The sequence below is a fragment of the Platichthys flesus genome, chromosome 24 (genome assembly GCF_949316205.1).
Source record: "Platichthys flesus chromosome 24, fPlaFle2.1, whole genome shotgun sequence".
Taxonomy (NCBI): domain Eukaryota; kingdom Metazoa; phylum Chordata; class Actinopteri; order Pleuronectiformes; family Pleuronectidae; genus Platichthys; species Platichthys flesus.
The window spans coordinates 12,241,370-12,303,276 of record NC_084968.1 but is presented as its reverse complement, the minus strand read 5'-3'; the positions used below and the strand labels follow the sequence as shown (position 1 = coordinate 12,303,276).

At 44.7% G+C, this 61,907-nt stretch overlaps 4 protein-coding genes and 1 non-coding gene across 6 annotated transcripts in view; 2 read left to right on the top strand and 3 right to left on the bottom strand.

Annotated features, from left to right (window-relative positions):
* LOC133950298 (trichohyalin-like) overlaps positions 1-2,609 on the top strand; it is a 6,810-nt gene extending 4,201 nt beyond the window's left edge. Inside the window, 2 exon segments of the mRNA XM_062384549.1 lie at positions 9-1,577; positions 1,579-2,609. Coding sequence (XP_062240533.1) covers positions 9-1,577; positions 1,579-2,526 — 2,517 coding nt within the window. The 3' untranslated portion in view covers positions 2,527-2,609.
* Positions 2,610-24,883: 22,274 nt separating this feature from the next.
* Positions 24,884-27,600, top strand: ankrd53 (ankyrin repeat domain 53). 2 transcript variants are annotated; one of them, XM_062384302.1, is made up of 6 exons: positions 24,884-24,945; positions 25,198-25,300; positions 25,838-26,037; positions 26,146-26,310; positions 26,396-26,516; positions 26,603-27,600. In XM_062384302.1, exons 1-6 carry the CDS (start codon positions 24,905-24,907, stop codon positions 27,044-27,046), a joined length of 1,074 nt encoding a protein of 357 aa, XP_062240286.1. In that variant the 5' UTR covers positions 24,884-24,904; the 3' UTR covers positions 27,047-27,600. The 2 variants fall into 2 exon arrangements, with proteins under 2 accessions (XP_062240286.1, XP_062240287.1); XM_062384303.1 differs by having other exon boundaries at positions 24,887-24,945; positions 25,201-25,300.
* Positions 27,601-27,719: 119 nt separating this feature from the next.
* Positions 27,720-32,042, bottom strand: tex261 (testis expressed 261). The gene is made up of 6 exons (XM_062384305.1): positions 31,851-32,042; positions 30,278-30,357; positions 30,043-30,196; positions 29,857-29,924; positions 29,559-29,661; positions 27,720-28,967 (listed from the first exon to the last, which is right to left on the bottom strand). The coding sequence occupies exons 1-6, from the start codon at positions 31,918-31,920 to the stop codon at positions 28,852-28,854; spliced, it is 591 nt and encodes a 196-aa protein (XP_062240289.1). The 5' UTR covers positions 31,921-32,042; the 3' UTR covers positions 27,720-28,851.
* Positions 29,247-29,319, bottom strand: trnak-cuu (transfer RNA lysine (anticodon CUU)). Its single transcript has one exon. It is a non-coding gene; the product is annotated as a tRNA-Lys (tRNA).
* A 1,746-nt stretch (positions 32,043-33,788) lies between the features above and the next one.
* shtn2 (shootin 2) lies at positions 33,789-41,834 on the bottom strand. The gene is made up of 17 exons (XM_062384487.1): positions 41,736-41,834; positions 40,476-40,525; positions 40,134-40,194; positions 39,792-39,886; positions 39,439-39,625; positions 39,063-39,160; positions 38,889-38,970; positions 38,562-38,656; positions 36,545-36,673; positions 36,312-36,465; positions 35,829-35,970; positions 35,532-35,590; positions 35,171-35,262; positions 34,924-34,944; positions 34,770-34,823; positions 34,515-34,665; positions 33,789-34,109 (listed from the first exon to the last, which is right to left on the bottom strand). Exons 1-17 carry the CDS (start codon positions 41,767-41,769, stop codon positions 33,952-33,954), a joined length of 1,662 nt encoding a protein of 553 aa, XP_062240471.1. The 5' UTR covers positions 41,770-41,834; the 3' UTR covers positions 33,789-33,951.
* Between the last annotated feature and the right edge of the window lie 20,073 nt (positions 41,835-61,907).

Sequence of the window (61,907 nt, the reverse complement as noted above, 5' to 3'; positions counted from 1 at the left end):
GAGGACAGAGGGAGGTGGAGGAGGTGATGGAGAAGCTGCAGGAGAAGGAGGAGGCGCTCGAGAAGAAGACAGAGGAGCTAACAGAAACACAGAGTCTTCTTGCACAGAGACAGAGGGAGGTGGAGGAGGTGATGGAGAAGCTGCAGGAGAAGGAGGAGGCGCTCGAGAAGAAGACAGAGGAACTAACAGAAACACAGAGTCTTCTTGCACAGAGACACAGGGAGGTGGAGGAGGTGATGGAGAAGCTGCAGGAGAAAGAGGAGGCGCTCGAGAAGAAGACAGAGGAGCTAACAGAAACACAGAGTCTTCTTGCACAGAGACAGAGGGAGGTGGAGGAGGTGATGGAGAGGCTGCAGGAGAAAGAGGAGGCGCTCGAGAAGAAGACAGAGGAGCTAACAGAAACACAGAGTCTTCTTGCACAGAGACAGAGGGAGGTGGAGGAGGTGATGGAGAAGCTGCAGGAGAAAGAGGAGGCGCTCGAGAAGAAGACAGAGGAGCTAACAGAAACACAGAGTCTTCTTGCACAGAGACAGAGGGAGGTGGAGGAGGTGATGGAGAAGCTGCAGGAGAAAGAGGAGGCGCTCGAGCGTTTGAGGCGAAAGGATGAAGGCAACGAGAAGGAGCTCGTCCAGCTGAAGCTCACGATCGAGCAAACGAAGTCAGAGCTGAAGAATCTCACAGGCAAGATGGAGGAGGAGATGATGAGCATGATTCAGGAATATGAAAAGGAGATCGCAAGAAAAGACGAGCGTGTAGAATCGATATCCAAGGACAAGGACGCGGCTGTGGCTCGTCTGGAGGAGCAAAGCGAGAAGATGAGAAAGGAGGCGGACAATTTCAAATTTAAGTACGAGGAGCTGAGGAGGGAGAAGGAAGAAGAGGTGAGGAAACATCAGAGGGGATACGAGGACATCCAAAACATTCTTAAAGAGAGAGATCTGGAGGTCAGGGCGTTAACAGATGCAAGTGAGAAGCTGCAGACAGAGATGGAGGTGAAAGAGCATTTTGAGAAACAGATGATAGAGAGAGAAAGTGAGTGGAGAATGAAGGAAGAGGAGATGCAAAAGAAATTATTGAAAAGGGAAAGGGAGGTCGAGGAAAGGGAAGAGGACACGAGGAGAAATGAGGAAGAGTTGAGCAAGAGCCAACTTAAATTGGCTGCGAAAGAGGAAGAGCTTCGAAAACTGGAAGTGAATCTTGAGACGCACCGAAAAGAGCAGGATCAATACGAGCAGGGAGTGAAACTGAGAACTCAGACCATCGAGAGAAAGGAGCGGGAGATAGAAAGTTTGCTCCGAGCTCTGGAAGTCAAACAGCAAGAGCTGAGCAGCCACGGCCAAGATCTCCAGAAGAACGTACAGCGTCTTAGAGACCAGGGGAAGGAGCTGAAGGACAGAGAGCTCCACCTAAACAAGGAGGAGCGGGAGCTGATCAGCTGGAAGTCCGAGCTGCAGACGCAGAATGAGCACGTGGACTCTGCTGCTCAGCAGCTGTCCGAGATGGGCAGAGGTTTGGCTCTGCTGAAAGACGAGCTGCACAGAAAAGAGACGAATCTAAAGACGGCGCTTAAAAAGTGGGAGCAAGTGGGAAGTGGAGCTTGAGGCGCGAGAGGCGGAGTTGCATGAGAGGAACTTCGAGGGCGGTCGAGATCCGGAGGCTGCAGTGGAGAGCTCGGAAAACAACGTCTTTGTGGTGTGCCGAGAGGTCGGCGAGCGAAGGGCAAAGGTCAGAGCGGCCGTTCAAGGTGAGAGCACAAAAGAAAGGGAGGATCAGACCACGAAATCAGCACAGTCAGCTGCAGAGAGCGATAACTGTCACCATGAAACACTAGAAGAGACAAAGACGAGTGAGGAAAAGGAAGGGATGAGAGGAAGAGCAGGAGAGATGGGAGAGGAAAGAGGCCTGGAAAGGAAACAGGTCATCCAGGGTCAGAGGTCATTGAGTCACATCAGCACAGCCTCTCCTGGGTTGCATCTGAGGGTGCTGGTGCTGGGGGAGTCCTGGTCGTCTCGCTGCCCAGCCGGAGTCACCATCCTGGGTGGAGAAGAGCCCAAAGCAGACAGCTCCACCTTCAGGTCCTGGAGTGGTCAGACAGCCGGGAGACGCCTGGCGGTGGCCGAGCCGCTGGGGTTGAGGTGGCGGGACGGACCGGACCCAACAAACCTAAAGAAGAGCCTCCTGGACGGCGTCTCCTGGTGTCACCCGGGACCTCAGGTGGTCCTCCTGCTCATGCCCGTCTTCCTGGCCTGCACAAGGAAGTACAGGAGAGCTGTGGAGGAGGACATGGGTTCACTCGGGGAAGGGATCTGGCAGCGCACCCTGGTGGTGTTCACGTGGGGGGAAACTTTAGGGGTGAGCGCAGAGCAGCACATCCTGAGGAGCGGGGAGCTGACGGGGCTCGTGGAGAAATGTGGCGGCAGGTTTCACGTGCTGACCAGCAAGAGAACAAACCCTGAGACTGAGGGGCTGTTTGAGAAGATGGAGGGCATAGTGGCTTCCAACAGCAGGGGGCAGTGTTTGGTGTAGAACTGCAACACAACCTAATTAATTTATCATGTTAACACATTCAAGTTGCTATGTCTTCTAATAAATAAAAAAGATCAAAATACTTTTACTGTTTTTTTTTTAATTTGGGGAAGTCACAAAATAAAAGGTTTGGGTGGGAATCGAACCTGCGGCTGTTACAGAAGGACTCAGAAGGTGTAAACCCCACAGTGTAAGAACTTCACATTACAAATACGTACTGCATGTAAAGGTACACAAATAGTTTAGTGAGTCACTTCTACCTGTTTTTCCATTAAACATAAATAAATAAAACTGGCCCCACATTTAAATTTACTAGATCCAGATTTTTATTTGTAACTGCACCAAATTCCACAAACTCATAAAAATCCGTTCCCTAAATAAACGAGATTATTTTTAATCAAGAACCAGTAATTATTATAAAAGAAACAAATTAAAATGTTGGAAAATATCACAATATTAAAGAAAGAAAGGAAATCTGTTCCCTGATCTGGAGCCACAGCAAAACACGACCGACTTTCCCACTTCCTCCACAAGATGGAGACCTTGTGTCAGACTAGAGACCAGAGTGCACCGCGGTGTTGAAAGTTCCTGAATGACAGGGAGTTGATGGTGAAAGTATAGTGAAGCAACTCAAATTCATATTCCAATTTTCCGTGTAAATGGCTTCTTTGAAAAGGAAGAGCACACAAAGCCAGACGAGCGGGGCCCGTCTTGACTGGAGGCATTTCAGGGAGAAGCCAACCATCTCGCAATTAGAACCGCAGGGGGCCTCCCGCCCGCTGAGAGGACTCCTGCTTTGACAAGTAAATTATGACTCTTGATGAGAGGAGTACAGCTTTCTCAGAATGCCATTTTTGACAGCCGGGGGGGAAAATGCGGCTGGAAACATACAACAACTTCCATCATCAGCGGGGCCAGATGCAACATCCAAAAACACTCGTGTGCAATCATCAGGCTAATAATTATGGAGTGTGAGTGCTGGTCTGTACCTAACATGGCAGCAATGTTTTTTAATCTGTCCATTCAGTGTGAGCCGCCTTCAGAGGCGAGATGAGAGGCTGTTGTGTGGAGATGGCTCCCTGCTCCTCTGATCATCTCTGCAGGGTGGGACTGCTTTCAAAGAGTCTGGCCACACAAAGTGCAGCTGAGGCAGACGTTATTTCTTTCATACGTTTCAGCGTAATGTTTTAAACATATCAGGTATCCAACACAAACTCAGACCTGTCAAACCCATCGGTCTTTGTAGTTTTTAAAATCCATAGATTTAAACATCAAAAAGCTCATTTATTGCATCACAACGCACTATTTATTTACTATAAACTTGGATTGCTTCATATATTGATCCCAAATACTTTGATATTGATGGTTTAGCTTTAATAATTATTTTCAAATAATCAATATCCAATATTCAGGATATGAACGTCGCCATCTTGTGCAATCGGAGCCCAGAGTCTGCACTTTAGCAACTGTGGTAGCGATCTTTGTATACAGCTATTCACTGTATAGCTGACCTAAGCTAGTCATATATCCATCTATCTATCTATCTATCTATCTATCTATCCATCTATCTATCCATCTATCTATCTATCTTCGTAGTGGCTGAGGCACAAAACTTTGTAATTCCACCTTTTGTTAGTTTTATGCTTTGACACATAATAAATAATGTTGGAACATTTGCTCGGAGAAAGATGAGCTGATTCACGCGTCTCATCGGAATCAAAGTTCACGTCAACATCTTCGCAAATTCTCCAACTCCTGCTTTCAAATGAATAATGCATTAAAAACATGGTCCTTTCATTTGAGGTGGCGGTCGATCAGTTTTATGGCTTGAATTAAGTATTTGGAACAAGAAAGTACAGAATAGATGTTTTCTTTTTAAAAATCATAATGAGAATTTTTTATTAAGTTTGGTTTCCGACGTCTCTTACAAAAGGAAAAACACATTTCTTAACCCCGGGCGAGGTGAACCGATGATCCGAATGTTTTTAGAACCAAGGTCGGACAGGTTGTGGGATGTGGAATTAAAAAGTAGAAGAATGTAAAAATGTATTTTAACTGACCCGTGAGCCCAAAAAGCGATAGCATGCTTTTTTCTTTTTCATTCAAGGACATTCAGAAAAACAAAAAAAACAGAAAACCACCACTATCGCTGGGGTAAAGGTGAATCCTTGCTCCACATCAGCCCCGTGACACTGAACGCTGCCAACAGGGAGCGATGAAACCACTCTGGGCCACTCATTCGGGTTTTTGCCGGCATTAGTTCAGATTAAGGCAACATGCTAACCCTAATTTATCTTTATTTGGAGCCTTTTAAGGTCCTGAATCAGGCTTTTTGGGAAATATGGATGGGGCCTCATTTACATGAACCACAATAGACAGGAACAGCTCAGTCAATCATGTCCACAAATGTTCGAAAGCAAATTACTGGGCTGTGTTAAAACAGAAGTTAATGGTAGGGCTGATTTTTATTAAGGCCTGTGCACTCTCATTTGAATAATGGTCTTTCCAACAATGTTTTTTCTTTTCAGTACTTGACCCAGGAAGGAAATAAATGTGATTCTGCTTTAACACCTCCATTAATATTCAAGTGGCTTTAATACTCCAGGTTTATTTCTGACACATCCTAATTAGCATGGCAGTCCGGCGCTAGTTTACGATAAATCATCTTCTGATTGTGCGTTTGCGTGCACGGTGGAAAAAGAGTGAGTTTAATTACCGATAATTTGAGACCATTGTGAGGAAACGCTGGCTGGTGGTCGCCATCCTGAAATACAAAGAGACAACATGATTATGTTTGATGTTTGACACTGATTCACTGTAACATGAAATCAGCTTCTCTTACATGTAAGTTGACAGTGAATCGAGCTTTAATTGAACCAGTTAAATCTTTTAAATCACTGATTAAAATGTATTATTCGTCTTCTTGTGGGGCTTTTGACAAAAGATAACATAGACTTATAAGATGCTTTCTATCAGGGGCCATAAAGGGGCCACACTTTACAAAGAGGAGCCAAATTATGACCAACATTCTTATAGAATTCCTGATTAAAAAATTGCTTCCTTCAGGAGCCAATCGGATTTCAGCTGCCACCTCTGAATCCACCCCGGTTCTAAAAGTCGATGATATTAAGTTGTTGTAAATGGATTTTAGTTCAGATGACATGTCCACGCTGAACCCTGCAAAAGGATAAGCAGCATAGATAAAAGGATGGATGTCCTGCAGCTCCCCCCCCCCCCCCCCAGGAAGCCAGACACCTCTTTGCTCTTATTAACTGATCCCAAAATAAAAGATCCATTACCTTTTCAAAACCCCAGGGATGTAAAACCCTTTTATCATTTCTCGCTGTGCATTATTCCGACTTCCAAAGACATTTTGGCGAATCAAGTTTAGCCAATCGTTGAGGAGACGGACCCGGAGACGTCATCGCTCAGGGAGACGCTCTCGCCGAGGTGGCGTCCGGTGACCAGGACATGTAGACGTCTGCATGATCCCGGCTGCAAAGGTCAGCACCGGTCCCTCCAGGGCGAGGCTTTATATTGAACCTGATGGACCATGAGAATTTCACGAACTGCCCCCCCACCACCTTTTCCAACTCGGCCACCTCCCAGGGGGGACATTTAGATAACATTAGACCTTTTGGAATTAGATCGCCCACCGTTACGTAAACCACCCACTGCCCGGCAAAAAGCCATCTGGAGCCGATTCTGAGGACGGACGTATATCCAGGGTTTATTCTGAAAGTATAGAAACGTAGATTATCTGGTCTGTGCCCAAAATAGCTGTGGTGCAAGGGAGGGCCACGAAGGAGGCTCCTGACTGGGTGAAGAGGCGACTGGGAACTAGATCGGAGCGAACTTGATTCTGGAACAAGCATTGACTTGTCACTAAGGAAATTATGATTATGGATATTTTCTTTAATATAATATATGCTTCTGGTAATACTTTAAAAGATGTATTACCCTTATACCGGCAGTTGTATGCTTCCATGTGCTTTACTCCCTCGCCTCCTCTGCTCCTGAAGAGGTGGAGGAGAGAGAGAGAGAGGGAGAGCGAGCGGAGGATGAGGAAGAGGAGACGATGCTGCAGATGATGAATCCCCCTCTGGACTGCATCCTTTCTGGCTGAGTGCGTCCGGTGGGCCAGAGCCAGGTCCTGGAATCTAGCTAATGAGACACACCCCCCCGAGGGGCCCGAGCCATCCCATTGGCCGAGAGGCTGGTGGCGGCCGAGCCGATTGGCTGATCTAGTCCTGTGCGAGCAGCTGTCAGAGCGTGTTGCAAATCAAAGTCACAGCATTGGTATCCAGCGTGGCACACAGTAAGGAAGCTAAATGAGTGGAGGGGAAAGAACAGCGGCTGCACTCAAACTTTAAGCTGACAAGTTCTTCTTCTTTTTACTTCTTTGGACATGATTCATTCGAACACATTTAAAATCAGGTTTTATTCACAATCATCAGTTTTAACTCTGCAGCAGTCGTTCTGTGTTTGATCTTTCACGTGTTTATCTTTCCTCTTATGGCTGAATGAGATATGACGCCTCCACAGAGAATCATCACAACGCTGGTATTCTTCTTAACAGAGACATCACAAGACATCCTCCACATGGGACTGCTAACTAAAAGAATATATATACACATAAAGATTTTATTTATTCAGTGCGATATCTGAGGAGGGCTCTTTGACATGCGGGTCTTTGAAAGCAACATGCTTTGTAACTCGCAGCATGAATAAAACATTGTATTTTTAACAATGTGCAAAAGACCGGAGCCTCTCATCTGGAACGTCCGACAAACATATTTCATTCCTCAACATGATGTGGACACAAGCAACATCCTGAGCCTTGACCCACGTTGAAAATCTTATGAATTATGAGGAAAGAATCACAAACAATCCGACATGTTTTCACTGTTTCGGGAGATTTGAAAAGTCAAGACATGAAGAAGTGAAATCTGTCGCTTCTTCACCCGACATCTTGCGTCCCGGTCTCTGTGGCCCGGGAGCTGTGAGGCGAGTTCAGCTGAAGGTCGGGACTCAAGAAGAGGGGATGACGAACGGTTGTGGTCTCAGATCAGCTCATGGTGGCAGACTCCTGACGGCTGAGAACCGGCAGGAAGGAAAAGGGAGCGAGGGCAGGACGAGGAGTGGAAACAGAGGGGAGATCGAAGCCTAGTGGCATCTTTTTATCCACCTTTTGTCTGTTTATTATAATGTTGTGTCTCCTTGTGAACTTTGTGCTTCTATAATCATTTTGCATCTTTGTTTGCATCTCTGTAAGATGGTTTGTTTGTCTCTTTTTAGCCTTTTGATCAACATTCCTTCAAGAAATGCTTTCAGTCACCCATAGAATGTGTTGGGGCCATGGGGCTTCCTGACCCTCTGGAACCTCTGGACCCTTCAGACCTGTTTACCCACCGATGATAAACAGATATAAAAAAAGAGGGTTGATGCAGCAGAAGATACATATTCACAGATCTGGAGTCAGCGCTGAGGGACAGGAAGCTGCTGTGCGTTTAAATCCACAGAGTCAGAGCAACATGTCGAGCTGCATCGAGCGAACACGTTCACATCTATTACAGCTCCTGTCAGCTCCTCTCCTCCGTCTCCTCCCACGCTCCCACCTCTCTCCTTCTCCTCTGTTTCATACTTTGTCAATTTGGATCACGTCTCGCTCTCTCCGTTTGCCCCCCCCCTCCTCCTCGAGTCCAACAGACCCTCTGTCCTCGTGCGGACGCTCATGGAGTCAGTTTGTGGAGTCGCATTCGGCTAATTAATCAAAGCCGGAACACGTAATAACAGAGGTGATGTCGTCTGATTGGCCGGCAGCGGGGGGGGTCAAAAGTTCACAGGAGAGGAGCGCTCTCTAGTGGCGGACTCGCTGTCTGTACAGTCTGTACTGTCTGTACTCTGTGTTTTGCTCTTTTATAGAACCAAGCACGCATGAACACACACCCCTTGGCCATTCATAATATATTGGCATTATGCTGTTCATTATGCTGTTTTGTTTTTTTTAAAAGATTTTTTTTTTATCCTTCTCCGCTCTATACGCCGTCTCTTCTTGTGTGTTCTCTCTCACACAGACAGACACACACAGACACACACACGGAGCCTAATCCACAAAATCCTTAAATGCCCCCCCCCCCCTATTGGCTTTATGTGAGCTACATTGTATAAGACGCAGAAGAAAAAAAAGCTTCATATGACGAACTAGCAGGGAATTACATGGCGGTACAAGCTTATTACTACACACATGCACACACACACACACACACACACACACACACACACACACACACACACACACACACACACACACACACACACACACACACACACACACACACACACACACACACACACACACACACACACACACACACACACACACACACACACACACACACACACACACACACACTTTCATGTCAGCTGCTGCGAAAGAACAAAAGACTATTTTAACCTCGTCTGAACTTTTCCACTTTCTTAATCTGGCGATGTAAAAAAAGAACAAGGTCCACAGTGTGTTAGTACACTGTGTCCACGTTTGTACAGGACAGACTTAACTCCTGACATCCTGGACAGACGCACACACACACACACACAAACACAGACACACACACAGGCTCTCTCTCCCTCACGTAGAATATTCTATTGGAAAACACTTCCTTGCCCGTTTGCAGTACATTTAGGTAGAAAAGCTTCTGTGCCACCTTGCCACTTTTCCTCCGGGATTAAAATGGAAGACCTAGTTATTCCATTTCGGTTTTATCTCGATTACCCCGATGAAACTTTGATGGGCCTGACAGAGGAGGCAGGAGGGAGGTGATGAGCAGATTAAAGATTGATTGTGTATGTATAATGAAGTCGGTGTTGGAGGGACAATCTGTCTCCTGCTTAGGTCAAGGAGTCTGCAGAGAACTCCAAAAGGCGCTGGACCATTTTTTAGATTTGAAACAAGGCCTTTTTAAAGTGTGCGTGAGTTCCTGAAATAAAACGAGGACACCCACATAAACAAGAGACTATTGTCCTTTGTATAAAACGGTTTCAGGCATCCTAACATTTTCTCCACATGATTCAATTTGTGTAAACTAAACACACATTTTAATTTGTGTCTTTACATGATGCAGAGGTAGAGCCTCACCTGGATCTGATGCATTACGCCTGTAGAAGGCAGATTTAAGACACCCCCCTTCAGACCCCAGCAGGATCAGATGTATTCACTGGACTGTGGTTACAAGATTAACTGCGGCAGCTTTGGAGACATTTGGAAACAACTTGAATCCACAAAGATTCACAACATGAAACAAAACCTTTGCTCTGGAGCTAAAACCCGGAAACATCGAGCAGCGAAAATAAAGAAACATGATCCGATTGTGTGTTTGTTTTCCATCAAGAGTGATTTAAATCTGCAGAGAAGTGAGGGAAGACTCTTAGGTCAAAGGATAAGTGTCTGTATGAAGCCAGGACACTATCACACTTTACTGTACGTTGCTTCTGATAGAAGAGCAGATGGTTTACATTTGTATAATTTCTATAATAATGATTTTTCTAGCAGAAGAAAGGTCCAAGGTCCGACTCCACACGGTTCAAGACTGGTATTAAAGCGTTCTGAGCAGGCTTGAACCTTTTCTGTAGGAAAACATTCACCACAATACCAATACCACAAACCATCCTTTTAAGATAATAAAATATATATATATAAAAGTATTAGTTTATTATAGATCCACCTGAGGCCACATTAACAACACGTTTTGCTCATTGCATGATGGAACACAGCTGGTCATCTACATGTGTGTGTTTGTAGAGCATCGAGCCTGCAGCCTGTGAGGAGCGAGCAGAATCAGGCCCCGGTGGTTACTGTAGCATCGCTGTGACTCACTCTTATGCTCCGAGCCTTTAATGCATACATGCATCCTGGTCTGTCAAATCAGCTCCACGGTCGGTTCGGCACTTTACACCATTTAAACGCACACAACATTACCGCTATTAAATCCTGCCGCGGTGAGATTTGTCACGGTTGTGGGACCTGTTGCTTATAAAAGATGCACAGCCGCTGAAATATCAACCCCGGCTACGCACAGAGGAGGTGGAGACACAGTTTATCCTGCATAGTTTCAACATACATCGTGTTTGTGCTGCTGCAAAAGCCCCAGAGCCCGAGAGCGAAGTCGATTGTTCAGCCGAGTCGGCCGGGCATCATAAAAAATGCATACAGTGGCATATGGTGTGCCGAGCAGCGTTAGAGGCAACGCAGCTTCAGCCCGTCCACTCATAAATCCATATCCATTACTGCCAGTCTCTGTTTTTTTCTAAAAGGCAGAGGTCAAGAGTTCACATCCCATCACACAGGAGAATCCCCGTAAACGTCTGCTTCTGTTGCCATGGCAACTGCCTGTCAACGCCGCTGCCGCTGCCGGACAACTGGAGGGGGAGGATGACGAGGAAGAGGACGAGGAAGAGGAGGAGGAGGAGGATGAGGAGGAAGAGGAGGAAGAGGAGGAAGAAGATGATGAAGAGGAGGAGGAGGAGGAGGAGGAGGATGATGAGGAGGATGAGGATGATGAAGAGGGAGAGGAGGATGAGGAGGATGAAGAGAATGAGTAGGAAGAGGACGAGGAGGAGGAGGAGGATGAGGAGGATGAGGAGGATGAGTTGCTTGGAGGAGGAGGGAAAGAGAGACCGATTATTATTTATTCTCTTCATAGCTGCAGGTGCATTCTAAAACGTGAGGACACAAACTGTAGAGCAGCGACGGTTCTCGAGCATTACAAAGGTTTTTCTCCAGCACATTGAAAACACATGGAGTTCACCAGAGTGTCCAGAGGTGAACCAGAGCAGTGGAGACCAACAGATTCAGAGCACTCATATAAACTAAAGCTCAGGTTGTGTATTCAACAGACTTGTGCTCTGCCTCTCATACAGCCTGAGCTCCACAGCCCCCCCCCCCCCCCCGACCCTCAGAGGACGGTACAGATAATGGATGGATGGATTATACGGCTCTCTATGATGTTAATACTCAGAATTTCACTCGACTATATCGTGGAATACTCAGAAGATCGAGTAAAATATTTAACCAGCCTAGAGTAATCTGGAGCAAACCATTCTCTTTCAGAACAACCTCTAGAATTGAACTGAGTAATATTCACTTTCAAAGAGCTCTATTGGCAGATCACTCACGTGTTTCCAAAGTACAATTATTATACTAAAGAGAAATAAGGAATCCAATGAACAATAATAATGAAACCAACACAATTAAATAATTAATGGGATAAATAAATAAAATTAAATATAAAGTACAAGTAATGTATGAGTATACATGTATAATAAAAATACTCTCTAGAATAAAAAAATCTATATGTTCTGTATCATTTTTTAATTTAGCTTCAAATCATGTTTAATCTTAACATTTACTAGAATTCAAATCTGGAAACACAGCGATGAGAAATCCCCCGAAAAACTACATCGAGGAAAAATATCTACTGAGTCATGAACTTAATGTGACCTAATTATGTTTGGATTCTGCCTCACTACGTATTAACGTTTGTTTAACGCTTCACTGTAAGGCACACACTCACCTCCTGGCTGTTGCACACACAAACACACACACACTAATACACACAGATATAACACACTAATGCAGCCATAAGGGCGACTGTTGTGTGTGTCATTGCAGTGACAGCTACATTAATATGATAAAAACATTTAAATTAGTACAATATGAGGGAATACTACAACCCGGCTGCTGCCTTATGTGATGATTAGAATGAAATCATTTCTAGGTTTGTTTTCTTAAATAGAAAAACACACATAAAATCAATAAATTGATTTGTTATCATAGCTCTATAAATGTTTTATTTCAACATTTGTGGAATCACTTCTCCTCTAGATTGAAATATTGGCATAAATTCATTAGCAAATAAATTGAGCTATTGCAACAAATTAATATCTACTGCGGTTAGATTTGAAATTAATTTCCCTGTATTTGTTTTTGAAACTAACAAGAGGGTTAATTCGGGTCTATTTTTTTTATTCTCTCTCACAATAATTTAATTTTGTATTTAATCGAGCTGGGAATAATGACAATAAGAAGGACGTTAACAGGAACGATAATAATGAAAAGGCACCAATTAGCGTGTGGCTGTGACTGTGTGATGAATTATTTATGAAATCAGAGCAAACAGGAGGGCGACCGGTCAGTGAGGAGGATCCGTATAAAGACAGGACACTCGGCTGCCTGTTCTCAGAAGACACACGTCTCCTGCTGCTGCTGCAACTGGACTCACAAGGTACTATTTTTATATATAACAAATATAACAATGTGTCATGATAGCCCTGCAATTTAGTGTAATTTTATTTATTTAAAAATTGCAAGTATTGTGATTTACACCGCCTATTTGTTTAATTTTAGAAATTTACATTATAAAAATACATTTTTTTATCCAGAAATTTCACTTCCATCAATTTGCTTTTAAAAATTATTTCTTCTAAAATTGTAGAAAATATTAAGATTGGATTCTCATATTTCATAGCCTGCAGCAGCTTTAATATTTTATTAATTACTAAAAAATGTAAACCTTTTCAGTGGCTGTTTGGTCGAGAGGGATTTAAAAAGACAAAAGCTTCACGTTTTCCTCCTCGAGCACAAATTACAGTCCAAGAAAACAGGTACAATAATGAATTTCCATTTTTTTTATGCTTTTCATTTAGCTGCCTCATCCTACACAGGAAAACTTTGAAATTATTCACAACTCCCTCAACATGGAGGAAGGGGGGGGGGGGGGGTAGGGGAGAATCTGCCCTGAAAAGCGACGGAGCCCAGGACCCAGAAGCCTCAGCGTGGCCGGGGTCCCAGCGCGCAGTGCATTCACAGTTCACAGGCATCTCGACCTAAATGCGATGTGACGGGAGAACCTTTACTGAAACAAACGGGAATATAGTATCAGGGCCGGCTGACCGAGCTGTGAACCGGGGCCCGAGCACAGAGCAAATTAACATCAGCAGAAAATAGCTCTGTGTTCTCAGATCGCTCATGTGCCAGGCAACAAACACATCCAGCTCTGCCAGGTCACTTCAGCCCGCAGATGTTTTAAGAATGTGGGGGGGGGGGGGGGCTTGGGGGGGGCTGCTTCATCGTCCTCCAACCTCCGACCGTGGAGCCGGACCGACTCCCCAGGTGCTGCTGCTGCTCCGTGTCCCGCGGGCAAACGTCCCTGGCTCGGAGCTTTCAGTCCCACTATCGTCCATCATGAGATCTCTTTCGTGATGTCTTCCACTGAGCCGAGTCGGCTGATGAAGCTGATCTCTGCCAGAGAAACTCACTTCTGTGGCTGCAGTCAGAGCGTGGAGGCCGTGGAGGAGCTTCTCCCTGCGTCCCTGGACTCGGGTCCAGTGGCGATTCTAGAAAATTTTACATGGGGTGGCAGAAGGGTGGCAAGTTAAATTCAAGGGTGGCAAATCACACACACAAAGTCAAGTCAAGTATTTTTATTGTTGGAAACACACATGCCTGGTGTCTATATGTATTTATTTATACCAATCGCTAATGAAAACAGTTAACATATTTATAATTCGAAATTCGTCCCAGCCTTTATACCACATACACAATAGGGTCTATAGCATATAACCGAGTCATCCTCTCACATTTTAATGCAGCTGTATAGCGAGCTAGCTACTAGTCCTATCGACTTTTGCAAGCTAGCAATTAAATAAACGATTGAAATTACAACGGAATTGTCTATCACATATGTCCACCCATCACATTTTCTTGATTCAAGTTTCAGCTGTACTGTACCTTTTTTCATCACTGCAAGCATACAGTTGGCTTGTCTCCAGTTCTTTGGCTTTCAAACCGTTTCTGTCTTCATTTGAATGAAGCGGCAGATGCGCACGGTGAGAAGAGAGCAAATAGGATTCATGGACTCAACCATTTTACAGGGGAGGGGGGACATAAAGATTTTAGTTCTTAAACTTAAACAAGTTACCAATGAGATCAACAGCTTCAGTAGCAAAAAATATAATACCATTCAATAAATGTATATTGGAGACACTTCTAACAACCTGGGTGGCAAGTGGGGTGGCAAGCATTTTTTGGGGGGTGGCAGCTGCCACCCCTTGCCACCCCGGTAGTTTCGCCACTGCTCGGGTCGTCCAAGGCCAACGTCTGCTGCCCGGGACAGTGAGGTGGAGGAAGAGGAAGAGGAAGACCTGATGCAAGTCCAGAGTGCGTTCACCCTTTAGAGATGCAAAGATACAGGTCGATCTGCAAACCAGCTCCCTTCAGCTTGACCCCCGCTGCAACCAGGAGTCAGCGATCGGTCCAACAGCAAAATACTAGAGCCCTAAAAATGAGTTTTAGGCTAAACAGAGTCTGCATGTGGAAGAATTTAGAACGCCCAGAGGATTCAACGAGAGCTAACGGGCTCCAAGATCTGGTTTAGGCCTTCAGGAGCAAAGGGAATGGAACATGTCGATATCTTCCCACAGAATGTATGATTCTCACATTAGCTATTGTTTTACTAACCCAGAATTTTTACGCATTTACACTGAAAAGGACGTTTGGTTCCAAAGGCTCCAGAGCTCTGATATTCGTCCCTAACTTATAAAGGAATAAACGTTTTTTTCCATTTTCAGAGGTTCTCTCCAGGGACATTAAACCAAAAATAGGGGGAGACAGACATGCAGAGGAGGAAAGAAAATAGAGATAAAAGGTGAGAGATTGTCTAACCCTACCCCCCCCCCCCCCCTACACCCTCCAGCTGCAGCCCATTAGGTCAGAGCAGAGCAGGAAGCGCGACTCTCAGGCTCGCAGGTGTAATGTCGGAGGACGAGGCCGAGGGACGGACCGGGGAAGGTTTTTAAAAGCCTGTGATGTCGGCTGTGCGCTGGAGGTGAGATGTAAAAAGGCTCCTCGGCAGCTGCTGACGGGTGCAGGGACCCGGAGGAGAACAGGTACATGAGGAGGAGGAGGAGGAGGAGGAGGAGGAAGGTGCTGACGTCTGCAGATCACACAGATGTGGTCAAATTGAGCTACTGACAGGAATGTGCAGCAGAATTATGTCTCGCCATCCAGAGATGAAGCTGAAATATACATTTATAAAAATATGTTTACTTTTCATGGAAGTTTTGCTCCAAACATTTCTTAACTAAACTATTTCAGGGTCGGATCTGTAGACACATTCATAACTGCAGGTGCTCAGTTTGTTTAAAAGACCAATTAAGGTCATGGGGGGGGGGGGGGGGGGGGGGCATGACCCATTACAACTTGGAATGGATCCAGATGAACGACTGAATCCAGGATGTGTAACAGAGCGTTGGAGGAGGCGTGAACTCTCCGAGCTTCCTTCCATTTAAAAGAAATGAAAAACTAAAAACAGCCAAATCAGCTTTACCAACAATGCAAATACTGTTTTCCATTCTCAACTACAGTTAGCTCCAGTTTCCTCCATGACTCACACTACAATATTCATGTGTGTGTGTGTGTGTGTGTGTGTGCATGAATTATATATACACATCTCCTTCCATGATGTCATGCAACATGTCACAGTAGATCTTCTCTGTTCATATCCATGTACATATGTGTGGAGATGTTTTCATACGGAAGCTTCTCAGTATATAGCTGCACCTCTACGTTGCTCGGGGGGGGGGGGGGGGGGTTCAACACTCTGAAACGCTGGTGTTTGAGACGATAGAACGAGAACGACGACAATAACACTCTCTGTCTTTGTTCCTTTGATTTGACGGAAACAGCATCTCAGGATCTTTTCTGATCTCCACACATGAGCATAATCTGAGGTGTGACGACACCTGAGAGGCTGAGGAGCCAGACTCGGGTCGGGGGTGTGATCTAACCCTGACTTCTCGAGCCCAGACTTCTTATTCACACTTGGATCACGGTTGTGAAAGGCGTCCGCGGGTCAAGCATCTGGAGGTGCCCTCGCCCTGGATACGGGAGGCTGCACTGAGCATGCTCTCGGCCTCGTTTGTGGGTCACATCTCTCACCCTGAGGGCGTTCGAACACACAAACAAGAAGACAGACACACACAGAAGACAGACGGACACACATGAACACACGAAGGCCTATAATACACACACACAGCCTGTCTTCCACAGCCATATGGACCATCACCACATGTTGCAACTGATATTAATGTATATACGAGTGTGACAACAGGGAAACACATGGAGATGTGTGGATGTGTTAAAAAACATGTGTGGTGTTGTCACAGATACAAAGACACACACACACACTCGAGTTGTGCGAGCACAATACACTCAGCACAGCAGGTGCCCTCGTGCAGGCTGAGAACTGAGAGAGAGCCCAAACATGCCAGACAGCATCATCCTCCGCTTCTCTGTGCCCCCCCGACGCCGGGACCCCCAGTAAGAGGAGCCGGACGGGAAGGGTGGCAGACCTCGGTGTGGACACTGTGGGGGACGCCAGGGGAGGTGAGGATCACACACACTGAGCTGAAACACACACACACACACCCTCAGACCTATAGGTATGTGTGAGGGTGGAAGTAACATGAGCTAAGCTGTGGTTACAGTGTCTGAGAGGGTTTTTCACATTAGAGGCAATTCTTTTCCCTTTATGGCTGATCTAATTCATATTTGTATATAAACGGTGAGTCGTGTTAAATGTGATTAACACAGAGATAATCGTTCAGTTGAAGAGGCAGTTTAGTGTCTTTCAGCAAATGCCAGGTACAGAAAACATCCGTTTCCAGCAGAACAAAGCTCAGATGAATTGACTGAACAACGAACAGTGGAGAATGTCCCCTCAACCCTAAAGTCCACAGAAATCAAGCTGCACCACACTCATAGATATCAGTCCTATAAATGCTCCAGGATGTTTTCATCAAGCCATGAATTACTCCCTGGGAAAACAAATGATTAACAAAGTGGATTAAAATCCTGGATCCTCCCCCCTGCTCCAGATTCACAGTTCTTCCTTGACCCATCACACATCCTTACACCAAGTTTCATGGAAATGCTTGAGTAGAGGTCGCAGCTTTTAGTATATTTTAGCACAGACATCGTACAGTGGTGTCTCACATCTGGAATTAAATAAATATCTATAGAACTTGTGCTAACAGGAAGAAAAAAAAAGCTTAAACTGCCACAAACTAATTGAATTTTTCATTTATTTTCATTTAATGACTGTTCAGTATAAAACCAATGAACACGAAGGACAGAAACATGTTCAACATTCTATCGAAGGGTTTTTTAGTTTGTCCACTTTGTGTGAATAACCAGAAAAAGCAATAACCACTTTTTGCCGGTTTTCATTTGACTAAGTTTATCTCCTCTTTTCTTTTTTTCCAGTTGAAGAACTTAGTTTGAACTTTGTGTCCTTGTTGCTCCGCAGCCTGACACTCGAACAGCGTTTTTAACTCCACCACTGTTTTGTGTTTACATCTGCTGGGTGGAGAACTCCTCCACAACCTCCTGAACTTCTGAACCCTTTTCATAATCAACCCCATAATGTCACAATCGCTCGGCTGTCAAAGGTGATGAGTCAGAATTTTGGGATTCTTCCCTGAAGAGATGGATGTTCTTTCTTGAGACCAACACAAATTTGAATAAAGGTATTTTTTGAAAAATAAAATCAGGAGTACACAAATTAACTATTATATATATATAAAATAAAATATATGCATATGTCCAGGCTTCAGCACTTCCCCCCCAAAAAACAATAAATGAATTACACATTATATTAATTTGTTCTGATTTACCTGTGCATTAGAACATTATCTCTTCAGGGTTAAGTTTAGGTCTATTCCAGTGTCAGTTGAGCTTGATAAAACACTCATACGCAGCATCAATAATACAGCGATCATGTTGTACACAGGCGATGAGGCTACATCCTTTTAGTCCTGTCGCTCCAAATGGATTTCAGTGTCTCTGCATGTAGCTGCCGCACCGCTGAATTATTTAAGGTGGTAATTAGGTGATTGTGGCTGCTGCGCCGTGCGTCTCCGGAGGCCAAAGTAACTGTCGGAACAATGTTAGTGTTTTTTTTTTAGGATTAGGTCATCAGATCAGCTTCCTATCCATCCATCTGTCCCAAAGACAAATCTCCCTCCGCCCTCCTCTCCCCTTCGCGGTGTTTATTTTGGCCTAATTCCAGATCCCCGGCTTCGCGAAATGAGCAAAATACAAGCACTTTGATTGAATAGATATAAATCCTCGGGCAAAAAACACCATTTACACTAGAGAGTGTGTGTGTGTGTGTGTGTGTGTGTGTGTGTGTGTGTGTGTTTCCCTTCTCATTGGATCTTGTTTATCTAGGCAGAGTGTGCGCATGTTTATAAAGTGGCCGACTGTCCCAAAGCTGTTGTGGTATCGCTGTCCCGCTTGCATTTGCATTTCTGCGTCATGTTATCTCTACCCACTCCAGATTTTATGAATATAATTGGGATGCGTGTCAGGGGAACAATGGGTTTTGTGAAGCGTTGCCCCGCTGATGAACCAGGATGAGCCAATGCTCCGTGACCTGGATAGAGGAGGAGAAAACCGCCATGTTACGAAGGGTCACAGTGTCAGTGGCAACACACATTCGTGTAAGAGAAAGCAATCACACACACACTCACACACACACTCAACAAATCGCGTGTCGTGGCGGTTGCCTTTAAGTTGCTTCATGCTCATGCTGCAGGTTAACAGTGCAGACGATCCGTGCTGCTGTCGGAGCGCGATCCTCCGACTGGGAACACTGGAGCCCGGATGAAGTGCATGTAAATTCCACCTTGTTAATGGTGTCGCTGAGCAGTTGATCTTTGCAGCTTTACACACAAGCAGAGTGTGAGATCACGCGGCGGCTGAACCGGAAGAATCAGAGGTCACGGTCCAGAAGGTTCACGTGAGAAAAAAAAAAGATGAGAAGATATTCCCTGGAGCTCTGGAGACACTTTCAACGAGAATAGAAGATGAAGCTTTAATGACTTTTTATTTTTCTTAACCTCGCTTTGATCTCATTACAATCACAGACGTGGTTTAAGACGAACACTGTGACAGACAACTATCATCCGGGGGTTCAATTTCCATGTTCCTGTGTCACTGTGTCCACTAATCCTCTTATGGAGTCAAAAATTTGCCCAAAAACTCAAATTAGCTGATCTCCTCATCTTCCCTTCAATGAAACTGGGCCTTAAATCTGCAATGACACCAGTACAATGTCATTAAAGGAAAATTATAATAATCAATTAATTCATTTTTTATTAAAAGCTCATACATGGCTTTTACTGTGGCTAAAAGGAGAAGTCCAGCAACTGTCACACGTGATTCCAGGTTGTGGACATTTGAAGAATACATTTTATAAAGCATTTGTGTTTCTATAGTTATTTCTAAAACCAAGATGGCACTGGACAAAAAGCCAAACTTGACACCTTTCATAGTATGAAAACTTTGAATGGCCAGGTGATGAAATATACATCTGCCTTGTCTTTAACCATATAATAGCTTATAAACTTTCATTAGTAAATAATAATAAATCATTAATGTCAATTAATTTCAATGTTTAAACCCTTGAAGATTCTGTGTTATGAAATTATATTATTTGATTCCTGAAGTGTCCGATTATAAACCGCACCGTGGGCCGGTGTTCTGGCACATTATTTAATTTTTCATTCCTTTGCCGTCTGGATTGAGCTCAGGTTGCTCATGGAAGCGTCTGATAGAGTCGTCTTTAATTCTCTGCTGGTAGCTCACTCTCATTTATTAAATTAATCCCACAGATTAGAATCGTATCATATTGTTCGTCTTGTTAACCATGACCCTCTTTTTCTCTCAGGATGTTCGTCACTGCTGATCATGTAACTTGCACCAAACTAGCTCTCACTTGTAATCAGAGTAAGTCCACTACATCTAATCCAGAGCATCTGTGTTTGTGCAACAATTGTTAAAGATTAGTGGACGAATCACAGCGCGGCGGAGCTGGAGGCCATCAGCGGTGCAGCCTATGTGGCGATGTGGGGACAGATGGACAGACGCTCCCTCAGGTTGGACGGAGGAGAGACGTGAAGCCTGGTTGAGAATAAGCTCCATTCACATATAAATAAAAAGGGACAGGTTGGCCATGAGCTCGAGAACATCTCCACCCAAGCGTGGACGATTTGCACACGTCTCTTTTCCTCTCCTCTCTACCTTCCTCACGTTGACCTTTCAGGCCTCCCCTCTCCTTTTCTCACTATCGTATCTCACGCTCCTTCCCTCTGGTCATTGCCGCTGAGCTGTGAGAACTGAGAAGAATGTGTCTGAGGGATATGGAGAATAAAGCCGGGGATCATGGGAAGGTGTGAAGGCAGCATGCAGGTCAGGACCTGGGGGACGGAGAAGCCGGGGCAGCGAAGGGAAAAGGAAACGACTGCAGCAACGGACACGGGCTGGAAAACAACTCTTCGTCCTCCTCTTCCTCATATTTGCGATACTGCTTTCAAGCCTGCACTGAAGTTTGGACATTTTCTTGAAGGGGGGGGGGGGGGGGGGGGCTGTGTGTGAACTCAAATGTCAGAGTCAGTTGCTCTGGACATTTTTACAGAACTTTTCCTTCCACCTACCTCCACTGAGAAAACCCACAGTGTTGATGTGAACACGTCTGAGTCTGGATCTGTTTCCAGAGTCCATACTGAGAGATGACAGGAGGAATCAAACCCTGTTTTCAGACATGAGTGGGTTAAAGGTTTTGGCCCAACTGTTTGATCATCAACAGGCGCAACACATTTGTTTTCCTATAAGAGGCCACATACACGACTTGGAGAATAATCCAGTCACAGAAACATTTGTCATTTTTCCTGCTCTACAAACCACACACACACACAAACACACACACACACACACACAAACCACAAACACACACAGTACCTCCTCTGCAACTGTGATAATTAACGTATGGCACAAAATGTCTTCACAGAGGCCATCTATTGTGCTTTAACCTTTCTCTGCTGGCAGTTTATCTCCCTGTCATTTGATCTGATCGTACCCGTCATCCTCTGCCATCCCCACACCCCGAACACACCTCCGACCCATCGACTCCATCCTAAACTCGCCCTGGTAGGTGCAGCACAGCGGCCTGTGTGTGTGCATGTGTGTGTGTGTGTGTGTGTGTGTGTGTGTGTGTGTGTGTGTGTGCACGCAGCGATGATGCTGAGGGAGGTCGTCGTGCGGTCACTGCGCAAAGCCTGGTCGCATTGTGACTCGGAGCTGCAGAATGTGCCATGGTGCATTAGCGCGCTGCCGCCTGGCTGAGCATGAGGCGTGGAGAGGGCGAGGAGGAGGAGGAGGAGGAGGAGGAGGAGGAGGGAGTCAGGATAAAGAAAAGGGAAGGAGGAGCTACGAGGGACGGAGCGACAGGCGGTGAGATTGGGGAGGCGAGGAGGAGCAGAGGAAGAAAGAGGGGAAAGAAGGATAAGAGAAGGAGGAGGAGAAGTGAGGGCATCAGCACACTTACACACAGGCAGAGTTCAGAAGCCCCAGGGGCAAAGGGTCCTTATAAGATGGATCATCAAATATGAAGGAACATCAAGACTGTGTGTTTGCTCTGGTATCTACTCCTCATCATCTCCTTCTCTCTCCTCCACTCTCTCACTTTTACAACTCTTCTTCTCTCCCTCGCTCTCGTCTAGAACACTTTCACCTCTCCACAGTGGCAGAGGACTTTTCTGAATCAGGGGCCTTAAGGGGCAACAATTTACATACACATTAAATTGTTTTGTTCAAACACATTCAGTTCTTAAAAAAGCAACCGAACATCATATTTATTATTAGTATTGTTGATAAGTAACTGAAAAAAATGAGGAAAAGAAGACTACACACAGGAAATGGGCACTTTACCCCCTGACCCCACCCTTGGATCCACCCCTGCCTCCTGTTCTACGTCCATTTCTGCCTCTATATTTTTATTTTACAGTAAAGTCAAAGTGCTTTCATCGCGATTCAAACCCAAGGGTTTTCCAAACCTACCTAGCATTAGAGATCCATTATTGTGAAGCTAAATCCTGATAAAAACCCTGAAGGATTGTTTTTGCTTGGCTCTATTTTTTATTAATCCTTCTTACCATCCTTAAAGGCTGATATATAAAAAAATAATGTTCAAACTACAAAGAAAATAAACAATAATTGATGTCAGGATGAGATTTTACACAGAACGGGTTATAAAACACGTATGAATGATATTTTCTATGCATGAGAACAGCTGAGTGCATCTCTATCCCTCTTTGCAATGTGACCTGATGGCCAATTGGTCAGGTGCCACTAGCCAGGCAGAAGCCCGTATCGTGCCGCCAATTAAAAACAGATGGGGTGCGATTGGATGATGTAACGGGCCAATGGGAGTGCCCGCCAGGAGGATGCTGGGACATGATCTCATTTTCATCCTCGCCCTAAGCAGGTTTAGACAGCTCTGATCGTCCGGCTGCTAATCTGCCCTGCACAAACTGCATGTGCTGGAGCTAAAGCACACACACACACACACACACACACACACACACACACACACACACACAAGCACGTTTTATTGTGTTTTTTTTGTAGCACGTGCATCGGTAGAAATGGAAAGATGAAAATCAAGAGCGCACATAAACAGCAGCTCTTGTCTAGATTTCTTGGTGAATGAGCACCAGGCCGTCACACGTCAGAAAGCTTTTAAGGTTTCAGGAGCTTTTAAAGAGTACACAATCACATGCAGAGCGCAATTGACAGTACATGGACAATCACAACACACACACACACACAACTGTCAGAGGAAAGAGGTCATGTCGGAGGTCGGCCTAATGGGACTTGTGCTGAAAATCAAACATGAAAGAGCTCTACACCGAGGGCTCCGTACAACCAGCCTGACATGTGACCGAGGTCTTAGGACGCCACCGAGGCCGCAGCGGGGCCACGCTCTTCCCCTGCTATTGACCCCCATACACTCACAAACACAAACACACATAAAAGCACTGAGTACACACTAATGTGCATATGCTCACACACACACACACACACAAATTGACACATGGACTCACTCTTTCTGTGCGCTCACATGCATGAGTCACTGACATGGCTGCGTGGCCGTGTTGTGATGGAGGCGAAGGCTCTGGGGGGTTGGAGCTGGGAGCAGAAAGCTGGGGGTCGCTGGCCCGTCCTTGACCCTCCACTGGAGCCTGATGGACACACAATAAAAAGGGAAAGTCACAAATTAAAGGCTGGAATAAAAAAGATACACACAATGTAGAACAATGCATGGTGATAGAGTTGTTGATTGCTACTGATGTTGTTGGTCTGTCATGTGTAAAGAGCAATCACACAACCAAACTTTTAATTATAACAAAAGATAAAACTAGCTAGAATATATTTCTAATTCATGAGTACAAGTTTCTTTCTGCTTGTTTTCCCCTGATTGGTCTTTTAACCTCCCCGTTGTATTTTGGAAAGAATCCATTGAAGGGAAGTAGGGGATGGGAACAAAAGACAAGTTACACACCTTCACTTCAAAATATACACAAGATTAACAACAATAAAAACACAATAAAGAGAGCTGTTCCATTTCTTTAAATATACAAAGGTCACAAACACATATTCTGTCCATATAGCCTCTCAATTGCATTGCATCGCACTCAGTTCAGTCAGGGGTCAATAGCTGTGACCAGAGAGGCCTGATCCTCCATGAGCCCATCGACCCTCAGCCACACCGACACAGAGACCATGAGCGCTCAACCTCCCGGCCTCGGAAACAAACGCTCCTGCCCGGCCTCCACATGCAGCGAGGCCAAGAGATTGATCCGCTTTACCAAAGCAAGCGTCAATACCGAGGATACAGGCACCGGCAGAGATGGAGGAGGAGAGAGTGAGGTACGGGGATATGATGTATCTGTCACGATCTGGTACAGACTCACAAATTTAAAACACATTTAGAACACATTAGATCAAAGAGGTGGGGCTTTATTTTCAGGTTTATCCAACTGGCCATTTCAGACGGATGAACAAAGAAGAAGAACAAAGGAAAGGCTTGTATCATACGTCTTTTTCTCCTATGTTGGTTCTCCTTTGGTTTATAGGTCGGTGGTAACCAACATCAATGTGACCTACCACCACTACAAAGTGTGTTACAATACCCTGCTCGTGCCTATACTGTGTTTATGGTACTTCAAAGGATTCTCAAACACAGCTGGTGTAGGTTTCCCTTTGATGTATAACCCAAGACCTCTTTGCCTTTGATGCATCTAACCATGATACTTTCTAACTTTGATGGTACTATACTGACTTGTCAAGTTAAGTAAAATCATCCCTCGGTACCTTGACTCGTGTTGTGGGGTTTTACTCCCACGTGACGAAACTATCGGGATATCTGCGCATGCACTGCGAGGGGATGGGGGGGGAGTTTGTGTTGCCACGGCAAACATGGAACCTAACAAGAAACACGGAAAACCTCGCGGGAAAAGGTAAACGACGTGTTTTATATTTACTTTATATGCACGATACGATATATATATATACTATATTAATCAAGCTGATTTCGCTTTAGTTGGATATATTTGCGAACCCCCCACAGAGGTTGTGAGTTTAAACTTTAAAGCAGTGATTTTTAGCATTTTAAAAAGTGAACTCACCACAGAACGTGTCTTCTGACTCATACTGAGGATTTTAATGGTCGTATGAAGTATTAACAGCCGGTTTCTACACGGTTCTGTCAGCAGGGAACTTCCCCGACGCTTCCCGCGGGACAGACGCTTGTACCCGGCTGCTGTTCCTGCCAGAGGCCGGTCACGGGAGCTGGATCTCACTGACAGCTCACAGGTACACACCGCACACCGCCTCCTACACACCGCCTCCTACACGACACCACAGTTTGATACACACTCTATATTGTGTTAAAGTCAGGGAAACTGAGGATGCTTCCAAAACTAAAACGAAGAATAACTGTGAATTATCAGCTGACTCATGAAAACAGAGTGAGAGCTGCTCAGCTCCATGAAGAGCAGGTGTGCTCAGATCTTCAGGTGGCAGCTGATTGGCTGGAGAGGAATCACTTCCTCTTTCACTGCATTAAAAACAAACCTGAAGCTGCATTTACGACAGACCGGGAAATCCCATTTACCTGAGTTGTGAAGTTGTCGTTCCATTGTTACCAAAAACACGGATGCTGCAAACAAAACTTGTTGTGTTAATGTGTTTAGAGCAGTTGAACAACCACAATTGTAATCCCACAAACAGTTTATAGTTCCCAGACACATATGAACTCATCAGATCAGAATAACAATGGGAAAAGTCAGTGAAAAAGGTTTTACAAATGAATTAGAAGACGACACTGAGACGACCCTCTCTCTCCTCCAGGGTCTGTCGGAGCTCCACATGGCCTGCCTCTACGGCCAGCTGGCTACTCTCCAGCGCCTGGTGCGCTCCATGCTGGACAGGCTGGACAACGGCGATCCTCTGGGGCGCCGGCCCGTCCACCTGGTCATGTCCTCCGCCAACTTTCACAACGCCGCCGCCTGTCTCAGATGCCTCATGGAGAACGAAGCCGACATCCATCTGTAGGAGCCTTATTTTGAAATGTTCCTCAGAGATGTGAAATAGAGAGAATAAGAAGTCATTGATTAGCCACAAATAAGATAATAATGTTTTTTTGTCCTTATGAGCAGAACCACAGACTCGGGGCTGACGCCGCTGCACCTGGCCGCCGCAGAAGGCCTCATGGACTGTGTGGAGATCCTCGTGCAGGCCGATGCGGATGTGTTGGCCCAGGACGACTTGGGACACACAGCTCTGGATCTGGCTCGCGTCTGGTCCCACAGAGACATAGGAAGGTAACAAAGCTGAAGGAACAATTCACGGTGAAATCAAAGTCCAAAAAGAGTTTCAGTTCACTCAAACCACGACTTGTGTGTGTAGGTATCTGAGAAGATTCATGTGGGAGGCAGAGAAGAAGAAAGAAATGGAGGGGATGAGTCAAGCTCGTGTTTTGTACAGGGACCTTGTTGCCATGGCCAAACTGAATGTGGTCGACAAAACGGTACGTTGTGAGTCAGTAAAACAGGATATCACACAAATACCTGAATTCAGGATTTCTAACCTCACTTCCTCTATTTGTGCTTTCAGAGTCTTATAGACAAGAAGATGAAAGAGTGGGAGGCCTTGAAAGGCATTCCCCACATCAAGCCTGCCCCCCCCAAAGTCATGGCGAGCAAGTACCACACAAAGTGCCTCTTGTCCAGTCAGGACGGGTCTTATGTGGGGAGGCACGAGCTGAAGCTGGACGATTCCAGGTCAGTGATTGACCTCCGGGACGTTGTGACGCTGTGGAGGGACAGCAGTGGGAGAGGGCCGCCCCAGTACAACACCCGGTGGGACAGCACGCCTCGGGACGCCCCTGACCTGCCTTTGGCCGTCCTCAGGACCGTGTTGTTCCCCAGGGCGTTACCATCCAGGATCAACTCCCCTCAGGACTTCTACACGCGGGACATCAAGTTGGTCCCGCGCAGACGACGCCCCCAGGGGTGGAGCACCTCATGCTGGACGGAGGTGGCCAAGCACCTGGGTTAGAGCTGAAAGAGATTCAAATGGATGTGTATTCATTTAGCTTCAGGTAGAAAGCGCCTTCACAGATTGAACATGTGTATCACGTAGAGGTCTGACAGAGTCCTACAGGCATAAAGAGAAGTAAAGAGCAGAAGTATCTTCGTAAAATATCCAGCAATCTCATGACCTCAGCTCCGAGTGACAAAACTCAAAAAGCCACACTCTCCAGAAAGCAGGATGAGCAGAGGACGAGAAAACCCTCAGTGAACTGGGTCACCTGTCACAGACGCACCCCTGCACTTTCCCTGATCGCCCCCAGGGTAGTGACCAGGGATCCAGGTGAGGGCTTGTCAACAGGGTGTGTGTGTGTGTGTGTCTGTGAGCTGTGGCCTGTCAAATGAAGCAAGGTGTGTGTTTGTGTGTGTCGTGGTTTTGTCTTGTCCCTTTACTTCATGAAGCACTTCACACCTCAGTGGGGGGTCAAAGTGCACACTTGCCTCAGCGTGGTGCACCCACTGTGACCGGGCCACATGGGACTTGGGTAATTTGATGTCATTCAAATAAACAGTCTGACACACACACACATATAGTCTTGGACTTCTATTTCAGTGAGGACAACAACAGAGATACGAACTCGACTGAGTTGTCTCTATTTCCTTTGACGCAACCTGTGAAAAGAATCATTTAATCTTCCAAATTATTTCAACAAAATCTTTTTATTTTATTTTACAGTTGTGTGTTTATACAGGCGACAATTATTCACACTCGAGAAATAGTTAGAAAGAACTTCAGCCTCTTCAATCGAACTTTCCCCAAACCGGTTTGAGCAGCTTCGTCACTGCACAGGTTCGATCTTCAGACGTTTTTCTTCCATTCGTCTTTGACAGCGAGTGTTTATAAAAAAAGTCGGTTTGTTACAGTGGTTTCTTAAAAAATAGTCCAAAAACAGGTGGGAATCTGAAACGTTGTGTCCGTGGTGACAAGTCGATGACTTCCTCTCTTGTCGTTCACCGAATTGAAAGTGAAAATGAATCCTATCCAAACACATCACGTTCATCAAAGTGGTGCGACAGGAGAGGGCATTTAACTCATGTCATACTTTGTAATAACAAAAATTTACCTCCACAGATCAGAAGCTGATTCCTTATCAAGTTAACTACACACTGATCTATGTCATTTTAAGCCAAAGTGCTTCAGCGGCTGATTGGCTGCTTTTATCCTTTTTCTCTGACTTCCCACCAAGACAACAAAACACGGACGTCAGTATTAAGACAGGAAGCATCTTGAAACTTTCCCAACCTCCTACCCACCTTCTTAACAGTTGTACTTCATCTCCTGAACTATTGTCACCACTACTTTGTGTATCGACTCTGATGAGCAGCAGGATGTCGTGTCAAGAAGAAAACTGATAATGATTTATAGGTTTGATGTCAGAAATCACTGGTTCTTTGTTGGTTGTTAATCTTAAACCTGCACATTTATTTCCTTTGTACCAAAGATTTAAAAATGGAGTCACAATGATAAAAGCGATGCGCTAAAGACAAGATCCCATCGGCAAAGGTCTCTGGTAGATGTCGTCCAGACAGAGACAGACAAACGCTGCCTGTGCAAACTCCTTAGCTCGTCCAGCAGAAAACTCTCCCGTGTCCATTGGTCCGTCCTCTTTGTGTCCTCTCTTCCTCCTCCGCCCCACCCCCCATTTTTTCCTCTGCTTAGTTTTAGTCCAGTCCAGAAAATGTCTCAGTCATTCCAGCCTCCCCCTTAATCTCCGACACACACTCTCACACTCACCCCTGACCCCCCGAACCTGCACCCAGAGTCTGAGCTCCTCAGTACATTTTCTGTCGGCTGGGCAGCACTGCCTCCTTGAGGAAAGAGAACACCATGAGGATCCCCGACCTCTTCCCCCTCTTGCCCTTGGTGAAGTAATTAGACACCACGTCATCTGAAAAGGAAGAAATGGAAACCGTTACTAATTATAACACGTGTAACCACAGACGTTTGAAATCTGTTTCCAGGTCTGGAAGTTAGGAAATGTAACATTTACGTAGTTGCTGGGTGTAATGTGAAATGTATATTAAATCTGTTTGATTTCACACAGAATGAGATTCAGCTTCATTGGCCATTCTGCTGTACATTCACAGGTCAGCTGACTCCAGTTTTACGTTGCAGAAAATAGATCAGAGTGTTCAGGAGCCACAGGGACAGTGAGAAAAGGAATCAGCGCCCAACGTGGGGCTCGAACCCACGACCCTGAGATTAAGAGTCTCATGCTCTACCGACTGAGCTAGCCGGGCGGGTGGAACATCCTTCATGAGGAGTTCATTCACGTAACTAATAGAGTAGACTTTAGTAGACATATCTTGTAAATGGCACTCTTGACACATAGAAGTAAAGAATTGTCTCACTCAATTGAATTCTTATGAATTTAAATGTGGTTTTCCAGGGGCCATGTTGTTCAGCTGCTGTTCAGTAAGAAATAAGCTTGAACCCTGTAACTACAGATGAGTAGCTGAGAGAACGTGGTTTCGCTCACCTCCTTGCTGTACGGTGGACGGCAGCACATTTTCACCCGCTGACAGTGACACGAAGAAGGCGAAGGGGATCACCCAGAGGCAGATGGTGAAGTAGGCCAGCACCTGAGGCCACAAAGGATTGAGTGGAATATGATTTTACGGAATGAATATGTAACAGCAGAGCATTTTTCACCATTACAAAAAAAAAACAGCTTATCACTGAGATGATTAATCTGAATATGTGATATAGATACACATGATGATACTGGATATGTACAAGTCTGAGATGTACTAATGCTGCCCGCTCGAGATCCTCACCTCTGAAAATGGGTAATACTCTTGTGCAAAGTACTGGAAGGCCATGTAATGGTTCACCACTATCAACACTGCGGAGTGGAGACACAGGAAACAGGGTAGAAGGTCAAGAGAGTGAGGAAGCTGTTACGAGTTCATTTGAGGTGATGCTGTTTGCAGTTGCTTTGCTTCTGAGGTTTTCATACTGACCGCAGGAGAGGATGAAGTTGGGGGAGCTCAGCAGGATGTAGGGGAAGGTCTGCAAGAGCCCGAAGTACACCAGGTTGGTGAAAAGACCCGTTCCCACCATCAGCACTGGGAAGCCGTCAATAATATAGAGGCCTGCCAGCACACCTGTAGAGAACTGGACACAACCACATGTGAAGTGACGTAGCAGTTTGTGATCAGCCTTAATTATGACATTTGTTAAACTGAACCTACTCACCACAATCATGTATTTTATTATTCGACTGGTGGCTACTGTGTATTCTTCTATTAGTTCTGCCAGGTAGTACAGGCCAGCAGCTGAGGGAGGACAGGGGATGAACAGGAAACAGAAAAGTCACAAAAATGCAGATAAACAGGAAGTTCAGTTGGTACCGAAAATGTGCAGAGAATCAATATGTAAGAAAAACAGACCAGGTAGCATCAGTCCATTCAAAGAGGTCTAAACGAAGAGCACCGGCTCATGGACAGTCTGCGTCACACTAAAGCAATCAGAACTTTCCCAAAGAGACGGAGATAAGATGACAGTGGCAGCAAGCCTTAAACTTTCAAAGTCCATGTTTGTCAAACACTATCCCTAAACTTTATTCCTCCTCCCAGCACTTCACAGTTTAACTTTTAAACCAGATAGTAGATAGTATACAGTGATAAATGTTAATAAGCTGGTAATGAAACATGCTTTGGAGCCCTTTTCTTGAATTTATTGAAGAAAGACAAAGCAAATGTAATGTTAGACTAAAGGAAACAGACCATTTACTGTTCTTATTAATGCACTAGCCTTTATTCTACTTTTATACAGTATTTAATCTCTGATTAATGTTTGACAACTTATCAACCTTCAATAAAAGGTAACGGCATCACACATTACAATGATAACACTTAATGTGTTTTGACGTTTGAGTCACACTCAAGCAAACGTTTAAAAGTGAAGTCGATTTAACTGAACTGCATCAGTCTCTTTATTTACTTCTCTCACAGTGACGTGACAGCGTCAGGCAGCAGGGGCCACACCTGTCAGCTGCTCAGTTACGTGGACACAGGCTCTTTGCCACGTATCACGCAGACGTTCGGGAAGCGAACCAACAACCTCCCATGAACCAAACCCACTGTTGAAGCCGGTTTCTCCACAGAATTCATTAACGTAAACACACGGACAAACCTCCACTCTCACTTTTTGGAAGCAGTGGCGCTAGCGTGTTAACCTTTGCACCGTGCACACTGCAGCCGGGTGCGACTTTAAATCACTTTGCTGCAGACGATGTGAAACACACAAACGTTGTTTGCTGATAAAACAACCGACTGACAGTGGAATGCATTCTGTAAAACCTGGAGAACCCAATAAAGGCAGAGATAAATAGCGCTAGCACCAGTTAGCACACATAAGTTCCAGCTAAACAGTTCCTTGTGTCATTTAAAACCAACAAATTAATTGAATTGTGTAGATTAAACACTAATAAATGTTCACTACGAATTGGATTTGTTTGAAAATTCGGTGACGTTGTCATGTTTGATAAGGGAAAGAGATGCAAAACTAGCCAGCTAGCCATCAAACTGCTGAGTGTTTATGTGAATTAACTTATTTAAACTTGAGGAAGTTTAACTTTTTACACGTTTATCTCATTAACAACAAAATGAATCAATGCAGAACGAGTTTTTATTTATTATTATAGATAAACAGCTGCGATGACGTTTACAGCCGAACCTTTAAAAAGCTAGTATTAGTCCATTAGCGTTAGCGAGCATATCTGAGCTAGCACGCTAGCACTCGCAGGGCTTGTCACCGCTGCACTTACCGATGGCGAGAGTGACGAAGGAGATGTGCACCAGCAGCGACAGCCAGCTGAGCAAATAAATAAACCACATCGCTCTGCGCAGGGAGACAACGCACACAGATAAAACAGAAAAAAACACGGACAGCTAGCCGAATGCTAACTGCGCTAACTTCCTCCCTCGGTGGTTCCAGTGCGAGCTGACGAGAGCATGCAAGAGGGGACATAAGGAGTGCAGGTGTGGAGCAGGCTGCAGCGCCGCCGCGAGTTTGGAGGAGTATTGCAGCTGTGTTACGCGTTTCAAAATACGTTGTGTTGGATAAATTCAGGTGGACAGAAAACAAGGATTAAATGTTAGATAGGATTGAAAATAAGAAATGTATTCTGCAAAAATAAAACTAGTGATATTTTCTAACTTTATTCAATACTGAAAATGATGTGTTTTTTTTTTGTTTTCCACACCTGGGATCTGTTATATTGTTAATTTTGTCTGATTTTAACTTGTAATTCTAAACCTAACCCTAAAACCAAGTCTTAACCCTCAAACAGCCCAATGGATTCGTGAGGACCAGTCAAAATGTCCTCACAATGATGGTATTGAACCAAAATGGGCCCTGATGACTATAGATAGACGCACTCACAAACACACACACACGCTCTCTCTCTCACACACACACACACACACACACACACACACACACACACACACACACACACACACACACACACACACACACATGTCTCACTTCCGAGGTGATTGACTTACATTGAGTTCTTGGAAACTTACTCGAACCTTAACCATAGTTACTACTTGCCTCAAATTAACCTTAACCTAAACTCAAAAGTTAATTTAAACCTTACTTTAATCTAAACCTTAACATTAAAACAAGTCTTTACCTTAACATGTAATGATTTATGTCATGAGGACTTCATTTTTGTCCCCATAATGTGACTGTGCTATCAGATGTCGGACCCCACAACATGAGTCATACCCGGACCACACACACACTTGCCATCAGGTGCATGAATTCAACAACACGGAGGAGGTGGCGGCCCACATCATTGTGTCTGAAAAGCTCACACCTTGGAGATTGAGGAGGGAAACTATAAAACATGTATGGCGCAGAGTGAAAAGGCAGCGGCTGCGTAAAAGGAGCTAAATAAAGTAAATATATAATGTGAAACAGTGTGAAGACACTAAAATGGTGTCGGAGTCGAGGGTGAGAGTAATATCATCCCCTTTTCAAATCCTTTTAACATAGGCTCAGAGATAAGATAGCCGGCCCGGTGTGAGGCTGTGTGTGCTCACTCATGCATGCATGCACACACATATACATGTATATACAGCATCTGTGTGGAGGTGAGAAAACAAAAGGCGACCCGTTGCATTTAAAGAGACTTTCAGGAGGGAGTCACCTGAGGCTCTTATCTCAGCAACACCTCTGGGCTCTGGGTGTGAGGGCTTTAATGGGCCTTAATAAAATGGCAGCCGCTGTCTGCCTGCTGGATCCAGCTTTAAGAGGCCGACACCTCGGGAGAGAAGTGGCCGGGGTGAGCGTATCCCATTCAAGGGTGTCTTTTTTTAATGGCTCGGGCTATTTTCCACCTGTATTCTCCGGCATTGAAATCCCTGTAACTTGCACTTAGATCAAATATAAACCCAAGCAGCCCAAAAGAATGATGTCGGACATTAACCACGGCTGAGGGAGCTCCATTTCTTTTGACACGCAACAAGTCCGGGCTCTCAGTGGCAGACTTGGGTTAAATGGAATTTGAAAAAAAAGGCATTTCTTTGTTTCTCTTTGACCATGAATGTGGGTTTGATGGTTGTTTGCGATGTGCCCCACCCGTCTGGGGCTCCCAGGGGGTTAAAACAAACATCAAGTATGGTTTTCTGACTGTATCTGACCCAGAGGTGAAATCTGCTTTTAACGTTTTTTTACAGAAACAAAGACAAACCACTGGTTTCCTTACGTTTTATTGTAAGAGATCCGGAAAAGTTTTTTAATCAGTGCAAAGAAATGATGTGTTCCTTTAAAGTAACAGTAAAAAAAACATCCTCACAGAACAATAAACACTTCTTCATCATATCAAACACAAATATCCATGTTCCTCTGACTGATTCTCAGTTTTCCTGGACGACGATCAGTGTAGATGCTCGGATGCGAGAGTCTCTCTTCTCCCTGTTCTGCCTCAGCCTCCGGAGCACGGGGGTGCCGCCGCTCTCCTCTGCCCAGGGAGCATGTCCTGCTGCTGGGCCACACAGAGCGCCGGGCTGGGGGTCTAATCGAGAGATCAGTGCATCGTCTGATTAGTCACGAAATCCCCCAGAACACAGAGAAAAGAACTAGAGGATGAGCTGAACACATGTTATATTACAAAGCCTGTTGTACTGGTTTTAAATATCAATGAGGCTTTTCCCCTGCAGATCAGTGGAGGGTAAGCCAGGAAGTGATCTGATGTTTGTTTGTGATTCTTCTATCTTTTCCTTTTAATACATTTAAGTGTGTGTGTGTGTGTGTGTGTGCGTGTGTGTGTGTGTGTGTGTGTGTGTGTTTGTGTATACTAATGCAAACTAATGGAAAGGACCTGGTACGACCCCCCACGTGGGCAGCACTGACCTCAAACAACATTTTTCTCAAATAAACTGTATGAATAAGAGACACAAGACACCACAGGACCTAGTACCCTGTGTTTGGTTCGAGGAGGACGGGTCCTTGTTCTCCCCCATCGCTCTCCTCCTCCTCTGGAGCACCTGCAGCAGCTCCGCCTCCCCCACATTCCGGCTCATTCTCCCCCTGGACGGGAGTCTGCGGTGGTGCTGGAGCTTCATGGTGTCCTGGTGCGTTAGACGGTGAAAGAGGTTTCAGAATGCAGTCACTGGTGCCATCACTTTCAGGACAATGGTTATTATAGTATTGCAGAAGAAATTGAAATTACTACCAGCATTCCTTTCAACTCCACAACGGCTGATTTTCTGTTTTCACTCCTCTGGTCCTGTGATAAGATTTGAGATATGAAGAAAATGTCAAAGTGGAACATTTTCATATTAAATTATAACAAAATCAAAAAGGAACAAAGGTATAAAGATACTGACCCTCCATGAACTGTCGTCCTCCTGTGAGGAGAGAATGTGAGTGGATGGTAGTTATAAAACATTTTTATTTGTTACTTTAGATTTTGATCTTAGTGTAGGTTTTGTTAAGAATGTTCTTCAAGACAAAATCAATGGTTTACTCACCGTACAAACACTTAAAAGAGAAATTAAAGATGTGAAAATAAATATGTGTTCTTGCGTGAAGCCTGAAACAATAATTTCAGTCAGAATCAAACTGTTTTTCTACCTGAACTCTTCTCATGGGCTTCAGGACAATTCCTTTTTTTATTCTCTCCATCATTTCATCCACTGCTCTTGCCTTCAGGTTGGGGGAGGGTGCTGCTTATAAATATTGAAAATAGACACAGAGAGAAATATATTTATTATTAGTTTATTGTTGGTGTTTTTGTTCTGCATTTCCTCAAGAGTAAACTCATATCTCATGTCATAACATTCACATTATTTTTCCTAATTTGAGAAAATATCAAGTATGTGATGTTAAAGTAAACTCAGTTAAAGATGAGAAATAATAAAAATGTGTCACTAAAAATTAAAATGAAGAGAAGGGCCCATACACAGCAAATCAAAAGGTGAAATGAGAAACTCACTGTTTGCAACATCTTTACTGGCTCCATCTTTCCTCCTGCTCCTCAGGAAATGAAGTGAACTAGAGCGGAGAAATCACAGGTGTCAGATTTTCATATTCACAGGACTGTTGTTTTATAAATGGATATTTCATTTTACAATGATAGATACTAAATGAACCAACTCCTCACACATACATGTATTATTTCTAATACTTAAAACGCCCCTGAAACTGCTTTAAAATGAGCAGGTACAACAGAGGCTGACCACTGAAACTTTCAATCAGTTCAATGTCAGAAGAAGCTCTGAGTGACACGTACTTGTCGACAGCAGTGGGAGGTGGAGGAGGTGGAGGTGGAGGAGGAGGCGGAGGAGGAAGAGGAAGAGGTGCAACAGGGGTGGATTTCACAACTAGTTCATCAGTCATTTTCTCCCTCGTCAGCGTTTCTTGTAGCTGTTTCACTGCAGAAGGACGACAGTAAACCAGAATCACAAACTGAGAGAGAAGTCGTCCAAATATTCCCACAGGACCACGGCTACAGACTTGTGCTCTTCTTTGCCTTCAAAAATCAGTCGTGGAGGTTTTTCCATATAGTTTACTGAGTTCATTCAAATCTGAGCAGTGAGATGGAGCTGAGCTGGATTCACTCCAGCACTTTTCAAGCAGGTTAAACATGTCTCCATTCAGCAGCTCCTCTAAAGCTTCAATATCTCTTATTTGTGGCCCTTCAAGAATCCATCATTGGCTTCTATAATAAACCATGTTTGTTAAGTCAGACGCTCAGAGCGGTTTTCTCTGCTACCTTCCTCCTGCAGCTGAGTGACGGTGCTGTTGGCTTCAGACAGCTGAGAGTCCAGAGCCTTCCTCTCCGCCTGCCTCTCCTCCAGCTGCTCTCTCAGCTTCTGCAGCTCCGAGAGGCTGCTGCTCTCTCCCCGTCCGCTCTCCCTCTCTTTCACCTGGACGAGACAAACAGGGGACATCGTGAAGACAATCCACATTGCCCACGTCTGTCCCTTTCATCAGGTCCACACACACCTGCTCCTGGTAGTAGCGCTGGATGTCGCTCAGCGCGGTGCTGATGCTGGAGATCTGCTGGAGCGCCTGCTGCAGCTGCAGGCCGGTTTCAGAGCTCTGGGTTTGGGCCGCGTTCTGCTTCTCCAACATCTGAGAAGACATCTGACTTCACCTTCTGACCTCTCAGACACATCTTAACAATTATCTGCTTACGTGGAAAAACATCAGTGACAGTGAAACGCAATATCAGCGGAAAGAGGAAGAGAGATCTCAGAGGCTAGTTGTTAACTCCCTCCACCTCCTCCCTCCCCCTCCCCCCCGCAAGGGCATCACAATGCAGAGAAGATGTTTTCAAACCGCCGCTCGACTCCACAACGACTCGGGAGCTTTGTTAGAATAACTCGTCTGCTCCATTGAAGGCTGGGAACAATGCAAACAGGATGATTTGTTAGCGAGACAAAGCTTGGTTCTTCCTGCTTTATGATAAAGTGGCTCGTCGGGGGAAAGTTCAACTTTACAAAAAACAATAAACAAACCTTTTGTTAGGTTTAATGTTTTGTTTATATCTATAGGTTAATGTGGCTAGTGATCATTCAGATGAAAGTAGAAATCTGAATTAATCTATAACCGTAGGAAAACAAGAATAAGGTCAGAATTTAAATATGTATCCAGAAGCAAACAAATTAGATATACCTTGACTCCAGAATCAACATTCAAAACCTATCATATGTAATATGTGAGCATTTGTAGTCATTAAACCCCCCTTATTCTCCTAAAGGACGTGACTCGGGTGAACTCTTGTGCTGGTTCTTTAATCGCCTCTGTGACGGGTTGGAGGAACATTTCTTGGGAACGGGTCCATCATCATCATAAGAGAACAGGAAGTGTGAAGGGAGTGGTTTTCATTTCTGCGTTTCCACCGTGCACACAAACCCCAAGCAGCCGGTTCGGTGAAGCTCGCTCTCACAACATGCTCGCTGCAAATTACACCACTCTAATCCCTGCTCTCCCTTCAGCAGACACCACTTTTCACACAGCAATTAGTGCAATTATTTAATACATACAAACACACAGGGCCCAGATGCACACAGCAACACAAAGAGACACACACACACACACACAGAAAAAAAGTCCAATTTGTTTCCTGTTTGAGGCCCTGCATCATTATACCACCGCGCATCACAGAGGAGAGGTGTGAATGCTTGGTGTTTTCAAAACACATGAAAACAGACAAATAGTGGTGCATACAAGAGACATTCAGCGCCGGGGGGGTCTTTTACCATGAATTGAGAGTAAAGGGGCTGAATGGTGTGAACAGTCGGGGGTCCTTTTCACAGGTAAGGACCCCTGCGAGGCGGCCCTTTGTGCGCCTGTCCGGTAAATGGAGGCACCGCGCACAAAGGCGACAATTGCTAAATGCTCGGGCAAAACATAAAGGTGTCAGGCAAAGACAGGTTGTGCTTAAAGACCACCATTCTCCTTCAGCGGCGGTGATGACCGCTAATTATGGCAAGGGGAGGGGCCAAATGGGAACAGAGAGAAAGGGCTTCATTAGGGGAGCAGGTGGGGCAGCAGAAAAAGTTTGGTTGTGCGTTTGTGTGTGTTTGTGTGCGTCTGTGTGTGTAAGTAAATTGGTGTTTTCCCCGCCTGTGTACGAGTGGGGTTTCAGCTTTTGTCTTTTGTGCGTGAATGCACACACAGGGTGCAAGGATTGGACCAGAGTGTCATCGGTGTGAAAACAGAGAATGGAGCCCCCTTCTCCCGTCCCACCGCATCAGCTGCTCCCTGACAGAAGCAGTGTGTGCCCCCACACCTCCTCTCACCGACCCCCCCCCCCCCCCCAGCCCCCTTCCCCCCAAGTGTCCGTCAGCCGCCCGAAGGTCAGTGCCAACACTCCCGCTCCCTTCCTGTGGCACGACCTGTCACCCCCCCACGTCTATAGGTGTGAATGTACGACAAAATGTTTTGTGCCGTCTTGAAAACGCACAACCACACACAGACACACACACGTGTATATATGCCTGCCATGCACTCAGACCTGGTGGGCGAAGACTTCAGCCTGCTGCCGGAGGCCCTCCTCCAGCTCCAGTCGCTGAGACATCACATCGAACTCCTCCGTGACAAGCTGGGAGACTGTACACACATTCACACACACACACACACACACACACACAAAGAGAGAGAGAGTGTGTGCAATGTGGTACAGCTGGAGTGGATTCAAAAGGAGTTTGGGCCTTGGCGGGGGTATGAACTCTACTGAGAGCAGTTCTAGTTTGATTAGTTGTTGTTGTTTATTGTGAAATCCAAACAATATTAATTTGCGTTTGGGATTGTGTACAATAAATAATCAATAACCCAAACTTACCTCGTTTCATTTTATTCATAGTCTTGTTCCTTTTGGTCATTTTCCTCAGGATGGCTTCTTTCTCCTCGACCTCCAGAGCCAGCTGTGAAGACATGTCTGAGGTAAGGCATGCTGGTCTACACACACACACACACACACACACACACACACACACACACACACACACACACATACTTGATCCCTGAGTTGATGCTGCTGTTTGATCAGATCCTCTCGCTCCAGCTCCAGCTGCAGCTTCTCGGCCAGCAGACCGTCCACTGACGCCTGCAGCTCTGACAGACACACAAACACACAAAGGAGCTGGTGATCAGATAAAGACACAATCACTGAGCACTTATCACCTTCAACACATGATCAGAACATGACTCGTCAATCTGGGCCGATCGATCAAAACCTGATTCCAACTTTTAAGGAAACAAACCTGTAAAAGCAAATTGTAATGGTTGTGTTGAAAGTTGTGCGATGATTTATCATATTACAATTATATTTATTATTGATATTTCTTTTAGAGATCAGGTGAATTCCCATCATGAGTGGTTTTTGGACTAACCGGCGATCTTGGCCTGACTGTCCAGCAGCAGCGTCTCCTCGCCGCCGCCGAGATCCACCGCATCGCCGTCAACTGCCGGGTCAGCATCTGGGTCAAAGGTCACAGGGGCCGCGATTTCAGGCAGCTCGGAGATAAGTGGCATCAGCATCTGGCTCCTCCTCTTCAGGGCTTTGTTCTCCTTGGTCACCTAGGGAACAGAGGAGGTGATGGTGAGTGCTGGGGGGGGGGGGCGCTGCTGCTGTTATTTATTTTGTTGATATAAAAATGACAAACAAAGTTGAGGTGAGGTTATATGGAAAGGAAAGGAAAGGAAAGGAAAGGAAAGGAAAGGAAGGACACTGGCCCATAGACACCTTTACAGCCAGAACCTCAGCGCTCTCCCTGCACGACCGCTCAATCTGGAACTGCAGCTCGAGAACATTCATCTCTTTCAGGAGCTGATTGGAGACTGGAAACGAGGGGAGGAGGGTTGTTAGGCAAGGTCGTCGCAGAAAAATACACAAGACACCGATTAATTGAATTGAAATTGCACAAAAAGAAGTTAAAACTTGTTGAAACCTGTATTTAAAGCACTTTACGTGTGAAAACCTTTGTTTGTGTGTATTTGTTCTATCTTCCTTTCTTCTGTTCATTTGTGTGATTTTCTATGTGGGTGCTTCTCTGTCTGGGAGTTGGTAACAGATGTGATTTCTCACCTTCCTCCAGCTCAGACAGTCTCTGATTGGCTTCGTCCCGCTGCATTTCCAGGAGCTCACACTAACGACCAACACACACAGGAGAAAGAGATCAGTTTAAAAAAACGACAAACTGACAGTCAAGGCTCCACAATCACGTGTAGCTCCTCTAATCAGAGTCGTGCACTTTTAATCTGAAATATTTTTTTACTTTAAACATTAAGTCTTTTCTCTTATTAAACACTGAAGGTTGGGATGAGTGCTGGCAAGGAGCTGGGTATTTCATGTTTCCCGCCACGCTGATTGTCTCTAATGCACATTAGGAAGTGGAAGTCATTTACTGCCTGTCACCATCACTGATACCTGAATGTCTCCCTCGTCCTCGGAGGATGAATCGCTCTCTCCATCACACTCTGTGGGAAACAAAAAGATGTGTTCGTCAAACCAGAGAATGGAGAACACACAGACTCAGTCACTGGGAGTCCACAGAAGATTCTCATATCCTGTCATGAGAGACTGAAGAGGAACTTCTTCACGAGGCCGTCTGAAGGAGGTCGGCCAGAGGAAAGGGAAATCACCAATATACTTCCACTTTCCACTTTGACAGCAGTTTCCAGTTTCTACCTTCTCCAGCCACCTGAGAGCTTTGGAGTTCACACGATGCAACTCCACCTCCACCACCAAACAGGCCTGTTGGGCTCCTGACAAGAAATGTAGGCGACACCACGATACTGAGGCTTAGCTTCAAAATGGCTTTTTAAAATGAAAACAATCTCCTTTCTCCAGAGGAACGTTTTAGCTCCAGGTCAGAAATCATCTCCATCCGTATAAACTGACTTAAAAACACATGTTACGCAAGAATTCAACACACAAACTCCGGGGGCGTAAACAGGAAGCAGATTGTCGACTCAGCCTTTGGTTGTGTAGTAGCAGAAACAAGTTAAGGACGAGGAACAACAAGGGTGAGAGGTTGTGACTGATGAGAACCAATCAGAGAGCTGCTTCATGGTCTCCGTCCTGCACATCCACACAAGGACATTAAAACAGGGCCACAGGTCCGATTATATGAAAGTTTCTTCTGTGAACTGACTTTGATGCATGAAGTTCCCCCGATAAATGGATCTAATCAAATTAAATCAATTCAGACTGTTTCTAAAGCTATACATTTATGAATAATTATGTCCAGTGGGGCTCACAAACAAGCCCCCTGCATCACACTGACTCTGCTGACCCCCCCCCCCCGCACATAATTAATAACTTCATATTATTGGCACTATCACCTTAGAACTGCACGTGCCCATAACTCTCTTACTGTATATATTGTTTTTCTATTGTTGTTTTCATATTGTTGTTTGTACAGTGCACTAACCACACCAAGGCAATTTCCTGTATGTACAAATATACATGGCAATAAAAATAATTCTGATTCTGATTCTAATACTGAACATTTCTCCGACATATTCATGAAACATTAAATTATGAACACAAGTTTTGATGAACAACCTCTTCATTATCTTACTTTGATGCAGAACTAATGACCTGACTTCTCTAGATACTGAGAAGTACTTTAGAAACTGCAGCAATCGTCATGTGACTCAAACAAATGTCTTAATGAAGTCCTACCTGCAGCTGCACAGCCGTCAGCCTGGACCCACATCCCGTCCCCTCTCAGCTCCTCACTACACTAACTTCAGCAGAAAAAGGGAACCTGCTTTCTCTGAGTAGCTCTGGTCTTACTATGAGGGAAGCGAGTGGGAATTTCAGTTTACGCCCTCCCCAACTGCCATGATTAAAAAAAAAAAGGTGACTTATTACTCACATTTGGTAAAAGAAAGTTTTGATCGTTGTCTTCTAATGTGGATTTCAAGCCAAATGAGTATCTGTGTGTTTCTTTGCTGACGACACGTTATTCTATTGATTGTGTTTGTTTGGTTTTGCTTTGCTCTTGAAGATGCCAGTGTGAACTCGAAGGGGGAGGTGGGGGGTAAGTGAACTTTTCCCCCCCATTTGTATGTACAGTGAAAAGAGGGAAATGCAGCCTCTGTCGATTCATGTGGTCTCTGAGGGACGACACTGTCTCCGTACGACAAGATCAATGTCACTCAAGCTGCCGGGGCGAAGGCAAAACTGCTTTTATTCCTCTATCAGCATCTGAGCTCAGAGTTCGCGACCTCCGAAACATCCCGACCCGCCATGGGAACCGAATTCTTGGTGATAAATCGAGTAGAGGAAGTCGGGGTGGCGGCGGAAATGTTGATGACACACATTCCTCCACGATGAATAATTTAAAAACTTCGAATTTCTCATCCCTCAGTCCTGATTTATTCATTGGCCCACCTTCCAGGAGTTGATCTCTGGGAGTACAGCCAGAGCTCGTTCAGAGTTCAGCACCTCTTCCATTTAACTCGGAGCGATTGATTTGACTCGGAGTTGCTTTTGCAAATTAGTTAGAAAGTAAATGAGAAGAGACAGAGTGGCTTTTGTCAGTGAATAAGAGATCAGGGACAACAACCTGAGACTCAAATGGAATAAACCAAACTCATAAGATAGTTTCAATCGTTTAACCGCTGTCTTTTCCGAGCGCAGCCTTATTAGCTACAGTTCTAGAAAAGTATAGGAGCAAAATATAGGATGTATTCGTGGTTGTAATTAAGGGTTATCGCTGCTTTTATCATCTATGAAACAGAGTCTAACAATTCTCACAAGGTTGTCGCTTTTGGAATAACTTCAGCCAGATGACGTCTATGTCCAAAGGAATTACAAAAATGTCGGGTGAGTTATGTGATCGACAAGGTTCAGGAAATTACTTCCAAACGTTATTATAGCGGCCTTGTACGCCCGCTTTTTAAATTCCAAAAGATATTGGCAGCGTGATTTCTTTATTTGCGACACAAACACGGGACAATCACGATGTGTAATGATTCCCGGTGAAAAAATAGGGAATCTAACATAATCAAAAGACCTCATTGAAAAGTGTTTGACATGATTTCTGATGCTTTTGAATCCCCCTCAAAGCAGAAGCCAGCGCAGCTCAGCGATGAAAAGCTGCCGTGAGTCATGGCGGTGACGTCCTTGTGATTTAATGAGTCTTTTCTCTCCCAGTGTGTTGCTCTCTTCACAGGCAGCACCTGAGCTGCCGAACCTCCCGCCGCCTGTCACCCTGACCTTTACTAACGATTCTCCATCGTGTTAATAAAGGTGAAATTGTCACTTAACATCAGCTGTTGTTCTGTGTTTGTAGCAGTGGGCGACATTATCAGGAAAACTCGCTCCCCATTAAGACTGCTGCTCCAAATTTCTGGTTAAATAGAAGCAGATGAGAAAGGAGGAAGCGTTTGATTTTTTGAAAAGACCAAACAAGGTTTCGGTTCTCAGCGAGCTTCTGGCCTTTGATTCTCTCTTCTTGTTTCGTTTGGAGAATGGGTGTTTAAAAAAAAAAAATTCATTTAAAAATGGTGATTCAGAAATATGCAGGAAACATACCAGTCCCTTCTGCTTAACATTTATAAGCAGTGTATGAATATTAAAATTCTAAAAATTCTAAAAATATAGCATTTATTAATGTGTCAGCAGCTATAACTGCTGCTGTTGGCATCAGTGGAGGTGGATGCATAAACAGATAAATCACAAGAAAATAAAAAAAACTGTTACGTGTAATATCAAGTTATACATGCTTCTTTAAAATTACCTTATAACTGCATTATAATGTGTCATTTGTGTTGTATAATATGGTGACAAAGTTATGACATGGTGCAGATTTCCCATGCTGATTCTATCATAATGAAATATATATAACATAAAAAATAATAATACCAACAACTTAACATTTCCCCAAACCATCATTTCTTTAGATTAAATAATAAATATGGTTTAATTATAATGGATTAATAATAAAATATAAAACTGTCCAAATGGTATATATTTAAATTTTAGGGAAATCAAATTAACAGTCTATACAATAAAAAACACTATTATCGGTATTATTACTATTATTATTATTTGTCTGGTAAATATATTAAAAATAAATGATATGATAAAAGTGACACTGGAACTATTAACATGAACTGATTTACAGCTCAGTGTTGTATTGGAATAATAAACTTTACTCGTCTTCTCTGTTTCTGCTAAATGAGCTGCAGCCTGTACGTGAAAGGGCGTGGTGCCTTCAAAATAAAAGCCTCACCCAAACCGATCACCAAACAACACCCTTGATGTTTCTGAAAAGCGGAAGTTACCCGCGGTTATCCGCCTAGAGTTTCCCTGTCACGTGGTTGAATCAGGAGCGAATCACAAAGAGGTTTTGAGACAAAAAGAATGTGTCAGAAGTGGGATTCGAACCAATGCCTCCAGAGGAGACTGCGGCCGGGATCGGTTGCGACTAAGCATTCAAGCAGTCAAGGGTTCAAGCCCCGTTCGAGGAACGTCCCAAAACATCAAAAGAGTGATATTTGTGTTTCGGCAGCTAGAAGTACACTTGTCAAATAGAAATAAATAATTTTTTTCTCAAGTCTGAGAGAAACTACCCGAGACAGAACTACTCGGGCCTAGAAGAACTACCCAGGTCTGAGAGATTCTGATCATAAAACAGCATTGGGGCTAAACTCCTTATTGTTTTTAGTTGTTATTAACCAGGTAGATTCTTGGAGGTGGTAACAAACAATATTAAAACCTGATATAAAGGTATTGGCAACATCTCATTATATCTCCCTTTGAATTTAATGTTTTTGCACTTTGAACCTTTGACCGTGAAGCTGAGATCCCAATGCTCGTCTCCCTCAGACTCTGCTGTTGCTCTGGAGTCCAACAGAAAGCAGCCTCATTTCAGCTCCGCCATGACAGCCCCCCCCCCCCCGAATGTCTTTCATCCTGGAAATCTCCAACCTGGCAACAGCCCCGTTCATCTGCATCCACACGTGTTGTTGGACCAGGTCTCAGTTTTCTAAATCAGAGGTTTTAATGACGCTGAACGCAGCGATCACGGCTGTGACACCGCCGCCGGCATCTGGTTGTTTAATACTCGGCAGCACCATCGCACTGAGGCGACAGATTTGGTTCCAACGCCACTGATCTGATGTGTTATTGCTGCACATGGCAACAGGGGGGAAGGTTACGATTATCTGCCGGCTAAGTCTCTGGTGTTTGTGTGTGTGACATGAGCAAAAATCTGAGGAAGATTACGAGAGCGAGAGCAGCACACACACACACACACACTCACCTGCTCCGGCTCGGGCCTACTCAGCACTAATGACTGTGTGATTGGATTATCCGGGCTTTTAGCAGCGCCACAGCTGCAGCTGACAGGGACGCTAACCTGCAAAGGTCAAGCTGGGGTCAACGAGAGGTCGGCGGGGGGCCGTGAACTCTGCGGAAGACGAGGCCTCGGAGCGCAGGAGGAGGACGAGAGAAGACAGAGCAAACAGTAGAGTGATAAGAGGAGGGTGGTTTTTATTCATAGGTTTTCATTTCCAGGGGATTGTGAGTGGAGGAGGAGGAAGGAGGCGGCGGGAGAGGAGGGCCGGGGAGGATGCAGCTCGCTCGGAGGCGGGAGACACGATGCGTTGTGACAGAGGAGCCTCGCAGTCACTGCTGGCCTCCTGGTGACTCCACTGTACGCTGCAAACACAAACAAAGAGGGCCGTCACCGCCGCCATCATCCACTTGAATGTGAGACTCTCCTGTTTTCCCCCCTCACACTTTCTCCCACTCGTAAAATAAGAAAAGAAGCCTCGACCGCCCCATCACGATTTGTCCAAACACACGGAAACGCTTCTTTGTGCTGACATTTTTCTTTCTTTCCCCAAACTATGTGTGTTCCAACCATCAGATTGGAGCCAGCAGGAGTTTTCCTAGCGGGGTATTAAATATGTGGGCCACGTTTACGGCCTGATATTATATCACTGCAGAGCTTTACAGGGCCTTTGTGTTGCTGCTGTGTTTCACGACTCACTGCTAAGTTGTTGTCTCTCATGTGATTGTGTCGTCCCTGAGAATGCTATCTGAATGCTGCTATTGATCCTGCTCTGAACTCCACACAATAACAGGTTCAACTGGTCAATGTGTGAGAGTTTAAACCATTAACATCTCACTGTGATTTCTATGGGATTTGATTCATTTATCTCACTGAAAAGCACATTTATTGTCCTTGTTATTTTCTATTTGACGTCCATCATTGTGTGGGTGTTTCTTAACCTCACTAGATTTTGTGATTATCAGAAAAAAGTCCTGATAAATGCTCTGAGAAATTCTTGCTCTTGTTTCCTATTTATCTTATCAAATATTAACATAGTGTAACAGGTCCCTGTGTGCTCGCACGTTACTGGTCAGGCTGCCCACTCCCATGAACCCTTGCAGCCTTTTTATCTTTCAATCCCACACTCGTTGTATTTTGTATTTTTCATATAGTTTTTGTGTGATTGAATTTATCACAAATTGACAAATTGAGTATTTTGAATTTGGCTGTATTAAACTATGTATGACTGTATTTCATTTGGAACGAAAGTCTTGTGTGTTACAGATAAATAAATTAAACCCTGCAGCAAATTAGGAGTTTTTGTTATTTTGTTAATAAGAAAAAAGGAGATCGATAAAAACATCAATGTTGATGCTGTGGAGTCCAATATCCAGGTGTAATAAAAAAAATACTCAGTCTTGCTTTTTATCTTTAAGATAGAAGGATGGACTGAAATAAAATAAAGTTATTATTATTATAATTATTATTACACTGTATAGATCAAATTATAATTTAAAAAATACATCGTTAGAATGGCAGAATAAATAGTTTTCTGAGGTTCTCTGTTTTGCCAACAGGATTTGAATTGCTGTCATGTTATTAGTTGTTTCTCTATAAACGTTAACCTGACACGTTCAGGCTATCGATGGCTGTGAACTGAATGTTTTCCCCTCTCTGCTCTGTAGGTGTCGCTCTAACTCTGTCCTCTGACACCTGTTGCTCTGCCCACATTCCTTCAACAAGTTCCTTCTGCTCAGCTCAGATCCCTGCGACTGAATGAGGAACACAACTGAACTTGGGGATTCGAATGGGAAAAAACCTGAATAAGATTATATGCAAATGGATCAACTGAAATAAGAAAATAACGGTGCACCATTAAAAGTAACGGTGGGATTGTGCTTCCATGTTCAGGACTGTAAATCACCTTTATACCCATGTGATTATGCACTTTTGTTTGTCGAGGTAAAGAAATAATATTTATCTTTTCATATTGCACCTTCGTTATTTAATTTATCTTCTCCCATTGGCCTGAATTCAAAGTCTGGAGGAAGACAAACACACGTCAGCTTGGATGCAGCACCAGACGTGGTGTCACAGTCTGCGTGCACCGTCACTGGGGCCTCGGATCCTGGAGCTGCAGCTACATCACCATCCTCTCCCGGGGACGGTGCAGGAGGCCGTCTGCAGAGCCCGGCACCGAGTGGCACAGACCGTGGATCATCGGCCGTCTCCCGGGTCATGACAGGAGAGGAAGCGGGGTGTCTGCTGGTCGTGGTGGGCAACACACACTGTGGCACTGTCCTGAACACACACACACACACACACACATACACTCACACACACACACACACACACACAATCAGCAGACTCTGGCCTGACACTGATGGAGGCATCTCTCCCTCTGGCTCAATGAGGATTGTTTTTGAACATGTTGAACAGAATAATTTAGCATAAATCTCGTTGCTATGAAATTTTGATTTATTCTGTTTCTCGGTCAAATCCCAACCGTGTGTTTTTCAACACCTCGTCCTGATTCCTGCCTGTTTCTCTCAGCAATTACCTGATTGTTATAAACACGCAATTTTCTCCAATCATATATTTTCATCCCAATTTAAATGGCAAATAAGTTCCATATTTATATCCCAACCTTTTCTTATATTCCAAAAGTCAACTTCATTCATTATTATTTAATAATTGGGTCTCAGAGGAAAGTTGGCATCAGGTTGCTATTTGGAATTCTGACAAAACAGCTCTACATCAACTTTAGTTTTACCGACTAACTTTTAAAACTCTTGAATGAGAAAAGCGTTTATCTGATTGTCCTTATTTCTCTCATTGTCTCATTCAGATTAAAATACAGGAGAATTAAAGCTGGTTCAAATTTGTCTGATTTAAAGACGTTATTATTACATATTCATGCAAAAAGAGATCAAATGCTCCTGCTATATAAATTCAGGCTAAATGAATTAATAAAATGCAGTGGTTCCATAATTTAAAGAAAATGATTTTATAACTAAAAATGAATAAAAGTCTGAATGAAATCTGCCTTTTATGGACAAACGTATCAAATAGCTATTTCTTAAAGGTAAAACATGATTAATACTCATTTTACACAGCTTTGTTTATTAAATATATAAATAAATCCTTACCTCTCATAAGAAAAACTGCATTTAAACATGAAGCATTCACAGATGTATATGTATGTAAGAATATATCTGTGGCTAATCTATAAAAGACCACATTTTAAAAGCTCATATATTTTCTAAACATTCCTCTTTAAGGCAGTGGAATTTATATCATTACGTTTATTTAACCGATTACCAGAGAACTGCATTCAAGCTCAGTACGTGAAGAATATCATCATCTATATAAAATCCTCCTGTGATCACACTCAGTTCATCTCCTGTTTCCTGGACTCTCAGAGAACTTATAGAAAATTAAGCTTTGCAGAGGGATGTCGCTGTGAGTGATGGAGAAGAGAGAGATGGACTCAAACGGGTTCATCACCAAGGCCAACACCCCCCCCCCCCCTTCACATTCTACTCCTCTCACTATCTCTCCGTCCTGCCATCACTCCTCCCTCTGTGCTTCCACTCAGTTCCACATGTCTCTAGAGCTCCAGAATCGCTCTGGCTGTTTCTTTTCTCCTGTCAACTGCCTCAATCTCTGTTTCTCTTCCTTATCTTGTCTTTCCTCTTATATCTTTTCCTTCTTTGCCTCTTTTCAACTTCCTCTTCCCCAATTATGAGTATTTACGCCTTGTTCCCCCTCAAACTCCCTTCTTGAAATATTCCGCCCCTACGTTTTCCATCCTCTCCTCCCTCCGTCACCCCATTTTTCTCTACACCTTCACTTTTCATCTTTTTCCCCTATACCTCTCTTTCCTCTCCCTTCCTCCTCCTCTTCATCGTCCTCCTCCTCCTCTCGGTGCAGCTGGTGGGGCCCTTCCATTAGTCCTGACATGCAGAGGCACTGATTCTGTAAAGGTCGTGACCCCTCGCAGCGGGTTTTGCCAGGGCTTAGTCCTACACACTCACACATCTGCCTGCCTACTGCGTGCATCCCTATGCCATGCCACACAACACACACACACACACACACACACACATCCACACTGAGCTGCACAGACAGACACTGTACATATACACACATGCATGCACACACAGGTTCACACACAAACTCTGGCCTGCTTTCATCATGCTGACTTAACCCCTGCCTAAATAGCACCAACTGACTGCACAGCTGCTGTGTGTGTGTGTGTGTGTGTGTGTGTGTGTGTGTGTGTGTGTGACATGCAGTAGAAAGAAAGCCTGGTTAATTGGACCTCTGCAGGCTTGGGAAAGACCCACAGCCACTTTCTCTCTTCTAGTCAGTGGCTGTCCTCCACCCGTCCTCGTATTGTCCTGTGTCTCTCTGATGAGCTGCAGCGACTGCAGGTTAAGAAGAAGAAGCTCAGAGGCAACATTTAACTTTATATCTATTTTAATTTAATCTAAAGCTTTTACGATATGATTTTATTGCCCTTGGAAGATTAGGACTTCAAACGATGTCTGAAAAATGCCATAGAACAGTGCAACTGCTATAGAACACTTCAAATAGTTGATGATGTTGATGACTGAAAATTATTTTCAGGGCGAGTTTGGTAAAGTCAAAATAATCTGCATTGCACCTGCTAAAGACTTGAGGGAAATAATTACATTTTTAATTTTAGTATAAAGTTTAAACCCGGGAATCAATAAATAAACGTCGAGTGGAAACACTGATTATAATTAAATTAAGAACAATACATTAAAATAATATGTGACTTTGATATGGTATATTCTAATTCTAAATGTGGTATTTCTTCACAATTTGATGGTTGACATTGTAACTTATTAATCAACTGAGAGTGTTTGATTATTAAAATACTGAAAGTTGAATGTCCCCTTCAGTCAATAAGTGACAAAGTTGTTCTGAGTGATGATTAACAATAATCTTAAACTCTGTTCCTGATCATGTGACCCCTCTGTTTAAAAACCTTCACACCTCGACACAAGCAGGGTCCCCACACTCCTGGTGTTTGTGAATGAAACCTGCCGACTCTGCAGATTCCCCTCCACAGCTCCCCCCCATCATCTCTTCTCTCCACTGAGCATCCTCTCCCTCAGCTTGCATCTCAATCATCCCCCCCACACTATCTGCCACCCTGGTCTTCTTCTCTCCCCTCCACGGTGTCCCCCCCCCCCCCCCCCCCCCGGGGCCACTGCTGCTCACTGTAACTGGCAACTTTGCTCCTCTCCCCCATTGTGGCCGTGACAAAGGGGGCCGGTGCCCTCTCGCAGGCTATGTTACAGGCTGTCACATGAGGCGGACACTCTGGGACGGCCCAGCGTTATCTGCTGTGACAACTCAGATTACTTCCACAGCCTCCCATCTGATCAGCACATCCAATTCAATTAGTGGCAATTAGTCCTGGTCCCCCCCCTGCCCCCCCCCTACACTCTTCCTCCGCCTCCTCGTCCTCCTCCTCCTCCATCCTCACCCGCCCGCTGAGTCTCTCCCAAAAAATCTAAAGCTGCCGAGCTTTGAGCAATCGCTCAACCTGGCAGGCTGGCTGGCGGACAACTTTGTAGCGACTTGTAGCCCCCCCACCCACCCCCCCTTCGTCCTCCAATTACCCTCACACACACTCACAATGACCCATTCACACATTCATACTCGTATGCACCGCCAGAGCACATATTCAAAGTGACACATCACATAGAACACACAGCTTTCTGCACAGAAACTCCCACAGATCCGATTCAGGAGCGACACATGGTCATGGACGCAACACACAACCTGCACGGACACACACATTAGAGCTCATTTAATCAATAGTTGTATAGAAACAATGAATGAAATTGCTCATGGGCACAAAACCACGAGGAGTTGACACCCGACGCTGCAGCTCCTGCATCGTAAGCATCTCTCAGTTGTTATGCCAGAATTCCATTGGATGTTTATGGTAAAAGTTAGCAGTTAGCTTGTTAGCATAGCAAAGGATTTTAAATATGTAAGAGACCAAAGCAGAGTTTAGGTCTAAATAGTTTAGTAGATACTTGGCTCAACTTCATCAATTATTTCACGATGGAATTACTCAAATATGATTTGGTAACGTTTTTTTACTCCAAATGAGTGAATTTTATTTTGTAGTTTGCAGGATTACTACCACTCGATGTAAAATGACCCAAATTAATATACCGATTTAAATATTTCGATAATGATGGTGCTTTTCCAGTTCATGGTTCTTGATGATCCAAATAAAAATTGGGAAGTAGTGAATATAATTCGTGGTTTCATTCTGTTGGGCGATGGCCAAGAGGTTCAAACTTTACCAGTGGGCACCCGTCATCGTTTCGTCTTCTGCATAAAATTCCTTGTATCGTTTAATAAAAAAAATGTTGCGGCCTAAAGAGGCGAAGTTATCCAGAAATTCACATGACCCCTTTTGTGAGCCACTCACCCTTTGTTCCCCACTCTCACCCTTCTCCTCACCCGTCCTCACCCCCCCTCCCTCCCCCCTTACAGTGGGTCCACGCACACCTGGCCTTGGTAAATTAGGGCCCCGAAAAACCATCGAGCGAGGAGAAAAGCGGGATGCGTGGTGGAGCGAGGGGACGGGGGACGGGGGGGTGACAGGGGGTTTGGACGACGGGGTCTTTCAGCATTCCAACGGAGCAAAAAGTTAATGACGGCCCTATTGTGTTGTGAGCAAGCTGGCCGGAGGAGAAGTGTTAGAGGGAATCACCGCCTGTACCAGTGAGCAGCGACAAAAGGGGGCCGGCCATAAGCTGCATTGAGTTTTTAGCATATTTATATCGCTTACATGGTCACTTTATGTGCCCGCCGAAAAAAGTGCACTCGCTCGTCCTCGCTGCTGCTAGCGAGTAAGTTCAGAGCGGCAAATAATGAGGGAACTTTGTTTTCTGGAGCCGACCACAGCGAGACAATCGGTTTATTCAGGCGCCGCGAAACCAGCTCTGCCCTGGAAGTATGAAAGTTTGTAAAAGATTTTATTTTGAAATGGTGTCCAGTCACTTTCTCACTCCTCAGCTCCCTCTCTCTCCTCCCTCTTCATAAAAGCCGCCCTAACACGCCCGCCTTCCCTGCAGGCCTTAATGCATGCTGACAGCTTCCCTCCGTAATTGGTGATCACACCCAGATGGATGGTTCCTTAATTTGCTGTTCCCAATAAAGTCAGGCAGCTCAAGGGAAAAGGGGCAGCGGGGGGGGGGGAGTTCAGCTGTGGAGGTGGACGTGGTAGTGGGGAGGGGGGGGGCCTGATCCTTGATTTGTTGGTTATAGATACAAGAGCAGTAAACACCCTCGGCTGCGGCCCGACAGTTTGACCAAGCTTTTGTTCACACGTCCGTTGAAAAGCAGAGCACCCCACCCCCCACCCCCTCCTCCTCCACAGACCCCCCCCTCCCTTTCCCTTCCTCAATAATCCTCTCTCTCTCTTTCTCCCTCTCTCTCTCCAGCTCCCTCTGTTTTTGGTCCGGCCCGGAAAAGAACGCTGCATGAGCACTGGAGGACGTGCGTGTGTGTGTGTGTGTGTGTGTGTGTGTGTGTGTGTGTGTGTGTGCGAGTCCTGGGTCTGAGCCAAGGGCAGGACAAGGAAGTGATCTCTTGGGTGCATGTGTGTCTTTCCCCTTTTCATTGACTAAACGGATTGCTGCATTCCAAGTGAATGTCTGAATGGAGGCGAGGAGCGAGGTGAAGTCCCCGAGGTTATAGGTTAGGATCTGGGTAGGAACCTCTGTTCATGTGTGGTCATCATTTTGTCTCCATTAGGGAGGACACAACCAGGGTGACGGACTGGGTTTGAGGCCGAGACCTCCTGCTACTAATGAGGGCCACCTGCCGTGACCTAGGGGGTGCAGGGGGTCAAGCTGAGCCTGACGGAATGATCCAAGAGAAGGGCTGAACTGAAGATTTAAAATGAGACACCAGCTGCTCGGAACTAAATGAACACACAACTTATTTTGGACACTTTAATAAAGATTTTGCATTTTTACACCTCACTTAAATTCTGTATCACCCAGATACCCAAGAAATCCAGCACCTTCCCTTTATTCAACATATTTTCTGCATAACTTGCACTTTGTCTATACTTTACAAATACATATATGTGTATTCATTTCTGTTGGGCAATAATAACCTGCCAATAGGAGCATTTCACATCAGTATCCGTGCTTATGTTCGATGATAGTGTGACATTTTTAATTTAACAGACTGAACAGTAAAGAAAATATGTGATTTATTTTAATTTAAAAAAAATATATTTATTTTCTGTATTCTGCATTTTTGTGTTTTCTTTTTATTCATGTTTATTTCTAATTAAGTTTCTGGTTAACCTGTAAATACCTAAATTGCATTAAACATACATCATGGCTAATATATTAATATCAGCTCCCAAAAATCTATTTCGGCCGGTTTCTAATATTGATTCCCTGCAGATCTTTGAAAATGCAGTTAAAGACTGTTTCTTTGCACTTTTATTATGACAGCCATACTTTTCAGGTGACCTTTAAACTTGACACTACAGGTACAAACTCACAGTTGTCGTCCATCATCAGAAGAAGAGGCGACAACGTGTTGGGGAGTGAAAGTTCAGTGAAGAGCCGTTAATCTAATCTCAGCCACCTGAAGAGGAGGTGGAGCTGAGACAGGGGAGGACAGACACGTCTCCACACGACAGACAGACAGGATGGACACCGAGGTGGATGAGAGGGGATGGTGCCATGCAGACGGATGGCCCCGCCCACCTTTATGATGTCACATGGGGCTCCAGCTGCTAATGTGCAAGCAACAATACCATCAGACGTCAGCTGGGGGAGAACCCACAGAGAGGTGGTGTTTCATCTCTGATGGGGATTGTGTCACTGTTATCACACCACAGACTACTCACTCTACATGATGATGATGATGATGATGATAATGATGATGAAGATGAGGATAATGATGATTCAGATATGTGATCACGGTGGAGAATCACCTGAAAACACCTCTAATGATGTCAATCAATATCTGACTGAAGAGACGGTGAATACACATAAATCCCCTTTAACATGGGACTAAAGACACAGGGAGAAAAAGACAAGTGTCCTCAAGCTTTTAACAAAATACTTTAGTACTTTCTTTTCTGTCCTGCTTCTTTACGACTAAATGCTGCAGCAGCGTCTTGGCTCTGCTCATCCTCACGTCACCCGTTGATTCCTCTGAATATGTATTGTGGCTTCGCCTTGAATTCAGTTCTGTGAAACTCGAAGTATGCAATGATGATAAAGTATCGGAGGCACAAGACCTTGCGCTCATTAGTCGGGGGAGCACTCTCCTATACATCGCCCCGGCTGGATGCAGGGCGAAGAAAGGGGAAGGAGATGGAGGACACTATGGCGGATTTAAAAGCAGAGTTCATCAAGTTTCCTGTGACTCGGGCGGAGTCCAAGGTTTCCAGATTGTTTGTGTTGTTAATGGTTGAAACAGGATTTCTTTAGAGGCCGGGTGCATTATGCTCCGGGAGACAGACGGAGGGGCCATCCTGTGTCCTTGAGGTGTTATGAATTTCTGAAAATCCAACGACCTAATCAGCGGAGATAAGCGCAGGAATGGCCGCCCAACAAAAGCGGCTTTATACCGAAGGACAAGTCTGCCAAGTCAATCTGCGTCGCTGTCCATTGATTCGCGGCACAATACAAACCGGAGCTTGAATGTTGCTGATGCACTGGATGCTTGTTTCACATAGTGTCACAGGCGGCCGATATGAATACAAACCAAACGGTCGTGAAAGTGGAAGTGGAGGTGAGGAGGTGAGGAGGTGAGGAGATGAGGAGATGAGGAGGTGATGCAAAGATGCGGCCTCGCGGGGAGTTTGGGACAAAACAAGAGGAGGATGGAAGGGTCCTTGAATCCTGCAGCAGCAGTGAGAGTGTGAACTGAAGGCTTCAGGTTGTGAAAAGGAGATTTAGGCAGCAGAGGCCGAGTCATCAGGGAGAAGAAGGAGAGGGAGACTCTGGCCTCTCCTCCCGCTACACCAATGCTCACAGTTATTGTTCGGAAAAGGCAGAATAAATTGTGTAATCTCAACTTTTGTGTGTGTTCAGCTGCGCTCCTTTGATTGTACAGGGAAGATTGATTCACCTTTGTGAAGGTTGGAGAAGAAAAAAGAAAATGGGAACAGCATCGCAGCGCAATGATGTGTTGCCATGTGAGCGTGCGTGTGTGTGTGTGTGTGTGTGTGTGTGTCACAATGCTGCACAACACAAGTGTGATGGGTCATCTCAATTGTCTGGTGTAAACGGTTGTTTGTCCACATGTTGAGCCTTGTGTTTGCAAACCTTCAAAATGAGCACAGAAAATAACACAAAGCTGCTGCGAGCATTTCTGCAGGCAACGTTCTATTAAATCAAGATATACAATATGTTCATTGATAAACATTTAGACTCATTCATAACGACATACATACTTTATTAAATACTATATGATATATTTATATTTATGGTTAACTTTAATGTAAACATTGATTTTCAGTCTTTAAAGTGAAGGTTTGAAGTTCATGTTTGACCCTGAGAAACCCACAAGGCTTGTTTACTTCCTGTCCAGGGGCTTTTGATCGTGTCACATGACCTTCATCAGGAGACGGAGCACACCCAGTTCTGTTTATCTGCTGTTTTCAAGGTCAAGAGTGAAGTTTTCACGTTGTTGAATTACAAAAGAAAAACTTTTCAGCCCTTAAACGAACATAGAAACAAATCAAAACGTGCAAACATAAACACAGACACACTAAAATAAGAAATGTAGATTTAAAAACCACCTCCTCCTCCTCCAGCGAGGATTCGCTCCCCCGCGACCCTGAGAGGATGAGATTGAAAAGAGACATGATTATATACATACATTTGACTGCAAATGCAATTAAAGGTTGAGTGTTTTCATTTCAATGTAGAATGTCACAAGGCCAAACAATCCTGTAAATGATTGTTTGGTTCTAAAAGTAGAAGTAAAGATGGAAACTGACTTGTATAGCAGGAGAAACACAGGTGTGACTGGTAATGAACAGTTTTCTAGGCAGGTCCTAAAAAAGTGAAGCCAAAGCCTCTTGATCGCCCCCTGGTGGGCGGCTGCAGTAGAGGTCACAGTCTCTGCCTCCTCCATGTTAGTGGACCAAACTAAAAAGTCAGATAAACTTCTCTCAAAGATGGCTTCTGTCATTTTAACATCGCTCTTATCAATCATGTTGTTATTAATGAGTCATTTGATGTTATAAAGACAGTCTCGGTGCCATCAGAAGTGGAGACACATTGTTCATCTGTGTAACGGTCAATGGTCTTGACAGGGAGGTAACATGACGGCACCAGGACCCCGAATCCGAGGAACCCAGCCATCCGTCCTCTCAGTGGTCACACCTGAGCTCCTCCCACTGTCACATGTCAACGGGTGTTCGGCCTAAAACCCAAATATATTCCACACACACACCTTCCACGTCTTTTCTCTTCAAAACACACCAGAACCTCTCTCATCATCTCATGTCCGGCTTTTAAACAGAAAAAGAAACAAAACTCCCTGAAGCCGGTTGTTTCTCTCTCCCTCTCCCTCTCTCTCTCCCTCTCTCTCCTTCTCTCTCTCTCTCTCCGGCTCTCGGGTGCGCTTGGTTCTCAGGAATGCAGCTGTGAGTCTTTTCGCCGAGCTTAAGCCGACTCTTGTGTGAATCGTGTCAAAACAAGCGGACATCACTTAGTCCAGGAGAGCCGAGCGGAGCGGGGAGATGCTGAGAGAGGCGGGCAGACTCGGGGCCTCCGCTGAGCTGTCCGGCCCTTAAGGTCACCTGGCAATTAACCTCTGACCGGGCAAGCGGGGCCCCGCCCTCGTTTCGTGGCGTTTCTCCTGCGCCGTCTTCTCGCACTTCCCTCTACAGCAGTGTGTGGATCCTTTCCCACCTCATGGACACCTTGGTTTTAGAGAGAGAGGCCGGTGCACTCAGGTTAAAAGGTGACAGACACTTTCAAATGGTGATCTTCTTCACCCACACCATGTTTCCGCTCTATCTTCTGTGTTGTAAATTACTTTAATGGTAAAAATGTGTAAAATCGACACCGTGCATCTCAAGCTTCATCATAAAAACCCATCTCCAAGTCGAGCTTTTCCCTTTCCGTCGTCTTGCTGCTTGCTGTTTTCCTCCTGCAACCCTGCTCCTCGTCTGCTCAGCCAAACTAATCCCCCCCTGCCCCCCTCCTCCTCCTCCTACTCCCCCTATCCCCCCGCGACCCCTGACCCTGCGCACCTCTTTGAATGTCACATGACCGTGCAGGTGTGGAGGGGTCTCTGCCCCGGCCGACCCCCAATTAGTGACCCTAATTAGTGGAGGGGCCCCCCTGATGGGCCGCTGAGCTGCTTTATGGGAGGGAGAGGGAGGGAGGGAGGGAGGGAGGGAGGAGAGCGTGGGAGGAGAGGGGGGGGGGGGGGGCGGCAGGACAGTGATGCATTCCTAAAGGTCTGTGGGCCCTCCAGAAACACACACACAAACACATACGGCGGCGGTTGAAGGAAAACAGAGCGCACAACGCGGAGCTGAGAGCTCATTTGTTGACGCACAACAAACAGCTCCTGGGTGCTGAGCTGGAACTGATCCGGTGCTCGCGTTACACACAAGACTTTGAACATGGGGCCGGTGGAACGCATCAGGTGCACATGAACGGAACAGTTCATGCATCCTTTATTTTATTCTTTCATTCATTCAGCAACCCCCCCCCCCCCGCCTTACCCGGTCTTCTGTTCTTCTTTACAGAGATTTCATCGACAAGTGTCTTTTAGATTTACTGCGACAAACTGTTGTGACAATAACAAATCATACGAAAGTCACATTTCATCTCGTTGTGTGGATCACAGAACTACACACAAAGAAGCAACACAACAACTAAGAATCTAAAAGGAAACAGCAATGAACGACAAAGTACAAGAACTAATAAAACAATATGAAACACGAGTATATTTATATCGCTGTCAGCCAGATCTAACAGGCCAGGTTCTTATTGGTTCACTGAGCTGTTGCATCACTGGTGGAAATCAGGTTTTTAAGTGGTCCATAAATAAGTGATTTATAAAAGCACAACTGCCAATGACACGTGGCTCCAGCCTCCAGATATAAATATAAATAATCACTAGTCTTAAGAACTGTTGGTGAGTTGATTCTATGTAAACATTCAGTTGTGTGCTCCTGTATGATCCGTTGACCTGCTGTGCTCTGACTGGACAGATTATTGATTGTAATTAATTAATTGGGAGTGGACGCTTTATTCCTCTTCTTGGAATAACGATGATTCTTTTTTAGAATAACATTGACAGAACGTACATAATCAGGCAGCTGAAGAGAGACTACAGGTTCAAAACCAGCAATAAAAACCCAATTAGTGTGGCTGGTCAGTGAAGCTGTTTACCGCCACAGTTAGTTCCTGTGCTGCGGGGGCTGTTCCTTCTGTCCGTCCCCCTCCCCACCTTCAAAATGCAGCCCACCCATCTGGTCTCCTTTCTGTCCACCCTCTCGCCTCTTCCTCGCTCAAATAAAGGTGCCAATCACTGTAATTGGCACCCTGCGGATCAATTGTCCCGGCCCGGAGAAGAAGTGCCCCATGCTGAAGTCTGGACCGGCGTGGTGGTGGTGGTGGTGGTGGGGGGGGGGGGCTGGTGGTGTACATGAAGTGTGCTACTTTCACAGACTCGTTCTCTCGCTGCAGATTATTCTGAATGTGACATGTCGCTGGTAAAGTTGTGGTTAGAAATGAGCAGAGCGTGATTCGGCTGACAGGTACGAGGCTCGGGGCACTGAGCTGAACTGTCCTTTGTCTTTCCAACAATGATGCCGGGCATCGAATAGGCCAAGTGGTCGCTGTGGTCATTGTGGCCAGGCCACTTGCCGCAGCGTCGTGCGGGCCTACGCGGACCAGGGCTCGTTATTGTGAAACTGAACTTTCAGAGACATTAAAAAATGTGTAAGAAGAAACGGAGCCGTCCTAAATTAGTGAAGAAAATCATGTTTTTGTTTCTTATTGGAGATTTTTGAGTCAAATACATTCAATTTGTTTATTATTCTTGATATGATTTACTTTGAAATGTCACATTTATTCATTTTATACACATACAAGTTATATGTCTCAGTGTTTCTGGAGTTAAAGTACACAACATCAAAACGATTGAAGGATTTTCTTGTTGAATTATGTTGATTCTAACATTTCGAACACTGCTCAGAAAGTTTGCACCGTGTTGCAGAAGTTCTCAGGGACGTGTTGCACTAATCTTTGCACAGTGCTACTTCCTCCGGTGCAGTGTTGTCCTGATCATGCATCAGATGGAACAGTAACACAGTAATTTAGTGCTAAAAGTCGGGGGAACCTGTTGGAATTGTTTGCATCGACTTTCATTGTTTGCTGATAGAAACCTTTAACGTCTTGTATTCAGGAGCCAACGTTGCCGAGGTCGATGTTGGTTTGGAAATAAAGATTTATCTCTTTGTTATCAGCATTATTTCAATAACTGCCCCGAGACGGGTCGTCCAACGTGGGTTAGACAAAAGCGCCATAACCACAATGTCCAGAGTTTGGGAATTGAAATTCTTTGTGTGTCAACATGTTAAGAAACAATTCCTTTGAGAAAACAAGCTTATTTTGCTTTTCAATCATCTTTCAGGTCCTTATACTTTGTGAGTGACTCATCTTAGGCTCGGGAATAGAAGCCAGGTTTGTGTTTGGAACCATTTGGTCAAACTGTTACTTGCGTTTGAATCCTAATAGATTTTTGGCTAAACTGTTCTACTTAAAGCATTTCTATAGAGGAGGAGAAGCAGAACGTGGGGGAGAAGGATTCTGCTCTGAACTCCAGGAGCGACCTGTGGAACCTTAAATCCCACTTTATAAACCTCAAATTATTATCATCATGCAATGTCAATCACATTCAGACCTTGTGTCTCTTCACAGGTCGAAAAATAAACTTGTAGAATCTCCTTCGACAACCTGCCGCCTGATCCCCAACTGACCAGCAAACATCAGATTTATTTCTTACACCTGAGTCGCATACTTTCACATTTTCATCTGTGTCCCAAGGGCGCAGCCAAACCAAAAATTAAAAAAGTGCAAAGTAGCAACAGGCACAGAAAGACCTGCAGAGGTGACACATCCACCGCCGTGATGTTTGTGCCACGGTGGACAAAGAAGCCAAGGTTCCTCATAAAGCTGCGAGCACGCCCAGACCCGGAGAGTGAATAGAGGGAGCTCCGACATGCACATGTCACTCAAACACAAAGAGAATCTCACACTTCCACTGGAAGGCTGATTGGATGAGCAGCACCACACGGATCTTTATTCCGTCACAAACAGCAAACGGATGAAATCACATTTTCATCCTGATTAAGTTGAAAAACAGAGAATCTCCGTGGCCTTGAGGTGTGAGAGTGAGAGACGACAAGAACAGAACACAGGAGGCAGATTACATAGACATATATTTATATGCATATGAATAAAAATACATATACATATTGTACAGTATCTCGGCCGAGCGTGAAAACAGCTCTGTCAGCCCAGAAACAGAAGTAAGCCTCTTTAAATAAGTGCAAAATGTTAATGAGACAAAGAACTGTAAAGCATATAAAGTCTTTTTTTCTGAACGTTCCTTCGCATTTTTGTTTTTCCTTAAAATCACACGGGCGGACATGGAGATAACTTGTGCAAAGACCCATTTATATATATATTTATATATAAATTTATATCTATGTACATAGAGTTTGTTCATCATAAGTAGTAGCTGGTGCCATTAGCTTGACATGTAACTTTTACTGCTCAAAGAAAAAAAGACGTTGCAGAAGTTGTGCGTAAAGAAAAAGTGAACCTAGAAGACGTGTGTATTTTTTTTTTTCTTTAAATAAAAGGAACATTTCACACAATATCAGAAGGACAGTGTCCGTGGAGAGGGTCGTTGTGTTACTGAGGTTGTGTTACAAGTGCAGGATGTCACAGATTGCACAAAATGAAAAAAAAAAAAAAAAAGCAACAGAAGAAAAGCAGAACCCCAAAAGAAAGAAAGAAGGCTTGTGTTAAACTGATGCAAAGTGTGAAACACCAGTAAAGTGACAGAACGTGGAGTCAGTGCTGCAGTTTGAAGGAGATAAAGAAATCGGAGACACAATTTTTTTTTTTTGTAACGACTCAAATACAAAAAAAAACAGTTTCTCGACATTCTAAACCTGCTCTCGTCCAATCGATTGAGAGATAAGTGGGAAACACGATGAAGTCCAAAGGCTCCTTCGTCTTCCTCGTGTGGAGAGTTTGGACTTTTAATCAAACGCTAAAGCTACAAAACAGACAAAAAATGGAATATTCCAGTTTTATAGTCTGTGTTTTGCTCGCGGCGCAGCGGGAAAGCGGTTTAGCAGAAGGAGGGGGAAACGTTCCCTGCAGCAAAAGAAAAAGGAAAACGAAGGGTTTAGTGAAAGGGTTCGTCCGCCTCACATGAGAAACCAGCCTGCCTGACCTCTCAGCTTCATGCCTCCGCTCAATATT

Excerpts from the sequence above, each read along its gene's own strand:
- ankrd53 (XM_062384302.1), top strand. The coding sequence starts at position 24,905 with ATGGAACCTAACAAGAAACACGGAAAACCTCGCGGGAAAAG. Across the intron at positions 26,038-26,145 it reads AACGAAGCCGACATCCATCT|AACCACAGACTCGGGGCTGA; the intron begins GTAGGAGCCTTA and ends CCTTATGAGCAG. Across the intron at positions 26,517-26,602 it reads TGAATGTGGTCGACAAAACG|AGTCTTATAGACAAGAAGAT; the intron begins GTACGTTGTGAG and ends TTGTGCTTTCAG.
- tex261 (XM_062384305.1), bottom strand. The coding sequence starts at position 31,920 with ATGTGGTTTATTTATTTGCTCAGCTGGCTGTCGCTGCTGGTGCACATC. Across the intron at positions 30,358-31,850 it reads CTTCGTCACTCTCGCCATCG|CTGCTGGCCTGTACTACCTG; the intron begins GTAAGTGCAGCG and ends GTCCTCCCTCAG. Across the intron at positions 30,197-30,277 it reads TAATAAAATACATGATTGTG|TTCTCTACAGGTGTGCTGGC; the intron begins GTGAGTAGGTTC and ends GGTTGTGTCCAG.
- shtn2 (XM_062384487.1), bottom strand. The coding sequence starts at position 41,769 with ATGTGGGTCCAGGCTGACGGCTGTGCAGCTGCAG. Across the intron at positions 38,971-39,062 it reads AGCATCAACTCAGGGATCAA|CTGGCTCTGGAGGTCGAGGA; the intron begins GTATGTGTGTGT and ends ATGTCTTCACAG. Across the intron at positions 35,971-36,311 it reads CACTCAGCTGCAGGAGGAAG|TGAAACAGCTACAAGAAACG; the intron begins GTAGCAGAGAAA and ends GTCCTTCTGCAG.